The 72,089-nt window shown below is 42.1% G+C and overlaps 1 protein-coding gene across 2 annotated transcripts; it reads right to left on the bottom strand.

Annotated features, from left to right (window-relative positions):
- Positions 1–19,415: 19,415 nt before the first annotated feature.
- LOC147458081 (heterogeneous nuclear ribonucleoprotein 1-like) lies at positions 19,416–47,997 on the bottom strand. 2 transcript variants are annotated; one of them, XM_086512831.1, is made up of 3 exons: positions 47,015–47,997; positions 45,662–46,880; positions 19,416–20,019 (listed from the first exon to the last, which is right to left on the bottom strand). In XM_086512831.1, the coding sequence occupies exons 1-3, from the start codon at positions 47,234–47,236 to the stop codon at positions 20,006–20,008; spliced, it is 1,455 nt and encodes a 484-aa protein (XP_086368957.1). In that variant the 5' UTR covers positions 47,237–47,997; the 3' UTR covers positions 19,416–20,005. The 2 variants fall into 2 exon arrangements, with proteins under 2 accessions (XP_086368957.1, XP_086368956.1); XM_086512830.1 differs by having other exon boundaries at positions 45,636–46,880; positions 47,015–47,994.
- Positions 47,998–72,089: the final 24,092 nt, after the last annotated feature.

The raw sequence follows: 72,089 nt of genomic DNA on the forward strand, positions 1-72,089 counted from the left end.
TGGTTTCTAATGCAGTATGGGTATTTGCCTTTATAATGGCAGATGTTTGAAATTGTGGTACTATTGCTTGACCTATTGATTAAATTGCTCTTTTGAGTGGGATTGGCTCCTTGACACACTATTTGATAATGAATTTGTTGACTCTCTTTAATTCTGCTTAGTGGTAGGCCCCCCACCTTTGAAATGGTAATTGCTTAGTAGTTGGAGTTGCATTCACTCCAATTTGCATCTCTCTCTCTCTCTCTCTCTCTCTCTCTCTCTCTCTCTCTCTCTCTCTCTCTCTCTCTCTCTCTCTCTCTCTCTCTCTCTCTCTCTCTCTCTCTCTCTCTCTCTCTCTCTCTCTCTCTCTCTCTCTGAGTCCCACCCCATTTTGGTTATTTAATTCACCGCTACATCACATGGAAGTCTCCCTCACCCTCTGATGTACCAAATGGATCTCCCTTCAATTGTGAATCTTGTAGGACTTTTTAATGTGTGCATTACTGTCTGAGCTTTGCCTTCATTAATTTTCTTCTTCGGTAGTATGCATATTTATTTGCTCTTACTAGCTACATTGGACAACATGCCCATATAGGTCCGACCACCTTAGTTTGTTGCTCTATGCTTACACGACATCCATATTACAACTATGGGAATTTATGTGTCTCTATGCTTATTGTTTGATGGATGGTATCCAACCTCTTCATGGCTATTGAATAAGAGGAAATAGTTGCCAACCCAAATCCCATACTTTATATAAGGTGAGGGATCTCTCATACCTCACTTAGCCTTGTCTTTTCTTGATTTTTTTGTTTGAGATAAAGAGAGTGAGTGGGAAAGGAAGAATGATTTATAGTGTTGCTTGCATGTTGGGCTCTGAGATTTATGGATTATTCTCTCCTTCCAATGGGCACTTGTTCCTCTTATAGCTACGTGGAGATTATGGAGAACCATTCTTCTTCACCACATGTCTAATAACACTAGATACATGAGAGATACATATAGTATATAAAGTGTATCACACTTTGAACCATGTTCTGTAACAACAAGAGATCATTTGGAGATCTTCTAAAAACTATCAACAAATGTACGATAGTAACCAGTCATCAAGCTAAACAAGTCTAAGAAAATTCTTAGTAAGATTAGGAACATGATAACCATTCTTAAGATTGAACAAAGAACTATTAGAAAACTTCAATTGCACCTAGCCAATACCAACTATGTCACATGTATGATCATTTCTCAATACACTATGTTATTTGAGAAGCATTCTAAGTTAGAAACCACTCCTTCCACGAAGTCATACAAAACGATGCTCCTTGAATCAATGACCAAATTTAGAAAAGATCAATCATTGTTAGCAACCAAGAAAGCATAATCAAATCCAGAGGCAACTATGACATTACTATCTACTACTGACTCAACATTGATTGCATTGATTTCCTCTACATTGGTGTTATAATTTTTCTCTTTGGATTTTCCCTTATCTAGCTTCTTTAAGTTTTGTTACTTAACAGATTATTACTATCTTACATTATGTGTCCTCTCTTGCCACAATAAAGGCATTCAACATGTTTTCACATACAAGGATTTCTACTTGATTCACGTTTATTTAAAGGTTTCTCCCTCAAATGATCTCTATCTCTTATAGCTAGAGAATCTTCAAATTTTTATTTGACAAAATACTTATGATTCACCTCCTGTGAGAAATGCAGTAGAAACATCTACAATTTTCAATGCATGAGCAAATTATTACTACTCACAGCTCAGAAAGTTTCCCAACTTTTTGGCAATGTAGTAAGAAGAAACATTTCTTTCAATGGACCTACTGTATGGACTTTTTGTGCATGTAGCTAGGTAAAGATAGCATGAAATCATTTAAATGATCAAAGAGTGTAGTTTCATCCTTCTTTTGGTAATCCACTATCTTCTTCAACTAGTAAACTTGAGATGTAGCACTTTGTTTCTCATACAAGTTTCATAACTTGTTGCACAAGTCAAAAACATTGACATCTACATCTTCTACATTAAAGTAGACAGAGTTAAACATAGAAGTCTTAGTGGACATTCACAACTCATCAAGAGAGCTATCTTTTGGCTTAACCCCTTGCAACATACTTGGCTTTATTTGACTAGTTTGCATTCAAACATCCCAAATTTGCTTCTTAATGTAATAAAAAAAAAATCATCTCACATTTTGATGTCAAAGAAAGTGCTCTAAGAATGGAAAATCCATAATGCTAAAAGATAGTAAGCAGAGTTTTGGCAATAGTTTAGCCAAAAAAATTGCTAAAATAATGCATATAAACAAGAAGACTATGTCATGGAAAACTTTTGACAAAGATTTAGTAGAATTTGGCATTGTGTTTGGCTAGATTACATAGCCATAAACAACATATTGCTAAGAAGAATGTATATACTTGGCATAAGATATATGCTATCTCAAAGCGAGTGGAAATTCCATACTTGGCATAGCACCATACCCATCTATCCTAAGGAAAGGCTATGAAAAGGGAACTTGAGCAATCTAATTCACCTTGTGTAGGTACCAAAGCTCCCCATACTCGGTATCAAAATCCTCACCATGATCCTCACAAATTGTTGCAAATGAATTCAAAGGTATACATATGTTAGCATTTTGACTTTATGCCAATAGGAGATCACATGAGCATACGGTAGCAATGTCTGTAAAAGGAATATAGAAATAAAAAAATTTGAGACAAAATACTAGAAATCATCAATGCGCTTAGATAGGCACCAAGAACAAGTAAGCAACTCCCACTTGCATTAAAGCTCAACTCAATCAAGCATGAGAGGCAACAACGGTCAAGAATTTTGTCATAAACCACATCAATTGCCATAAAATGGCATCATTCAATCGTAAAGCACCAAAGAATTCACCAACAAAAAGGCATATATAGCTGGTCCCAAAAGAGCTCAACTCATAGCCATAGATTTCTATACTTTTCCATAAAGCATCAAGAGAGAATATGGCATACATGGACATACGAGCATAGATGGCATCACATGCTCACATGTGTAGAAAACAACATCAATCAATCAACATGGAGACATTATCACTGCAAGAGCTCTAAAAAAGGACATAAATGATCCACATAAGCATAAGCGGAAGCACAAAGCCGCATTAAAGGTGCATAATTTTTGTATACACATACTTCAAAATTCCAAAAGCACATCAAAGTGGCATAACCACATAACCATGGGCATAACCATAAGACACTAGTTTTGTTATCTACTCAAAGAACAAACAAGACATGCTAAAATCTCTATGCCTATATTCATCTCCGACCAAGATGAAGTTGGCTCTTTACTGAGACTACTCTTTTGAAAGGTGTCTATGAAGTTTCTTATAACATTGCCATCTTATATTTTTCAATAAAGTTTGCGACATAGAAAGAGAGAGTCACACACACACACACACACTTACTTTTTGGTACTAGTATGGATGCATTTTTTTTTTCTAAAAACGAACCTATTCAAGCTTGCAATGATCACTTTCACCAAAAAATGCCTTTCTAGAGCTTCTAGCAGCACCATCTATTTTACTATACCTACGTGGGTTGCACCCCTTCATGGCACAAGCCTGACCCGCGCTTTCCTATGGCACCTTATGGGATCTTTTACTAACCTTGCTTGCACCTCAAGTTTTTCAGGCTATCCTAGGACTGTACCCTTCATAGGGCGCTTGGACTATGTGATACCAACCCCAAATATGGCACCTTCTTCGTTTTTTGTGACACCTACTTAAGTGACTTGATGGCGGGGGTACGTGATCTGTAAATGCATCACACCGGGTCTTTTTTCCCCTCTCTATCTTGCAACTCTGTTGCACTCTCTCTGCACCCGGGTGCTCTCTGATGATTCCCTCCCTCTCTCCCACACTTTCCCCTATGGAAACCATGGTGGCTTCCGTTTCTAGCCATGGGCCTTGAGAATTGAGCATCGGGATGAGCAAATCGTGAAGGGATCCACCTTTTGGCCTTACTCATTACATCCTCCATTGGTTGATCACTATAAAAATGAGGTGAGGATGGCTCTATGCTCCTCACTTAGCCTTGTCGTATTGTGTGTGTATGTGAAAGAGAGAATAGGGAAATTTTGCCACCTATTTACTTTTTGGCTATGGATCTGGTAGAAAAAGATGGTGCTTCTCAAGTCCGTACACTGCCGAGACTACCTCTCTTTTCCAATTTTACAACTTCCTCTATTTTTTTTCCCTACATTGGGTCGATGAATGAGTGTTTTGAGGATTTGGGTATAGTGTGCAGTCTAATAAAAGCAAACAACATTAAAATATTTGGGTATTGTTTGGGCATTTAGCTAGGGATTCCTGGACTAGAGGACGTGCCTTACAATTAGCAACAATTTTTTTGATGGGTTTCTTTTTTGCAGATTGGTTATTGATGTTGTTACTTTGCATATGATCTTCTTCATAGGGGTTATGGTTTTTACATAATGTGAATGAGTGTTTTGAGGATTTGGGTATACTGTGCAGTCTAGTAAAAGCAAAAAACATTAAAATATTTGGGTATTGTTTGGGCATTTAGCTAGGGATTCCTGGACTAGAGGACGTGCCTTACAATTAGCAACAGTTTTTTTTATGGGTTTCTTTTTTGCAGATTGGTTATTGATGTTGTTACTTTGCATATGGTCTTCTTCATAGGGGTTATGGTTTTTACATAATGTTATTGGCTTCATCATTTTTTATGGATACAAAACAAATGGGGTTGTTTGATTGTAGTCCCTCGCTGGTTGTTTTTGGCTCATTAAGGTGGTTAGTGACCCTGCATAGAGGTATGTATACTATGGAAAATTGTAGATGATAAGAAGGCAATTTTTAATGGACGTTTAGGGTATTGCACGAGTCTATGTATACACTACGCCCATTATGACTATTTACAGGCGAATAATGTTGTGGTATGGCTTTAGTTTTTTGAAAATGAATGTCCTTCCGATCAGGATTATATGTACTTAATAACTATTTAAGGTTTTCTTTTTTTTTAAATGGATACATAATAACCCTACCTATAATAAAAAAACATACTTGGATCTTAAAGGGGTGATGACCTTTTTTATCTCAAGTTACACAATGAACAAAAAATAAAACAAAACACCTTACATCTAGCATAACCGGATTTCATGATTACTTTGGACAATAGTTTAAGTTTGAAAGGTTGTAAGATGGACATGGATAACAACAAGTATAGTCCGTTGACACCAGTAAAATGCATTCAAGGCTAACATATTTGTTGTCTTGTTTGAATGGATGAAGGTGAGGAATTTTTTGGCTAGGCTGTTGTCCACCTTTGTCGTATCAGACTCTTATCGCCCTATGAAACAGATAGCATAGAACTTCCTTTATACTTGTATATTAGAATGAGACCTCGTTCTTACAGCAATATACAAAATTAATTCTAAGACTGAGTTGTTTTTGTGCTACCCTTGGTCACTTGTCTAAAGACAGCTGTCTTTTGAACTTATATGCTCATTTGTGTTTCTTTATTAGAATAAAACAGCTACACACACACACACACACACACACACACACACACACACACACACACACACACACACATACATATGTAGGAAAAATTACCAAAATACCCTCATAATATGCTAAAATGCCCTTTGTATTTTTATAATTCTCGTTGTATCCCTATTATACAATACGAGCAAAACTTCTCAACAGAAGTTGTGACTTATTGTTCTTTGCACATGGAAAACTACCATGCTTTTCTTTCCATTGGTCTTGCTTCACCTCCTCTGATGGTCATGGTTCACCTTCCTTGCTTCTTAATGATGGTCTCATTTCCTTGCCTCTGATGATGTTGACTTGCTCGTGATTGTTGAGTGGCACCATCCTTTCTTGCTTGTGAGCACATAGCTCATGAACTTCCAGAAGCCACAACATCCAACCTCTACATTGACAATTTCAAATAGACAGGGTGTGTACATGCAAGTTTCCTACAATAATTTGAATGGTGTCAAACTATTGTAAGCTTTGGTATGGAAGCTAATGCAAGACTGGCTGAGGTTGAGTTGGTTAAGAGGAGAACCAAAAGGGCCTTTCCACATCACTTTATATCGATGCACATTTTCAAAATCTTGACACGGTTCATGGAATGGCTTGAGAGGAAGCAATCAAGTCACATGTGAAGATACTGATTGCCAAGTCGAATCACTCAAGATACATTGTTGTTTACAAGGTAGATGGATGTATGTGGCGTTGGCATGCGTCTTTGGTCTCTTGTGGGCCTTCATGTGAGGCTAAGGCTTTTTATGATGTACACACATGTGGTGGTATATCACCATTGGGGAAAAAGGAGGCCTCTTTAGAATGGGTATCCTTTAAGTATATGGCAAAGTTGAAAGGTTGTCCAACATATAAGACATAGGATCTTGTAGCAGATTTTCATCAATAAGTTGGGGTTTTCAATTTCATATAAGGTTTTTTGGAAAGAAAATCAACGTGTTTTAGGTACCATTCATGAAAAGGGTATGGGAAGCTTCATTCATCTTACTGCAATAGGTTTGTGGCTAGCAATCATGATATTGTAGCCGATATACAGTGGATAAGTGAAGTTCTTTTTTTTTGCACATTTCTAGCCTTTGGAGCATCCATCACAGGCTTTTCTCATTGTTGTGAGCTTATTGCTTTGGTGCTCTCTTTCCAAAATTTCTTTTGGTCTAGTGGATGTAGAAAAAGAGGGCAATTGGGTGTGGTTCTTGAAAAATCTCTATGATAATCTCATGAATGTGAATGGTCTTACTTTTATATCAAACAAGTAGAAAGTTCTTCTTCCATCTATAGAGCTTGTTTTTCCAAGGAGTGAGCATGCATACTGTATGCAACATTTGGATGCAAGCCTCAAGAAGAAATGTAATAATGAAAAGTAAATTTGTTTGTTTTGGGTGGCAGCTTATGGTTGCACTATCGCAGAGTATGAGGAAGCTATCAAAGGAATGAGATCCATAAATGATGAGGCAACCACTTACTTGTTGTTCAATTCTCCCCCATCTCATTGGGAAACAACTTACTTTAAGGGAAAGTGCTATGGGCATGTAACATCCAACATTGTAGATTCTTAGAATGCATGGTTGCTTGAGGTTAGAGATAAGCCTGACATTGCTATGTTGGATATTATTTGCTGCTAGCTCACAACTTAGCTCACAACTTGGATCTATGAACGTAAGATGGAGGGTAGTAAGGGATGGGAGTCTATGGGAGATAGAGCCCAATGCTTTGGTCCCAAATGTGGAGAAGAATCAGTTGGAAATCATGCTTGAAATAAATTTTGCCCTCGCATAATCCTAAAATACCTCAAGGATGTATTCTATGGGGTGGAGGACAAGGGTTTAAGTGTCTAGAGTAATTCCGTTAGTCATAAATCACCTCTGATGAGTCTTTAAATGAAGACGTGATACTCAAGAGGGCGTTGCAATAATCAACCTACCATCCTTGGAAAAATACACATTAATCAACACTTCACACACATAGAGAAGGGAACTTGGATATCCAAACTATCATACCTTATGGCTTATCCGATGGGATGGAGAACAATGATTATTAGTCTATTGCACTTGGTGTTTTATAGGTCACGCCATTTGAAACTTAAAAGTCAAGAACAATCCAATAAATGTAAAAAAAAGGTATTTAACTTGATAGTTTCTATCTCATTACAGATCTCGAAAAACATGGCCACTCAGTCTTGAGCTTAATACATGATGCCCTAGAAAACTTTCACATCTAAAATCATCGTTCTATATGGCAACAGGAGTTGCACACACAATGCCCGAGAAATATGCCACACTGGGATGATAGAAAGGTTAACCATGCACCAAAAGACACATACATATGGTTTAAAGGGAACTAAAATAACTAGCATACCACACTTGGACCACAAAAAGGCTACCCCATAGACACAGAACCCCTAAAACCAGGACAGAGTTTTCATAAGGGGGTAGGTAGATAGAAGTACATGTGTGATTGAAAGGATGTTCCTATTTCCTCTTCATATTTGTACACACTCCCTATCTTTATCTCTCTTTTTTTTGTTGATCCAGTATGAGTAAAGTGAGTGGTGATCTCAAACTATGATACTCTAGGGAGAATTGGAGATCCAATATACCACTATTGGGTGATAGAGAGATTATGCTAGTTTCCTTTGCTTACTCTGACACCCAAGAGATATCAATAGCCTATAGTGTAACATTAATGGCCTAGTAACTTGTGTGTAGCGGAAAATAGCATGAACATAGTGAGCATTTCATTAGAATAGATTCCTAATGATAATAACAAGAGTGCTTGGGTGGAGAAAGCAACAAAAAGCATAACACCTAGTTAGATAGCATGAACAATATACTTCAAAAGAGAGAGAAATTAAGCAATTGACAAAAATTGAGGACCGGATTTTCATGGAGCCGGTCCCCCCTCCAAAAGGCTTTGTATTATGGTTTCTCCCATCAAGAGAGACATTTACAATACAATTTCTTGTGTTCCTTCAATACTAGCTAGTGCAATGAAGATGGAAACTTCATGCACTATGAAAAACACTTATCAAACACAACATCAATTCCCTCACAGTCTCAGACCCAAGACCTCACACGCCATCGAAGGTGGTGAGAGCTAGCGGGGTATGAGAGTAGATTGAGAGGAAGAAGGAGTATTCTTACGAGAAATATGTACATTTCCTCACATATTCACTCATATTAGCAAAGCTTAGCTTAGTACTTAGCATTGTAGAGGAGATGAGCATGCATTGAAGCTTGGCTCTTGGTTAGATTTGCATCACAAAGCCAAGAGTTGTTGGTGTAGGCCTTCCTTCTCACAAGCTTGGAGTAGGTGATAAGCTTTTCATTAAAGCTTGAGAAGGAGGGAGAGTCTTCTTACGTCACACATGAGATAGTGTGAGTGTGTGTGTCAATAATGCCTTGCAAAAATCAGCCCCCTCTCTCTCTCTTGGTCGACCCCCCTTGCTAATTACTCGTGCTAGCATCCTATTGGACCTCCCCAGGCTTAGCCAATGACAATTAAGCATCATAAGTGATAGCCTTCTGACATGTGTCCCCCTTTCCCCTTTTGTGAGAGCTTTAGGTAATTTAATAATTCAACTAAACTCTCATTGGACCCCTTTGCCTCCTGGCCAATAGGAATCAAGCAAGCCATTGGGTTGTTGAATGCTCATTGGTCCCCTTGGGAGACTGTCCAATAGTCTTCTAGAGAGCTTAATTCTTATTGGTTATTTTATTAAGTGTTTTTAAATTAATTAAACTAGATTTACTCTAGCCTAATTCTCATTGGTCCACCTCCAAGGCCATCCAATAGGATTTGAGTACACCTTGTGGGCATCTGGGCTAGGGAGATGACATGTGTCCCTCTTTCCCCTTGTGTACAAAGGGAACTTGTGTGTGTGTGTATGAGTTTCTCTCTCATCCCCTACTTCTTGGGGTCTCCCCCTCCTATGTAGGGCTTGACAAAGATTTTTGGGACACACACAAACCATCCAATTTTCCCTAAAGTTGACATTTGGACACAACCTTTGAATTTTGGAACCTTAGCATTTTGGAAGTCTTAATGGGCTGAACCTTAAGGTCTTTTAAGCCCATTGTTGCACATAGCTCTTTTGCAGATAGCCCCCCCTTTGGATTTGTATTTTTCCTCCTGTGGATCCCTACTGTGGCCGGTCTACTAACTTAACCAATATTCTCGGTTTCTCCCCTAGCACTTCCCCATATTAAATGATCAGTTTAACATGAGAAAATCATTTAAGAGAATTAGATATTGATTATTATGACATTACCTCTCTCTTGAAATCATAGTCGTCCTCGACTATGGTGTAGAGAAGATAAATCATATTCATGAATCCTTTTTCTTAGCCGGTAGAGGATCCCTATGTTACCCTACGACATCGTTCCAAAATGGATGACTAGCCCATTTGGCGCTTGAGAGCCTGAGGCTGCTACAAGCATGTCTGCACATTAGTCCTTTCAATCTTCCATAGTAGAGTGACAAGCTCTACTTGGTGTTCGAGAGACGTCGTCTCCGCAAACTTGATCTAAGCATGCATACTACTTCATTTTTGTGCACAATAAAGAAAAAGAGAGTCTTATAAGACAAGAACTTTGCTCATTTTTAACATTTGTACATTTGCTTACTCTTGGGAAGCATTGTAAGCATTGACAAGGTTTAGGTTATCCTTTAATTGTATGCCTTGCATCCATCTAGCATCTTCAAAAGGATAATTCTTAAACTTAATAAGATATCGTCGGATAGTCTTACCACCTCTTAGTACCTTATCTTCATGTCGGAGAATGGACTCGGGTTGCAGCACCTCTTCCTAGTCCTCGATCTCCGGTGGGTCTTCAATAGTTGGTTCTTGAGGTGGCTCTCCTTTGTAAGGCTTTAGTAGGCTCACATGGAAAGCATTGTGTATGAGCCAATGGTTGGGCAACTTGAGTTGATAGGCCATCTCATTGGTTGGCCTAAGAATCTAGAAGGGACCATAGTACCTTTTTGCTAACTTAGCATAGTACTTTTGGTGTCCTGTAGGATTCTTGCCCATCGTGTGCCTTAATCAAGCCTTGGGAAATTTGAGTAAGACCCAATCATTTTCTTTCAAGGCTTGGGCTCTTATGTGCTTGTCAGTAGCAGCAGCAACCTTTTGCCTTTCCTGTGAGATAGAGATAGCATCCTTAATCTTTTGGAAAGATTCTGTAGGTCTCGGCTATACTCATCTGCAAGGAAGATCTTCCTATGTACCTTAAGTAGCAAGGGACTTTTTGATCTTCCCTCAATTACCTCAAAAGGTGCTTTTCCTGTGGAAGTATGTACAGTGTTATTGTAGGCATACTCCACTAAGGGTAAGTACTTCTCCCATTGGGATCTTTATTCTACTTCCGTTACATAGGCTTTTAGTAGATCGAGAATTGTTAGGTTAGCTATTTCACATAGGCTATCCGTTTGCGGGCGATAGGCCAAAGAGAAGTTTAGCCTTGTTCCTAAATTCTCAAAGAGACCCTTCCAGAAGTTAATGGTCATTCTAGGATCTCTATCCGACACTATGGACATTGGCAAGCCATGGTACTTGAAGATTTGTGAAATGAAGAGGGTTGCCATTTGATGGGCTTTGATAGTCTTTTTGACAGGTATAAAATGAGCTTGTTTACTGAAGCTGTCTACTATCGTCCATATTCCCCTATTCCCATGGATAGACTTAGACAATCCAAAGATAAAATCCATAGATATGCTCTCCCATGGTGAATTAGGGATTGGCAAAGGTTGAAGCAATCCAAGTTTCTTCCCTCTATCAAACTTCGTCTTTTGGCATACCACACATTTAGAAACATACTCTTGTATGTTTGCTTTCATGGTAGGCCAATAGAAATATGTTTCAATCCCCTTTAGGGTAGACTGAATCCCGCTATGCCCTGCATAAGGAGGAGCATGAGATTCATACATTACTTTCTCACCTAGTGAGCTAGTAACACATAGTCTATTTCCATAGAGAAGATAACCATATTGTAAAGTAGATGGTTCCTCTTTCTTCCCTAGTGCAAGGGCTGAAATCACATCTCTAAAATTGGGATCAATAGCATACTCATGTATCATAGAAGATAGATCATTGTGAGTTGCTATGGAAACCACATTCACTCTCGTCCGTCTTGAGAGTGCATCAGCTACTTGATTATGCTTGCCAGCAATGTGAGTGATATGAAAATGAAATTGCGAAAGGAAATTTTTCCACCTCATTTGTTTGTCAGAGAGCTTGGTCTACGTCATGAAGTACTTAAGACTTTGGTGATCCATTTGCAGAATGAAAGGAGTCCCCAATAAATAGTGCTTCCATGAGTCTAAGGCATGTAGAACCGCAAGGAGTTCCTTTTCATATATGCCTAGAGCTTGCTCAACAGGGTCGAGCCTTCGACTTTCATAGCCTATGGCGTGCCCTCTTGAAGCAAAACAGCTCCAAGGCAATCACCACATGCATCACATTGGACCCCAAATGGCTTTGAGAGATACGGTAGTGTAAGCACAGGTTGAGAGATAAGCTTTTTGAAAGCATTGTTCTCCTTGGTAGACCATGTATACCTAACGTTTTTCTTTGTTAGGTCATGTAATGGTCCTGCTATTAGTGAGAACTTTTCTATGAAGCGTCTATAGTATGCGCACATACCTATAAAGCTTCTTAACTCATGAAGATTCTTTGGTTTAGGCCATCCTTTTATTACCTCTAACTTTGATGGATCCATTTGGATGCCATCTTGAGAGATAATGCGACCTAAATACTGAATCTCTTGTAAGAAAAATTTACTTTCTTTCGATTAACATGAAGTTTATTCTCTCTTAGAACTTGAAATATTACCTGGAGCTGTCGCTTGTGTTCGTCTAATGAATTAGAGTAGATGATGATATCATCAAAGAACACTCCATTAAAAGTTCGGTGAGGCCTGAATAGCTTCTCCATCAAGCGGTTGAATGTGGCTGGTGCATTGGTCAAGCCAAAAGGCATGACAATGTATTCATAAAGACGAAACGTAGTGCGAAATGCGGTCTTTACAATTTCTTGATCAGCTATCCTTATTTGATGATAGCCACTTTTTAGGTCAATCCTACTAAAGTAGGTGGAGCCTTGTAGCTTATCAAATAGGTCTTCTACCCGTGGAACGGGAAACCTATTTTTGATAGTGATCCTATTTAGTGCTCTATAGTCGACACACATACGATATGTGCCATCTTTCTTTTGCACTAGTAGCACAGGAGAACAAAATGGAGATGAGCTAGGCCTAACCATGCCCTTCTCAACTAACTCATGCACTTGCCGCATAATCTCCTCTTGTTGAGCTTGAGAAACTCTATAAGGAGGTTTGTTAGGCGGTGAACTTCCTGGAAGAAGTTCAATTGCATGGTCATCATTGCCTTGTTTAGGAGGTAGCTCACAAGGGATTTCGTCAATAAAGACATCTTGAAACCCCTTGAGAAAATTGGATAACTCTAACTCCTTTTGATTGTGTATATTTTCTTTTAGGTTCATTTTGAGAATCATTAACAAAACTCATGTACACGGAAATAGAGCTCTTATTGACTTGTTGAAAGCTTGTGTATGTACAATGGGTATAGTGTTACCCATTTCCTTAGCATCTATATACATATCGTTTTCCCTGAACTTAAAGGAGATTCTCCTTTCAGGGAATTTAACATTGGTAGCCATGCGATTAAACCATGGTGCCCCTAGGATTACATCCTCATGCTTGAGAGGAGAGATAAAGAAGTCCTCTTTGTCCACATAGCTTTGGACATGGAGCCTCAATTTCCCTATTAAGGGAGTGACTGAAGCTTCTTGCCCCTTGAAAGCACCGTCTGCGGGTAGGACATCTCCCATCTCGTAGGCTTGTATGGCTAGCTTGGTGGCCAACTCTATAGATATAAAAGTGTGAGTAGAACCGGGGTAGAGAATAAAAGCATCATGTTCTCTTACCTTTCCCCAAGCATGGCATAGAGGAGATCCTTTGTGGTGAGTTTCCTCCTCTTGGATTTCGACCAAGGTAGCTCTAGGAGGATCATGGCGGTTTTTCTTTCGGGGACAAGCGCGGTACGCATTCCCTTGTTCCCCCCACTTGAAACACCGGTTATCCTTACAATAACACTCAATCTCTTCAGGAGAGAGTTTATTTTTGCCTTTATAAAGTCCCTTCTCTTTAACTTTGTTGAAGTTGCCCTTAGGAGACTTTTGGACATTGTCCTTCCCCTTAGGCTCATTGGAACCCTTGTTTTCAGGGGGCTTAGAATTCCTCTTAGCCCCTGTTTGGAAATTGATTCGAGAGGCCACCATAGTATGATGTATTACCGCCGATATGGTGCGTGGCCTTTGGGAGTTGACATACTCCGCCATTTATTCGGTTAAGCCCGCACAAAATTGCTTCTTTTGCTCTCCAAAATCCAACTTTTTGAAGACAGTGGCTTTGAGTTGTGGATCCCAAAACTTGTCTACATATTTGTGGATAGATTCATAGGGAGATAGCTTTAAGCTTCTCCATTCGGGGAGTACTTTGTCTTTGGCATCGATGGCAAAAACTACTTCATAATGGAAGCTTTTAAAGCTTTCCATGTTTGTGGAGCTTCACCGTCTTCTCCATTTTGGAGGTGATGGAGAGCGTTTAGCCCGTCGTCTTCATGGAGCCATCTCCACCGAGGTGGCGGGAGACTCGCTTCTTTCTCGTTCCTTCGGTGGAGGCTCTTGAATTCTCCTTTGAGAAGGAGATGCGTCATCAAGGAGAAAATTTCTGAGCCATTCATAGGGATCCTCTTCTTCTTCCCGAATCGGAGAGAGACCTCTTTTGGAAGTCTCACAAGGAGGCTTCCTAGGTGTTCTCTCGTCATGGTGGGGACCCTTGGAGAATCCCATGAGCACGGAGCTGCCGTTGCACTTCACTTTGGAGGGATGCATTGCCCATGGCTTGTTGAAGTCTAGAAACAAGATAGTTAACAAGCATCGGGGCATCATTAGTAGCTTGCTCATTAGCAAAATCAAAGTTATCAACATTAATTTCACTCTCTTTACTATTTCCAGCCATTCTAAGAACTTTTAGGTGTAAACTTTTTAGGTGTACTTTGGCACTTCAAGCCCTAGTTGCTACTCCTCTTTACCCCTTTAGAAAAAGCACTCAAGCTATTGTACCCATGGCTCGAATACCATTAATTGCAAGGAATAGAAGAGACGGTCGTTCAACACCAAAACAACACCGGCTCTTGTCAAGCTTCTAATAGCTCAATAGTGGTTAAACCGTAGGCAAGCCCCGTAGGACTCCACTATTAAAACCATAGCTCTCGACAGTGATGCCTCGTTAACTGCACAAAGGCAGGCGCACTGCAAGGCTGAAAAATCCCTATTCTACTTACTCACATGCAATTAATAGTACCAACCATTTATAGCTAGCTTGAGGACCTCCCTTCCTGAGCAAGAACAGAGAAACCTTGTGCTCTGATACCAATGTAACATTTAATGGCCTAGTAACTTGTGTGTAGCGGAAAATAGCATGAACATAGTGAGCATTTCGTTAGAATAGATTCCTAGTGATAATAACAAGAGTGCTTGGGTGGAGAAAGCAACAAAAAACATAACAACTAGTTAGATAGCATGAACAATACTTCAAAAGAGAGAGAAATTAAGCAATTAACAACAGTTGAGGACCGGATTTGCATGGAGCCGGTCCCCCCTCCAAAAGGCTTTGTATTATGGTTTCTCCCATCAAGAGAGACATTTACAATACAATTTCTTGTGTTCCTTCAATACTAGCTAGTGCAATGAAGATGGAAACTTCATGCACTACGCAAAACACTTATTAAACACAACATCAATTCCCTCACGGTCTCAAACCCAAGACCTCACACGCCTTCGAAGATGGTGAGAGCTAGCGGGGTATGAGAGTAGATTGAGAGGAAGAAGGAGTATTCTTACGAGAAATATGTACATCTCCTCACATAATCACTCATATTAGCATAGCTTAGCTTAGTACTTAGCATGGTAGAGGAGATGAGCATGCATTGAAGCTTGGCTCTTGGTTGGATTTGCATCACAAAGCCAAGAGTTGTTGGTGTAGGCCTTCCTTCTCACAAGCTTGGAGTAGGTGATAAGCTTTCCATTAAAGCTTGAGAAGGAGGGAGAGTCTTCTTACTTCACACATGAGATAGTGTGAGTGTGTGTGTCAATAATGCCTTGCAAAAATCAGCCCCCTCTCTCTCTTGGTCGACCCCCCTTGCTAATTACTCGTGCTAGCATCCTATTGGACCTCCCCAGGCTTAGCCAATGACAATTAAGCATCATAAGTGATAGCCTTCTGACATGTGTCCCCCTTTCCCCTTTTGTGAGAGCTTTAGGTAATTTAATAATTCAACTAAACTCTCATTGGACCCCTTTGCCTCCTGGCCAATAGGAATTAGGCAAGCCATTGGGCTGTTGAATGCTCATTGGTCCCCTTGGGAGACTGTCCAATAGTCTTCTAGAGAGCTTAGTTCTTATTGGTTCTTTTATTAAGTATTTTTAAATTAATTAAACTAGATTTTGGTCCACCTCCAAGGCCATCCAATAGGATTTTAGTACACCTTGTGGGCATCTGGGCTAGGGAGCTAACATGTGTCCCTCTTTCCCCTTGTGTACAAAGGGAGCTTGTGTGTGTGTGTGTGTGTGTGTGTGTGTGTGTGTGTGTGTGTGTGTGTGTGTGTGTGTGTGTGTGTTTCTCTCTCATCCCCTACTTCTTGGGCTCGCCCCCTCCTATGTAGGGCTTGACAAAGACTTTTGGGACACACACAAAGCATCCAATTTTTCCTAAAGTTGACCTTTGGACACAACCTTTGAATTTTGGAACCTTAGCATTTTGGAAGTCTTAATGGGCTGAACCTTAAAGTCTTTTAAGCCCATTGTTGCACATAGCTCTTTTGCAGATGGCCCCCCCCTTTGGATCCCTACTGTGGCCGATCTGCTAACTTAACCAATATTCTAGCTTTTTCTCCCCTGGCACTTCCCCATATTAAATGATCAGTTTTACGTGAGAAAATCATTTAGGAGAATTAGATATTGATTATTATGACATAAAGGATCTAATTTTGGTGAAAGAGAAGTTATGTCAGTTACATGTGCTTACTTTCACACCCTAGAGATCTCAAAGGTCTCTCCATTTTGCTTAGTCCCACATGATGGAAAATCAAAATAAAGATAAAAATATATAAAAAGACGCGCGCTGGCACACTCACACACATAGATATTTCTCTAATGCTTTAGGTACTTATCTAAAGAGATAGATTCCAATGTCAATTTTTAGTTTCGACACTTTTGTGGGAGAAGTCCTAGAGAAATTAGACGTATACTATCTCCTACTTTTTTACATTAGGAACATCGTGGCACCTAGGGTTTTTGTTGAATGCTTTGGTCATGGATTTGAAGCAATGGAGATAGTATTGGATCATATAGTAATCCAATACTACAAAGCTGACTTGTATCAAAGCATTGTTCAAGGTCTCATTGATTCAAATCCATGACCAAAGCATTCAACAAAAACCCTAGGTACCACTCCTAATGTAAAAAAGTAGGAGATACTATTGGATCATATAGTAATCCAATACTAGAAAGCTGACTTGTATCAAAGCATTGTTCAAGGTCTCTTTCGAAAGCTTGGAGAACCTATGATTGCACATTTATGACCCCATATGGGGTATCATTTCACAAGGTGTTTGTGAGAATTCATAATCAATCAATGGTTTAGTAACCTACACCTATTGCAAATATGAGTAAAGTTGGGATACTCAGATGCTCTCTACCTTAATATTGAGTTAAGATGTTGTTCTATCTCTAAAACTCATGGTAAAATTAATGCTTTGAAGAGTATTGTAGGCTCTGAAAAGATAGAGAATCACAAGGAGCCTCCTTTCAAGCATCCCCATACTAAATGCTCTTTTCCAATTTTCGAATGTAGGTGGGGTTGATCATGTAATGAGCGGCAATTTCATCTGATTGTAGTTTTATTCAAATTTCAATTATAATGCACTTTGGTTTGTTTTCCAATTTCCATTTAATCCCTTGCTTTATCTCAGAGCTAAATAAGTGTACTGAAATCTTATCGTTTTATCGATAATAAGTTTGGGCCATTAGGAATAGGATGGGGTCTAGGAGGGCCTCTTTATTTGCCATGAGATTATAGAGGTGATTAACATTTTGACGAATAGATGCACGCCATGTGTGCAAGAATGGTGGGTATGTAAGAGAAGTGTGAAAGTGGTCAAAAGATGCACTTTTTCTCCCAAAAATGAGAATGGACAACTTTATAATTTTCAACCTTCCATAACTCCTATATACCATCTCTGATCTGAGCGGCGAGCTCTTTTTGTAGATATGTTACATGATATGGTTTCGTCTGCTAGATTTTAAATTTCATTTTGGGGGAAAGAAATGTTGGCTATTGCAACATTATGTTGAATTTTCAATATGAGGGCTTGAAAATAATCTCTAGCGTGCATGGAGCTTACATGTACTTATTATATGTTTTATTGTCTCCAAGTGAAGAAGATGGGTGGCATCCTTATTTAGAGACTAACGATGAAAAGAAGATGACTCAAAAGCAATATTATGGCTTTCTCTTACAAATAAGAGATGCTATAGTGGAGTGTCTTCTTTGAGAGGATATGCTACTACAACAATATATCGTTGATGCCTTTAGATTATACAAGAGTCACGAATATCGTAGATGAGAAATAACCAAGGAACACTTCGTGCTAAAGTGTACCAAAGATTGGTTACATGGTTGAAGCTAGAGATGGTTTAGAGAAGGACGAAAGTCAAAATGTTGGCGTAGAATTGTATTACCTTCCTTTTTTTGGAGGTCCAAGATATATGTGTCAACTATACCAAAATGCAATGTAAGTTTTTTGTAGTAGAAGTAAACCAGACTCTTCATCACATTCACATGTAATCCACGATGGATGGAAATAGATGATGCCTTACTACCTGGACAAAGTGTTGTCGAACATCCTGATGTGACTGCACGAATGTTTTATCAAAAGTTTCAAGATATGATACATTTGCTTATTAAGCAAGCCTTATTTGTGGAGGTGATTAGACATGTCTCAATCATAGAGTTTCAAAAGTGAGGCCTTCCTCAAGCTCGTATAATACTAATAGTTTCATCCGAATATAAGCCCGTAGATACATTCCACTATGATAAATTGGTTCGTGCAAAACTCCCCGACAAAAATGTGTTTCCAAAATTATTTGACGTAGTGAGTTGCTAAAGTGTTCATGGTCCATGTGATCCTTTGAACCCAAATTATCCATGCATGGTTGATGGAAAATGTACATTCAAGTTTTCATGTACATGTACTATATTTATGATTGGAAGTGAAAGCAGATATCCTATGTATTTGAGACGAAATAATAGAAGGTTTGTCATATTAAAAGCTTACAATTTAAATAATTGTTGGGTTTTTCCTTATAGACCTCTTTTATCATTAAAGTACAAAGCCCATATTAATGTCAAGCTCTGCTCTTCTACTATCATTCATACCTTTATAAGTATGTCTACAAGGGACATGATAACTACTGTTCTTCAAGATTCTTAAGGAGTTTTGATGAAAACAACTAGTATTTTCTTGATTTGCTTCTCCGTTGTGTGATGATGTGATTGTTTGACCATTCGCACAGGCATGGGCCATAGCTACTCATTGTTAGCCCTAAAATTTCCTTGTGTAGAAACACCTAGTCCATCATGATAATGAGTCAACAAGACATGATCACAATCATTATGAATGAGTATAATGAAAGCCTTTATTAGTGCCACTAGATAGCTAGTACTTTATTGATGTGCCTCTTCCCTGATGTGAATGTTGACTGAGTGGGACTCAAAAACCTTGATATCCTTCTTAGAAAAGATTGACTTAAAAACCTTGATCTCCTTCTTAGAAAAGCCTTCTTCTCCAATGAAATAAACCCTACTCCTAAATTTCAGCTACCAACAAAGATATTAAGGCATAAGTAGTTCTGAAAGACATGGTTGTCACAGACTCAACCAGATGAGGTACAATTGCCATACTTCACCTAATCCATTCTGTGTATCAAAGTTCACCAGCAACATTTCAAGTGCCTATAGGGCCCTACATGAAAGAAATCTTCATTGCATCATATTTCATCGTAAAGAACCCATTTGGGTAGGGTAGGTTGCGCTGCACATCGAACTCAACATCATGAATGGCAAAAATTTGATGGAAAGTGGGTTTGTCTTATTCTGCTATCATATGCTTCTTCTACCACAATTGAGCTTCAGTACTAATAAAACAAAGAAATGCATGGCTGCTTTGGCTCTCAGTATCCATGTTAACACTTCCAAATCCCTAATGTGAAAAAGCGAGCTAATGGTATGAAAGAGAGCGTGATTGATGCCAAGGGGAGAAAATTTCCAAAACTTTAGCATCATCTTCTTCTAGGAATCCTGATCGTGTGCCATTGATGGCAAGCAATTTTATCTACACAGCTAAACCTGCAAAATTGCCAGCAAAAAATGGTGATTGTGTCAGTCTTAAATAGAGAACAACAAATAAACAGTCACCACCACATTATCGCATCACACATCCACAAAAAGAACCAAAAATTCGTTTTCTGCAACCAAGGACTTCCTTTGAAGGTCTTGTTTGAAGGTGTTTTGGACAAGCCACTGCCAGTTTATACAATTCATCGAATCATCAACCCTTTTTCTACAACCAACTTGGCCAGTCAACTTGAAGTTTCGTCTTTTAATTTAACCACTTGCCAATTCTCTTCGAAAGGAGAGATAAATAGTACTCAAAATGATCAACTATATAGCAGATGATCAATAACAACCCCCTCCAAAGTATTTGAAACATTGAGGACCACACCCTCCAAATATTTGAAATATTTGACGTTTGTAGCAAAAATATCGTATCAAGCGACGTCTACCACTATCCTAGCCTCTTTCTTCAACTCTCTGTCGGAACTTGTAATCACTATGATCGACCCCTTTTTCTTTTTTCTTTTGTTTACCATCAGTGTGGGGAAGGTAGCAGGGAGAAAGTTTACACATATCCATGTATTTACAACTGCACATTGTTGTACATAACACCTCAAGAGGCAACCGTGGGAAAAAACCTCCCCAATGGGAGGGAGGTGTAACAAACTTGGACACCCCAAGTCAGGAATCTGGCACGACACAAGAGAATCACTTTAACACACTTCACAAATTTAGTCACAATTCACTTGAGTCGACATGGCCCAACATAGTTCCATGCCGAGAGGTATTGGTCCCAGAGTCTGGCGCCCCTTTCGGTATTTATTTTTATACTAATGCTTGAGCAAAGTTAAAGAGTCCGAGGATCCTCTTTGCTCAGCTACTCGTCAACGGGACTGAGAAAGAGAGTGGCCCTGGGTTCATATTTAAAGGCCAATGGCCTCTCACAAAAGCATGAAAAGCTTCAAAATCAAAAGCTTCTTGGCCCAAAAGCAACCAACGAAAATCGCGGAAATGCGTGCGTTGCCACATCATCAATCACTGTAAAATGTGGAGTGTCCATACAGCTGCCATGTCAGCACTTTCTACGCTCTCTTTCTTTTTATTTTTCTAGTGTCCCTAGGGCCCCATCGAATGGGACCCTGTAAGTTGGAACAACTTATAACTTTAAATTCTTCTTGTCAAATGGTCCAAGGCGGGCATGCCACGTCATTATTTTGTGACATGCCCCCCTCTTGAAAGAATTGTAATCACCCTTGATTACGCTTGCAAAAACAGACATAAGCCATAAACCAGGTCAGTAGACACTGACTCTTAAGTACTGACACACTAGACGACACAAATCCAATACTTGCACAAAGACAACAATCACTGAACATCAAATCACATTCAAATCAAATCACACAAAATCCATCGAGATCTAGGACCATGATTCCTGGCAACATATTTAGCAATCACATCTAGATCCATACCGGACCCCACGGATGTCAGATTAACTATTTCTTATTGTGATCATGTCCATAGAATCTCAAGACCAAAATGCTGCAATCATTTCGTCCTTCAAACTTGCACTCAAACAAAATCACATGAGAGAGTACACATAAATCAAATTCATTTCGGGAATTCCCATTTCAAAGTTTTTCATTCATAAAGTCATAAAGCACAATAATGTCAGCACATCAGTATCCCTGAAATCCAACGAAGAGTCAGTGACTTTATTTCATCCGGGTGATCTGTGACCAAGGAGCGGAGTAACTCCCCACTTGGCCAGTCCCGACTGCACCAGATTCAACCCTACTGATCTGCAGGATCTCTCGGAATAGACGCAGCTAGACCAAAAGTCTTAAGGTAAAGTTCCAATATCTGAGGAGTATCTGCTAGGTCCTCCTCCGCCATCCACTTCGCATCTAATGCCGGATAGTTCTTGAATTTCAACAAGAACCGCCGTATCACTTTACCTTTCACTTTCTTTTCTTATGAGCAAGTATACGTTCAGGAACAAGTATCTCCTCGCTCTCTTCCACTTCAGGTTGCTCATCAGGCTCCCTATCAACTGGCACATCACCCTTAAAAGGTTTCAAGATGGAATGAGGGCGAGAACTGCAACCACATGCCAAATTGCCCTCCAAAACAACTCATGAATCGGAGATCTCTGTCCGAGACTATGGATTTAGGCATGCCATGTAACCGAAAAATCTGTGAGACGAATAGTCTCGCCAAATGGTCAAGCTTGAACGTCTTCTTTACCGGAATGAAGTGAGCTTGCTTGCTAAATCTGTCAATGACTGTCCAAATCCCATGATGCCCACTCTGGGTCTTGGGAGGTCCAACATGAAATCCATAGCAATGCTTTCCCAAGGGTGGGAGGGGATGGGTAAAGGCTGTAGAAGTCTTGGTGCCTTATGCCTGTCAAACTTGACCTTTTGGCATACTAAACAATTGCAGACAAACTCGTCCACATCCTTTTTGAGCCTCGGCCAATAAAAGTGGACAATGACACTGTCAAAACCTTTTCCCTCAAAGGCTGCACACAATATTGTTTTCCGCATCAAATAGCCCTCCTGTATCAAAAAGCCCGCAATTGTCTCCCCACTCTGTATCCGGTGAAAGATGTCTCCAAATTCGCGATCTGTGGTGTACTGGTCTACCATATCCTCGAAGCTTTGATGATGTATTGCGGAAATAGCCAGAACTAAGGGCTTTCGAAACAATGCATCTGCCACTAAGTTCTTTTGTCCCTAAACATGGACTATCTAAAAGTGAAACTGTGACAAGATAGCCCACTCCTGTTAGAGTTACACCACCGTTGCTTCTGTCAAAGTGTGCAGCGGAAGGGGAGGGGATGGAGACAATGGAAAACCATGAGACACACACACAAAGAGAGAGAGAGAGAGAGAGAGAGAGAGAGAGAGAGAGAGAGAGAGAGAGAGAGAGAGAGAGAGAGAGAGAGTGGCAAGCCAATATACTCCATATGGCGAACATGTACAATGATGAGACTAATGAAAAGAGGGCGCCCCTGCTCCCATATATAGGAGAATAGGGGCAGGTCGGGCAAATGCCTAATAAATCACACTACCTAATAAATCACCCTCCAATATAAATGGGGGAATGTGAAGTGACCAAAACAGGTCTAAGTGGGCAATGTGCTGAAACAACCCTAAATGCACCTGAGATCCCTATGCAGCAGGTGTACGGGTGGCCAACCCACAACGAAGGGCCAGTGCACGTGAAAGTGAGGAGCCTGTAGACAAGGTGTGAAGCATCTGGTGATGACAAAAATCTAACACCCCCTCCCAACAACAGATGCGGAGAAGCTATCGAGGAAGAAATGCAACACACCTGATAAATCTCGAGAAGATATGAATCCCGAAGAAGAGGATGATGACGCCAACCAAACAATACGACAATCCATACAGCATCAATGTGATGATGACCAAAGGTAAGGCAAATGTGATCAAGTCACACAAGGAAGCTGATGAAGTGGCAAGCTACGGAAGAAGTCGTTGAAGAGTATATATATAAGGAAGTGACCTAAGATGAGCGTTCAATAGCCCATCGGTGATGATCACCACTGAGATGGAGAAAACCCAGGGTAGCAACATGAGACAAGACATGGGAACCCCCCTGAAGAGGAACACTCTAACCACGAGGAGAGGAAATTGCCAAGGTGAGAAACCGGTAGCAAATCCAAGTGAAACAAGCTCGAGCAGAAGAGGGAGGAAGGGCAGGAAGAAGAGGCTCAATAGGGAAGGCATCGTCCACCATAGTAGACAAGATGACAAGAGAAGCAATCCATCCATGTAGAGGACGCAATATCTGCGATCTTCCGGTAGAAGATTCGTCTCGAGGGTATATAAGCTGCAATATGATCTATCGTTCCATGGCAGACACACAATATCGGACAAAAGAGAGCCAGAAGAGATCCTAAGCAAAGTCAACCTATGGGAGCACATCCACCACCGGCGTCTGGACAAAATATCCAAGAGAAAGTCTGCAAGTGTAAGTCATGAAGACACGCATCATGGAAGAACTCCCCCCCTTGAGAGGTAATGAAATTGTAGTGAGGTAGAGGACAATTGAGAGGATGCATCGAGAAGAATGACCGGTGTTGTAGAAGTCATAGCCTCGGAGTAGACCAGCAAATCCATGAGGTCTTCACCGTGTGAGTAGTGCATAGGTACATCCAAACTGCAAGTGGAGGAGCCACAGAACCAAGCAGAAGCAAGGAAGAGGCTCTACCAAGTAGAGGCAAGGCAAAAGAGCCACCATGGAGCATTGTGCCGGAAGAGACATTGCAGGCATCCAAATGCCAAAGGATACTCATATCTAGGAGTACATGTCCAAAAGAAGTGTCTGATGTGCCAAGAGGCACGGGTCTATCATATAGAGAACCAATGAAGGAGGTGGATAGGGCAATCCCAAATAGAAGACAACAGTCGAGGGAGAGGGAGGGAGGGTTATTGAGGGAGAAGTAGCACTGGAAATCACAAGCTACGTCCACATAAGTACCTGTACCAATCCAATCCCATGCATCTTCCCAAGGGCAAGAGAGCTTCGAGGAGGGAAGATCTACAATGTCAAGGGAGATCCGTCCGTTGTACCAGTACCTATATCTAAGTCTACATCCCAATGTTAGAGAAGGAGCAAAGCTGAAATGCAATCTGAAAACACGTCGTGTAAGCGCCACACCGGTGCGGGTGGGGGGTAAAGACCTGTGAATCGGGGAAGGTGCTGTCCATGCCGTAAAACGCAGCAAAGGGGGCTGGAATACTGCTTTAAACAGAGCATTGAGCCATCCTCAAAGTGTCGGGGGACACCAGGTGCTGAAGGTTGGGGCACGAGGACGGGTGGGGCACCATCAACCTGCTGAAAATCAGAGAACAAACAGGTCCAAAGCTGAATGTAGAAGGCCTAGATGCGGTACGGGCAGCACTAGAAAGCCTCAAAGGCAACCAAGGAGGTTGGACTCCGGCAAGGAAGAGGTGGATCTGGGCTGAACAGGTACCAAGATCAAAATGCAAGGTGTAGAACCTCCCTACAGAAAACGCTGAAGGCAGCCAATAGAAAACGCAAGGCCCTCAAAAACGTTGGTGCATAAGAGGTGAGGGAAGAGGCGCTGGTGGAGGGGAACCCTCTGCTTGCAAGAAACGCTGGCCAACAAAAAATGCTAGCAAAAATGCCAGCAGATGAAGGTTGTTGAGGGTGGGAAGGAGGGCAAGAAGAAAAGCTCAACGAAGGTAGTACCCAGAGCCAAAAACGCTGGTATGGCTGAGCCTGATAAACGCAGATGCAAGGAGCAAAACACTGGCAGCCAAGGAAAAAACGTTGATGAATGGATGATGGGTTCTTCCCGATATAAAGCTCTTCCCAGAGGGTAGGCGATGGCAGATCTAGCACCCTTGTGCTCTGATACCATGTCAGAGTGTGCAGCGGAAGGGGAGGAGATGGAGACAATGGAACACCATCACTCACACACACACACACACACACACACACACACACACACACACAGATGGTGAAAGGCTGGCAAGCCAATATACTCCAGATGACGAACATGTACAATGATGAGACTAATGAAAAGAGGGCGCCCCTGCTCCTATGTATAGGAGAATAGGGGCAAGTCGGGCAAATGCCTAATAAATCACCCTCCAATATAAATGGGGGAATGTGAAGTGGCCAAAACAGGTCTACGTGGGCAATGTGTTGAAACAACCCTAAATGTGCCTGAGATCCCTGTACATGTGGCCAACCCACAACCAAGGGCCAGTGCACGTGAAAGTAAGGAGCCTGTAGACAAGGTGCGAAGCATCTGGTGATGACAAAAATCTAACAGCTTCGCCATTTTGTACCGCTAGTGATTGTACACATCGCATGTCATGTAGATTGCATGAGCAGACACTTTAGCACCTGTCCAGCCAGTCATTTTCTCAGCCTGGCTGGGTACACACATTTTTAGCCATTTTTGGGCTTTTATGTTTTTTGCACCACTTACACATTTTGCCCTACCTTAACCTGAGATTCTATAAATAGAATGCTTAGGGTAGAGGCATTTGTATTTTGTTTATATGAGGGCGTGGATTACTTTTAGGGAAAATTATACGTTGGTGAGTTTATCTTTTTGGCTTAGGGTCTTGTAGTCATTCAGATTGTGTACAGAGATTCTCCCTCCAATGTTTCCGGCGCGCGTGGCTCACACCTCTCCGCTGCTCACTCTCACATGGTATCAATCGCCAAGCGTTGAAGAATCTGCACCAATTTGCTTCCAGAAGGCTAGCACTAGCAATTTTGAGCCCTTCCGTCGCGGCAAAAACTGAAAATCAGCCTAGTGTTTTTTGAGCCAGCCAGTGTTTTTGCAACAGCCTTGCGTTTTTGCATTTACCGGCCTCGATCTGCACACCTTCTGCAGGCGCTACACTCCTTGCCAGAGATCGCACCCAAAACAGCCCAGATCAGCCTTGCATTTTTGCTGGCAGATTTGCGTTTTTGCATCTGCTGGCGTTTTTGGTCATCTTGCGCTTTTGAAGACTTGCTGCATTTCATTACTACGCAACAATTCTACAGCAGAGTTAGCGGCCTACACTTGCCTAGAGAATTCTCTACTGCCAGGAACTTGTAGATCTACACCTTGCACAAGTATCTACACCCAATCGGCACCATTTTGGTACTTATTACTTGCTGTTTTTTCTCTGTTTTCAGCCCCTAGACGGCTGAGAAGTGCGAGAACCCCCTCCTTTTGACACTCTGCGACGCTCCCATACCGATCGGTGGCATACAGGCACGCTGAAATCTCTATTACAGCAACATTTTCAGAACCCTTTGCAACGTTTTTAAGGGCAGACAGCACACTCAATGTTTTACCTTTTGTGTTGTTGATCACTCCCTTGCTCATCAAGACACCATCCGGTGGTTGTCTACACGGTTATCTTGGGACTGCTACAGCATTGGAGACGATACCTTCGTCAAAGACTTGCAATCTTATTGATCTACCTCTGGGACTACTCTTTGAGCATGTGACATGTCAACTCCGAAGTAGAAGGGACAACAACAACAGTCCCAGAAGGGGGCCACAACGTCTTCTGCAACTACGGCCACTTCCACTTTTGCGACTATGTCGGCATCTGCCAATGCAACATCCAACAATTATGCCCTCACCCACTTTACTGAGGAGAAGAAGTTGGATTTACACAACTTTTCTGTGTGGAGGACACGAGTCCGCACAATCATTGCCTACCATCAACTCTGGGAATGGTTGAACGATTTCACCCATTCGGCTACTCAGCCTACCCTTCCCACCGCCACTCAGGCCCAGATCGATGAGTGGGTGGATCGGGACATACAAGTCTTCATGAACCTCTCGGACCGCATCACGAAGGAAGTTTCCAAAGAGGAGCATGCACATCCATTGTGGAGATTGATTCTTGACCAGTTTGAGGAGACCTCGTTTGCCAAACAGATCACACTTGAATGGGAGTTGTACAATGTCCAGTTCAAGGATTTCAACTCACTCGATGGGTTGACCCGCCCCATGCGGGAACTCTGGGACGACCTTATCTGTGTCAGAGGCGACATCACCTCAGCACACATGGCTAGCCTCTTACTATTCAAGCTTCCCCACGCTTTGATCCCTACTTTCATAGTTTCCTCACGTCTAGACGTGCCTCTTTTCCTACCTTGGACGAGATTCTCCCTCCCTTAGACAAATCGAGGGGCACTACACATTCAAAGCCAGAGGTGTTGTCGATGCAGAAGGAGCTTTGATAGCTCAAGGAGGCAACAAGAAAGGTAAAAGAAAGAAGAAGAAGAAGAAGAAGAACAAGGACATCGAATGTTACCACTGCCACAAGAAAGGGCACAAAGAATCAGAATGCGGAAAGAAGAAGCGAGATGTCACGTGACACATCCAACCCTTTGTGTCCGTGGACAAGCTACAGCATGACCAAGGTTCAGTTCAGTCAAGTCAATCTAAAATAGGAAGTGATCTGGCACTTTTGTGAGTCTGTTCGTAGACCATGCATGTCCAGACACTTAGATTAGATACATATCCTCTGGTTGCACACATCATGACCATCAGATTCTAGTCAGATCCCATCAGTAGCATTTTTATAGTGCATAGACCTATTTTCCCTATTTTTGACATTTTTCGCTATTATTTTTAAGTGACTTTTGTTGGAAAGTAGGTAGGGCAATTTTGCTAAGTTTGTATATAAGCAAACCTAGTGCTAGCACTTTATGGCAGAAGAGGCAACAAGAGCACTCGCTCAACAGGCAACTTCTCCGCAGAACCCCCAAAAGGCCTAGCGTTTTTTGCATCAAAGCAGAAGGCTGGCGTTTTTGGACCAGATCAGCCAGCGTTTTTGCATTAGCAACAGCCTAGCGAAAGCAAGAAGCAGAAGACTCCCAACGTTAGCAGATTATCCACAGCCAGACAATTTTCAGCCCTAGCATTTTTGCATCTGCCAGGCATTTCAGCGTTTTGCATATCTACCACGACGGAACCAACACAAGCACCAACGTTTTCAGTTTTCAGCACTTAGACATCGCAGAACAAGTCCCGAACCTCACAGATCTCACCTTCCCGCAGCAGATCCTCGCCGCACGGTCAAATCCCACAAAGTTCGCAGTTTCAGCCCGGAATACACAGATTTCAGCATTTGCGTTTTCAGCACTTCGTCGTCGTACCATCGTCACCAACATAGAGTCTGAATTCAACAGATAAATATTTGCAGATTTCAGCCCTTAGCATTTACAGATTTCAGCCCGTCTCGTCGTTGTCCTCATCGTCGTCGACATCGTCAGCAAGTCCAAGCATTGTAGAGATTTGTGCAATCATAAGTAGACCGCTCTCGCCATAGAGAGTGGGGCCTTTGGAGGAGGGTTTGACAACTTCCTAGTGTCATATTCTCTTCTCTCTCTATCTCTCAGTCTCAGTACCTTCATTCACAGTGTTCTCCACTTTGTTTGTGTCCATTGCACTCTCTCACTAAAGGAACGGAAGGCTCTCCCTTCCGTAAGTAAAAGGAACCTTGAGCACAGTTCGGAGCACTCATCTTGAGCAAAGTTCAACATTCATTCCATTGCACCTTACAATGGTATCAGAGCTTTGGCAGTGTTCTATATCACTCAAGGAAAGAAACACAAGAACCACAAGAAAAAAAAAATTGCTTGTTGCAGTCGCACGTAACCCAAGTCTTCTTGGGCATGTCGATTCCTAATCGTGTTTTTGAAGAGTGACGGGAAACCCAAGAAAGAAGGGCTTGTCCAACCTCCCCTTGTGCCTCTTTTCACTCATTGAGAGCGGACCGTGCACTTAACGGCCGGCCAATCGGCGTGAGGTGGGAAAAAGCAACCTTGGTGTGAGCGCAAGGCCGCTAAGGGGTGTGCCCGCGGAATAGAGAAGAACTCGGGTGAAGAGAAGATCCTTCTCTAACACACATTGCAAGCGAAAGAAGAACCTCAAGAACTCAAGAACCTCAAGAACCCCAAGACCCTCAAGAACCTCAAGAACCCAAGAACCCAAGTTCCTCATGAACTTAAGAACCCAAGACCACAAGAACCCACGACTTCAGTGGATGGTCATCACTCGAAGCGGCATGGATACTTCGATTGGAGGTGATGAGCATGAGAGAGGCGAAGAAGAATTTTCCCCACCAAGAGGTTTTTCCGACCCTCCCCCTTCCCCATCTACGCCAAGGATTGCACTAACTCCTATGAAGGAGTTGCCGAAGTTCTTTATGGACAGGAAGTTAGAACACGAAGAAAGAAGTGCAGCCATAGATCGTGACTATGAAGAAAGAAGGGCAGCAATAGATCGTGAATACAACGCAAGAATGGAAGCCATCGAGCGTGAACACGAGCGCGAGAACAAAGAAAGACAAGCAAGATTTGATCGCGAGAACAGAGCAAGAATGCAAGAATTGTTGCAACTCTTTCCTATTGTGCAGGTGCAGTTTTGCACAGAATCAGGAAAAGGAGACTCTCTCAGTCTCTTCATCTCCAAAGCATGATACACAAGATTTGCATGATGATAAGCATGATGAATTGATGATAATGATACGCATGATGATTTGAATGACAATGACAAGCATGATGATTTGAATGACAATGACAAGCATGATGATTTGCAGGAAGAGAAGAAGGAAGAAGCATGACTCTAGACGAAGTTGAAGCATTGAAGGAGCTACAGATGACTTTGTGTCGCTTTCGGCGCGGCCCAAAGAAGCAAGCGTTGCAGACCTTTATGAAGTTCAATATCGCACGACCCACACATCAGAGTGGGCCGGCGAAGAGTCTTTTCGAGGATTCCGGATGTTATTGGCGATCTCCCTTGCGCCATACAGTTTGGTACCAATACCTCACTTCGAAAAGGAGGGGATGTCACCTGACACATCCAACTCTATGTGTCCGTGGACAAGCTACAGCATGACCTAGGTTCAGTTCAATCAAGTCAGTCTAAAATAGGAAGTGATCTGGCACTTTTGTGAGTCTATTCGCAGACCGTGCATGTCAAGACACTTAGATTAGATGCATATCCTCTGGTTGCACACATCATGACCATCAGATTCCAGTCAATTTCAATCAGTAGCATTTTTACAGTGCATAGACCTATTTTCCCTATTTTTGACATTTTTCACTTATTATTTTTAAGTGACTTTTGTTGGAAAGTAGGTAGGGCAATTTTGCTAAGTTTGTATATAAGCAAACCTAGCGCTAGCACTTTCTGGCAGAAGAGGCAGCAGGAGCACTCGCTCAACAGGCAACTTCTCAGCAGAACTCCCAAGAGGCCTAGCGTTTTTGTATCACAGCAGAAGGCTGGCGCTCTAGCGTTTTTGGACCAGATCAGCCAGCGTTTTTGCATTAGCAACAACCTGGCGACAGCAAGAAGCAGACGACTCCCAGCGTTAGCAGATTATCCACAACCATACCATTTTCAGCCCTAGCGTTTTTGCATATGCCAGGCATTTCAGCGTTTTGCAGATCTGCCGCGACGGAACCAACAACACAAGTACCAGTGTTTTCAGTTTTCAGTACTTAGACATCGCAGAACAAGTCCCAAACCTTGCAAATCTCACCTTCCCGCAACAGATCCTCGCCGCACGATCAGATCCCGCAAAGTTCGCAGTTTCAGCCCGGAAAACGCAGATTTCAGCATCTGCGTTTTCAGCGCGTCGTCATCGTACCATTGTCATCGACATCGTCACCGACATAGAGTCAGAATTCAGCAGATAAATATTTGCAGATTTCAGCCCTTGGCATTTTCAGATTTCAGCCCGTCTCGTCGTCGACATCGTTCGGCAAGTCCAAGCATTGTAGAGATTTGTGCAATCACAAGTAGACCGCTCTCGCCATAGAGAGTGGGGCCTTCGGAGGAGGGTTTGACAACTTCCTGGTGTCGTATTCTCTTCTCTCTCTATCTCTCAGTCTCAATACCTTCATTCACAGTGTTCTCCACTTTGTTTGTGTCCATTGCACTCTCTCACTAAAGGAATGGAAGGCTCTCCCTTCCGTAAGTAAAAGGAACCTTGAGCACAGTTCGGAGCACTCATCTTGAGCAAAGTTCAACATTCACTTCCATTGTACCTTACACGAGACGAGGCCAACAAGGAGAAACAGACAGCCTCGATTGCAGTTGTAGCCTCTCACAAGACGGCGGGGACCGCTCTTGTTGCGATGACGGACCACGCTCTTGCTGCATCGCAGTCAGGTACTTGGGTTACTACCCTCTTTCGTTCTACCTCAAACCCAAAGTTCAGTTCAGTGGAGGCGCTTTACATTCTAGACATAGCCTTCAACCTCCTCTCTGTGTCGAGTTTGGACTCTCAAGGAGCTGGCATACACTTTGGGAGTGGCACAATGACCATTTCTGATTCTGCGACGGGTACTATACTTGCACGCAGTGAGCTAGATGGTTCCCTATACTGCCTCACTGCTCTTCTATCTAGGACCACGGAGTCTTCTTCTCTATGGCATGCATGATTTGGCATCCAATAGAGCTTCGGCACCACTCGCACTAGTTCACATTGATCTATGTGGCCCGATGAGAACTCCTTCATTTTCTGGCTGACAGTTTTTGCTTGTGTTTGTCGATGATTGCAGCAGGTACACTTGGGCTTCATTCTTAAAGATCGAGTCGAAGGCTTTCAGCTTCATTCGAAATTGGAAGATGATGGTTGAAAAGGAGAAGGACTTGCACATCAAATGTATTCGCTCAGACAGAGGGGGTGAGTTCAGCTCGAAGGACTTTGTACAGTGGTGCAAGTCAGAGGGCATCCAGCGCCAACTGACTACTCCCTACACTCCTTGCAAGTCAGAGGGCATCCAGCGCCAACTGACTACTCCCTACACTCCTTCCCAGAACGGAGTTGTTGGGCGGAAGAATCGGACTATCATGGAGATGGCTCGCACGATGCTTGCGCATGCTTCCTTGCCCCGGGTTTACTGGGCAGAGCGTGCAACACGGCAGTTTACATCTAGAACTGTTCTCCTACCGATGCTTTACAGGACACGACTCCTTATCGGACTTACTATGGGCGCAAGCCCTCGGTATCACACTTTCATGTTTTTGGGTGTCCGGCCTTTGTCCATGTGCCAAAGGAGAAGCGACAGAAGTTAGACTTCAAGGCGAAGAAGTTCATCTTCCTGGGCTATTCACGAGAGTCTAATGGATATCGGCTTTATGATCTCGACGCCAAGACCACCACAGTTAGCCGTGATGTGACTTTCATGGAGCTTTTTAGCACACCTGCAAAGGGGGTAGCATCCAAGCCTATACCTTCGCTACCTCTTGCTCGTCCACCTCTACACCTGATCTTACCCCTATCCTTGTTCCTGCACCCTCTACACCGCAGCCAATTACTTCACCTGCTCATGCCATATCAGATTCCAATTTTGATGTGGATGATGGTTCTCCTTCGATGGAGGCGGTCCCACCTTGCAAGGAGAAGTTAGTGTCTGGTTGGCTCTACTCTACGGTTTCTTCCTCTGGAGTGACGAAGTTACTAGACTCGCCAAACCCTAGACAGCCTCGACATTCTGCATGCCTCAAGGAGAGGCAAGTTTATGACGGCGCACAGTTCGTGAACTTTGCACTGATGTCCCAAATTCAAGCACCAATTGAGCCTTCCTCGATAGAGGAAGCACTCCAACATGTTGGAAGCATGCCATGCAGAAGAGATGGCCGCTATCGAGCGGAATAAAACCTAGACTTTGGTTCCCAGGCCCAACAAGCGGAAGGTGGTTTCTACGAAATGGATCTTCAAGACGAAGTACAAGGCCAATGGTTCCATCGACAAACACAAGGCGAGACTTGTTGCTTGGTGTTGCACACCGCGACCAAGCGTGGACTTTGACGAGACCTTTTCTTCCACCACTCACACGACTACCATACGCACAGTGTCTGCTCTCGCAACCAACTTTGGTTGGCCTATCTTCCAGATGGATGTCAAAAGTGCTTTTCTGAATGGAGATTTGGATAAACAAGTTTATGTGGAGGAACCTCCTGGGTTTCGTATACCAAGCAAGGAGGATTGGGTCTATCACTTGTGAAAGCATTGTATGGACTGAAGCAGATTGGACTTTGGTTTGCCTATCTTCCAGATGGATGTCAAAAGTGCTTTTCTGAATGGAGATTTGGATAAAGAAGTTTATGTGGATCAACCTCCTGGGTTTCGTATACCAAGCAAGGAGGATTGGGTCTATCAGTTGTGGAAAGCATCGTATGGACTGAAGCAGATTGGACGACAGTGGTACCTCACACTTGACAAGTTTCTTGTGAAGCTGGGGTTACGGCATACCTCGTCAAATTCAAATTGTTATGTTGTCTCTGATGACTCTTTGGTTGCGATAGTGATTGTCTATGTGGACGATCTCATTTTCACAGGCTCATGGACCAACAGGATCAAGTCGATCATGAAAGCTATGGAGACACGTTATGAGATGACTGATCTTGGGCTTCTTCACTATCTTCTTGGATTCGAGATTTTTCAGACACCAGACGGCATCTTCTTTTCTCAGCGGAAGTACGCGAAGCTATCCTAGAGAGATTCCTGTAGACCGATTGGCACTCCTCTTGAGAACACTAATGTTTGATTGATTGAATGAATGCTTGAAAACTGAGTACAAAAGTCTCCTTATATAGGAGACGAAGAGACACAAATGAAAAGACACGTCTCATGGTGAAGAGACATGACTTTAGACGTAAAGACACATCCTTTCGGCGAAGAGTCGCACCCGTAGAGCGAAGAGGTGTGACCAATTGTCGAAGGAGTGTGGCTTTTGGCAAAGAGGCACGTCTTTTGGGCGAAGGGGTGTGATCATCCAAGCATAGGGGTCCTCCTTGGCATGGCACTTAGCGTATCTGTAACTAGGAGTAGATGTAATATTGCAACATAGTCACAATCGTGACATTCCTTCCCATTTAAAATGAAACCCAAGGTAGTTGTAGAAACTCCGGGAGAACGAAATGTATTGTTGTAGTGTTTGCTTGTGCATCCAAAGCTCTTTCTGTTAAGTCCCACGTCATGGCACTGTTATTGACCATGACTATTTTGCCAAACTAAAAATTGATCATATCTGCAACTTGATAAGTACCTTTGTCAAAGTCTTTTGTAACTTCGAGCTTTGTCCAAGAAAAGATTGAATCTTTATCTGCTTCAAGTTAAACTATTGGTAAACTAGCTTGCATTTTCTGTTGAGTGATGATCACTGGTTGGAAAACTACAAGGCATTCCATTGGTTTGTCTGGAACAGTAAAATCCTCCTCAAGGGATGTCGTAGACTAAAACAGAGTAGTGTTTAAAGGTATATCCATCTGTAAAGGTTTATATGTGGAGCATGACTCTAGGAACAAGTTGTGTCCAAAGATTGCAACGACTAGAGTCGTGCTGCAAGAGTCTATATCTGATTTATCCTTTGCATCATTGAAGGTAAAGACTCGAATCTTCAAGTTTGAAAAATTATCATTGACCATTGCATTTGGTATCTATTCAGAGAAAAAGACTTTATTCTACAAGGTGGTGACGAGGGCCGAGGCGAATTTTTCTGCCTGGTACACGGTCAAAGGAGGAGTTATGTGCTTGTTGGTTGTCACACAAGAACTCGAATCTTCAGCTTTCTCAGTGTGTATTAAGGCTTCCGATTGACAAGGAGGAGGTTGAGGAAGTTGTTGCCTCTTAGACATCTGAAGGATCCTCTTGCACAAGGAAAGGATCAATAAATCTTCGACTTTACCACCATCAGATAAGAAAGACTTAAATGTAGGGCATGGCTCGCGAGGGGGAACTCGTCCAACGTCGCAGTGTTCACGACCGAGTACTCGACTAGGGTCGGATACATGTGCCACTAAGTCCGTCCATCTTGATATGGTTGTTTTCTTTTAAAGATAGATCCTTTGGAAGCTTCATGTTGCTGCTTCTGTTGCTGATGATTCCAATAAGAAGTTAGCTGCTGAGAACTGTAACTTTTCCAAGAATATTCATGATGAGACTTTTGTTGCTCGCACGAAAATACTTTGTCTCTAGTTGTCTCCGAGAAACCATGCTTTGGGTGAGAAAGTTTCGGATGCGAAATCTCTTATTTGAGCGGTTCTTTCTCATTGGCCATTGAAGCATCGAAGGTGTTGAAGCAATGTAGTCCGAGAAACAATTGGGTGACTCCGAGAAGAGGTTTGCATCTCCATCTGATCCAAGCGAGTGTGAATTGATGCGAGGCTTGTTGAAATTGTTCACCTTCCTTTTGAGAACAACAAGGGTGTGCTCTGATTGGCCTTGTTCGTCCTGAGAAGTTGGCATGGCTGCTCCTCAAAGAGAAAAAAAATGAAGGGAACACAGTTCCTACACTTAAGCAAGTCAAGAACAAGTCAATATCATGTTCGGGAATTCCAGTTCATAAAATCATACAGTAGAATACTGTCAGCTCACAGTATCCTTGAAACTCAAAGAGACATCAGTGACTTTAGTATCAAAAATCGAGGCAATCTGTTGACAAAGGAGTGGAGCAACTCCCCTCTTGTGCATACCCGCTGCACCAGATTCCGCCCAAGCTGAGTTCGGGGTTCCATTTAGAATGGACTATGCTAATCCAAATGCTTCGAGGTAAAGACTCACAATCTGAGGAGTATCTGCCAGGTCCTCCTCCTCCATTCACTTCGCATCCAATGCGGAGTAGGTCTTGAATTGAACCAAGAACCGTCTTATCGTTTTACCTTTTATCTTTCAGTCTTTCTGTGCCAATATCTGTTTTGAAACGAGTATCTGCTCGTTTTCCTCCAATTCGGGTTGCTCATCTGGCTCCCCATCATCGGGCACATCGCCTTTAAAAGCTTCAAGAGACTCACATGAAAACATTCTGAAGTCTCCAAATGTTGGGCAGCTTCAGTCTAAAGGAGACATCATTTCTCTTTTCGGAAATCTGGAAAGGTCCGTAGTATCTCATGCTAAGCTTCCGAGAAAGCCGCTCCTTTTCCTTTTTCTTTTTCAAGCGTGCCTTCTCAAAATTTAAGAGCACCCAATCGTTCTCCTTCAATCTCAAATCGCGACGATGTCGATCTGCTGTCGTTTTCTGAAATTTTTGCAAAGCCTTCCGAACCATGTCCAAGTCCCTCGTGAACTGGTCGGCTTCAAAGAAATATCTTATCTTTCGTGGTAAGGAAGGGTGGAACCTTTGTAGAAAATTCAATAATCTCAAATGACACCTTCCCCATCAAAGAGTTTATCGTGTTTCTGTAGGCATATTCCACCAAAGGTAAAAACCCTTTTTCCATGAAGTCGTCAGATTCAAAGAAGAAGATTCAACAAATCCAGTACCACTGAATTAGCAATCTCCAATTGCCCGTCAGTCTGCGGGTAGAACGATGACGAGAACTGCAACCGTGTGCTAATCTTCTACCACATAGCCTTCCAAAGCAAACTCGTGAATCTGGGGTCTCTCTCGGAGACAATTTTCTCAGACATGCCATGTAATCTGAAGATCTGGGCCACAAACAGTCTCGCTTGACTGCTTTCTTCACTAGAATGAAATGAGCTTGCTTGCTAAATCTGTCAATAACAGTCCAAATACCATCGTGACCACTCTCTGTTCTCGAGAGATCAAAAAATGAAATCCATTGCAATACTTTCCCAGGGGCGGGTGGGTATAGGTAAAGGCTTTAACAATCCCTATGCTTTATGCCTGTCAAACTTGACCTTCTGGCATACCAAGCAACTACGTACAAAATCGTCCACGTCTTTCTTGAGTCTCGGCCAAACAAAAGTATCTCTCCACCCTTTTCAAGGTGGTAACAATGCCACGGTGACCCGTAAAAGATGGACCGTGGCATTCGGTTAGAACCTTTTCCTTCAACAGTTGTGTAACGCACAACATCGTTTTCTTCATCAAGTAGCCATCCCGAGTGGAATATTCCGCTACTACCTCCTCATTCTATAATCAACTAAATACATCTGCAGAAATCTGTATCTGTGGCGTACTGACCGACCATATCCTCGAAGCTTCTATGATGTATCGTGGAAATAGCCAGAACCAACGGCTTCCGGGACAAAGTATCCGCCACCAATTTCTTATGTCCCTGCATATGGGCAATCCGGAAGTAAAAGTGTGACCAGATGTTTGCCCACCGCATCTAATTTTCCGATAGCTGCTTCTGTGACAAGAAGTAGCGTAAACTCCAACCATCTGTGAAAACTGTAAAATCGCCTCCGAGTAGGTAATGTCTCCACTAAGTAAGAGCATGGATAACCGCCAAAAGCTCTTTCTCACATATCTGTACTGTCAATTCCGGCCTTGAAAACAATCGGCTCCCATAGGCAATGACATGGCCTTCATGCATTAAGACCACATCCAGACTACGACCACAAGTATCACAATATAGTTCAAACGACTTCTGCAACTCCGGCAAAGTCAAAACAGGTCCTGTAGTCAAATTCTACTTCATTTTTTGAAAAGCAGTCACCTTTGTGGGTCCCCACGAGAAAGGGACTCCTTTCTATGTCAACAAAATGCAAAGGGGTAAGCAACCTCTGCACTCTTTCTGATGAACCGCCTGTAGTACGAACACAAGCCCAAGAAGCTTCTAACTTCATGAACATTCTTCAAATCAGGCTAATCACGGATAGTCTCTATCTTGGCCGGGTCCATCTGCACTCCTGCTGTTGAGACAATGTGTCCCGAAAAGTGTATCTCGGGTAAGAAAAAAAATTCACTTTTCTTCGCATTAATCACCAACTTGTGATCTCGTAATGCGTGAAAGACCTATAGCATATGTTCTCTATCTTCTACCTCATCCTTAGAGAAAACAACGATGTCGTCAAAGAAAGTGCCAACAAATAGTCTGTACTCTCGAAAAATCTTGTCCATCATCCGGTTAAATGTCGTTGGAGCATTGGTTAGGCCAAAAGGCATCACCAAAACCTCAAATAACCCAAAAGTCGTCCAAAAAGCTCTCTTGTAGACATCTCCCGGCACGATTCGGATTTGTTGATATCTGCTCTTCAAATTGATCCTGCTAAAACACGAGGATCTCTGTAGTCGGTCAAGAATATCATTGATCCTAGGAATCGAAAATCTGTGTTTGATGGTGATTTTGTTGAGAGCTCGATAATCGATGCACATTCTCCAAGATCCGTCTCTTTTCAAAACCAACATTGGAGAGCAGTACGGTGAAGTATTTAAGCTGGACAAGACCCTTTTCCAAGAGGTCTTTCATTTGGTTCATAATTTCTTCATTCTGGGCTTAGCTCACACAGTAAGGTGGCCAGTTCGGTGGTGTGCTTCCAGGTATCAGATCAATGGTATGATCCTCAGAACGAGGGGGTGGTAACTCGCCTGGTAGGCCCTCAGGAAAGCAATCAGCATGAGTGTGGAGAAAATCTTTGCGTTCTTTTTCTACGTCAAAACATATTCGACCTTCAATCATCATTCAGTTCTCTCCAAAAAATCGAGGAAAGAAGCTGAATTTCATCAAGTACAATCTATGTGCCCTTCATTTGTCAAAGTCGCTTTCTCAGCCCGAGAGTCAACCACGGGATTGTTCCTATGGTACCAAGGGATTTCGAGGAGGACGTCACAATCTCCCAAGGGCATTACGTAAAAGTCCTCGTGCCCTAAACACCCCTGACATTGCAAACGAAGTTTGCGAATGATCGGTGTAATGGCATCATCCCGTCCCGGTGCCGCTAGAACTACCTCCGCCTGTGGCCTCAGCAAGTCGGGCGTAATCACAAATCAAGCCACCAATTCAAGTGAAAAGAAGTTGGCCTTGACTCCTCCATCAAAAGAAAATGAGGGCTTCTTGTTCTTTCACTTTGCCCTAGGTGCGGCAAAGTTTGTACTTTTGTTCATCTGATTCGGTTCGGGCCCCACGCAATGTGGTACCAGTTCTGTTTTTATCTGCCTTTTCTGCCACATTCCTCTGCTGCTCTAGAACTCTCTGGCCTATCTTCAGTTTGTTCTTGTTGTGCCTTTTTGGGGCACTTTGCGGAGATGTGCCCATGTTCCGCGGATCCAAAACACTTCCTCTCTTTGAGATAGATAACCCTTTCTCTAAGAGTCTGTCGAGGACGTGTATCATTCTTTTCGTTGTTCTGGTAACTCTCTCTTTCTACTTCCATTGTGAGAGGTATGTTGGGTTCTCTGAGTCAAGATCTCATCAGTGGGGTAAGTCAAATTTCCCGAATGTATCGCAAAAACCTCGTTTCATATGACCCATCAATTCTTCAACTTCTGTTCGAAGCAGGAGTCTCGGATCTCTGTAGGAAGTCCGCAGCAAAACCGCTCAATCTGTTCCTTAAACAAGACCTTCATAAAAGAAGAGGCTAGTAGAAAAGAGTTCCTAAATCTCTCGCAATAAGCGTCCAAAGAATCTCCCTTGGTCATCCGAAGATGAGTCCAAGCAGTTCGTATATCTCGTTCGTACTCCCGAATCAGCCAAGAAGAAATAAAAAGCCTTTCAACCATTTAACCGGAGCTTCCTTTCTCAATAGAAGAGTGAACCACCATGTTCGAGCATCACGGAACCCAAAAAAGGATTCAAATCGATTGTCCACCTTCTTTAAATTCTTTGACCTTGTTGCTTTTATCTTCCAGGAAGTAATATTGGTTGGCTTCAAAGAAATGTTTCTTCTTTGCATAAACATGTGATCGACGGAGTCCGCAGTATCTGAGGATGAGTCCCCGATAGAACTGTTAGAAACTGGGCGAAATCTAGGCTTCTTTGCCTTTTTCTTGCCCTTTCCGAAGCTTTGCTTTGTGCTTCGCTTGTCCATGTCTCTCTATGAGTACAGGTTCTGCTTTTCTGCACTCGTCTGTCTTTTCGGCTTTAGTCCCTCCCTGAGAGTAAAAGCAATGGCTATACGCCATCTCGAGTAAATCGTATCGATCGGGTAATTCTTCAGGTGTATTACCAATCTCGGGTTCCTGGAGGTACTTAATCAATCTTTCACACATATGCCAATCTGCAGTTGACGTTTGTACTCCTTTTCTGGTAAACTTGTCCGAAAAAAAATTTGCCCAAATCTTCATTCTTTTCTTCAATTCCCGTGCCGGATCTTCGACTTTTCTTTGCCTTCCCACTGAGAGGTGTCATCTCTATCAGATTCTTCACCAAAACCCATGTGTAATCTGGGATTTTTAATGGCTTTATGCCCTGTTAGACAGAGAGATGAAGACGGGAGCGCACCCGATGCACGATGTATGAAGGGTGGGAGTGGCTAATAAGTCCGAGGTCGGGACACGAAGACTCTTTCCCAAAAGCTGTGCGCACTGTAAAAAGGATCGGATCCTCCGTAGAAGAAGAATCTTTCTACGCTCTGATACCACTGAAAACAAACTTGGACACTCCAAGTCAAGATTCTACCGCAACACAACAGAGATTACTTCAAAACAGTTCACAATTCACAACTAATTCGACACGGCCCAGTGAAGTTCTGTGCCTAGAGATATTGGCCCCAAAGACTGGCGCCCCTTTCGATATTTCTTTTTATATTAATCTTCGAGCAAAGTACAACTCCCGCGGGTGCTCTCTCTCTATCAGACTCTACGTCCAGATGCTCTGTAGAGGGAGCCCCCCTTGGGATCTTTATATAGGTTACAAGGGATGCTAAAAGCAGAGCCCCAAAAGCTTAAAAATCAAAAGCTTTTCTCTTTAAAAATCCACTTAGAAATAAAGCAATTTCTCAAAAGCTTTTCAGCCCATAATATTACGTAGGTTATTTGCAAAGAGAAAAGCAGCTCACACTAAAGCACCTTCCGTCGCGAACTGCGGAGGCTGCCGTACAGAGTTGCCATGTCAGCAGATTGCAAGAATTTCGGGTTTCCTGCCACGTGTCATTGCAGCCTTTCATGGGCCTGCCAGCCGGGGGGGGTGTGTTTGTGGGTGGTTTGCTGCCCCTTGTTCAAGCCATGCCATGTCACCAGTTTGTGACATTTTCAGCCTAGAACATCAGATCTACCCTAGCGTTTGCATCAGATTCAGCCTCAGCGTCAGATCAGCCCTAGCGTTTTGCATCAGATTCAACCTAGCGTTTTTGCAATAGATCAGTGTTTTCAGCCTATAGCATCAAATCAGCCCTAGCTTCAACATCAGATCTAGCTTAGTGCTTTTGCATGAAGCATCAGCATGAACATTCAGCATTTAGCCATTCTATCAGCATGTGTGCAAGTAATTAAAGCAAGTACTTGCTTTGGCAACAGAGCAAGGGGACCCTTGAATGGTTTGGGACCCGACATGCCGTGTCTACTCTCTTCTCTCTCTCTCTGCCTCTCTCTTTAATTGTGTTAAATTCAGTTCTCTCAAGTGAAGTGAAGTAACCTTGTGTTTGTGTGAAGTACTAGATTCGAGTCAAAATCCTTAAATCCTTCTGCTGATCCTGACAATCCTAGACAACAACGCACAAATTTTCGAGATTCTCGCAACACTACTCAACCTGCACGACCTCGCTTGGCCACCCATCAACGAGAAACTCTACAGCAAGAAGCCCAATGCTTCGAATGTTTCCAAACGGTACACACCTCCTATATCTCTGTACTCGATGCTTCCAAAGAATTGTGTAGGGAAATATTAATGGCCACAAGGTTCTAATCTGCTTCGATCCAAGAGACACTGAGAATTTCATCCATCTAGAGTTCCTTAAGCAAATGGACTTATCGTAGGATCAGTTTGTTGGAGCCTTGGAGACCACGTTAGCCACAGGGGATACCACTAAAGTTGTACCACTAATTGGAGCCCTTCCTCTCACCATCCAAGGGTACCACCACAAGGCAGACTTCCACATCATGAAGTTAGCGCATTGCAATGCTTCGGAACCAAACCATCAATTTGATGCAAAATGGAAAGTCAATCGTCCTTCGAATTCGCCTAAAAGAGACCAACCCTGAATGGATTTAATTTGCTTTGTATTTAAATACTTTTTGGAGATTGTTTGAAAATATTGTTTGCAACCTGTTTAAAATAGAAATTATATGTTTTAAAGTTGATTGAGTTTATTTGATTCTAGTTTAAATGTTGGTTTCAATGCTATTTGAGAACCTATGGATGATGCAGGCTGCGGTCTGGGGAGTGTCTAGTTGTGTTTAAGACCTCTAAACGACGCAAACTGTGGTTTAAGGAACGTTCAACTGTAATTGCAACGACACAAGCTGCGGTCTAGGGAGCGTTGGGTTGTATATGGCCTATGAACGATGCAAACTACGGTCTGGGAAGCATTTAGTTGTACTTGGGAACCCCCTAAACAACACAAACTTTGGTCTAGGGAGTGTTTGGTGTTTGCACATGTGAACTCTATGTCATCTGTAAAGCATTTTGTGAATCATATGAATCTAGTGCATCAATGGTTCCAAAGTGGATGAGATTGCCTAGGAATGTAATCTTAGTGCATCAAGACGCCCCTTTAAAGATCAGCACGGTCTGGATGTGATAGCTAACATTGCTATGCAGAAATATCAAGAACTCTGATGCGGATGAGATGATTGGATGAAAATCTGCTTGTGGAATTATGTGGTGTAATGTGTACTAGAGAAGTGTTGTCTGGTAATGATGAGCATTAGCATGTAAGCATAGAGGCTGTCACAAAGTGATGACGTGGCATGACCTATAGGACAAAAGGGGACCTAAACCATAGCAAAAGAGGCAAAAGAAGTTTTACCAACTTGCAAGACTCTTCCGCGTGGCCTAGAAGGGGTTAGGTTTAAAATCTAACCCAAAAGTGTTCTAACTTATGTACCCCGACCAAGGGGCCTAAACCTTTAAAAATTAAAGGAAGGACCAAAATTTGCGTAGCCAGCTGATGATTGGCAGGTTGTACAAACATCCGGGATTTGTGCTACAAATTGCACTGATATCGCTGACGTGGCATGCCGTATGGATAGCCCATGGGGGCGCTAGCTTTTGGGTTCCAAGATGCTTTTAGACTTATGCTTTTCACATAGCACACTCACCCCACAAAACACATCCACTAAAAACTTGCACAAACAAGCGCACACACCCAAACACTAGACATGGCCACCCTATCCAAAGTTACACGGAACGGGAACAAGGGGCTCCGGAACGTTTCCAGAACGGGGGGCCCTAGGGGCAACGGAACGGGAACGGGGGTTGGAACTGTAAACCTAAAATATGCTTAAATTAAGCCGGTTAGTAGACAGCCACACACACCCATTAGTTCAAGTAGAATCCTATTTAGACATGCTTTTCATTAATGCTCAAGGCTTACACGAGGGAGGGATGCCGAATGGAGCTTAAGACTCGAGAGTGAGCCTTGAGGGAGGGATGGAGCTGAGCCTTGAGGCTTGAACTTCAATAAAGGCTTGGAGCCTTGAGGCCCGAGGGAGAGGAGAGACTTTGAGAGAGGAGGGAGAGGGAGGAGGAGGTTGAGAGCTTGAGCATGATGGAGCTTGAGGCTTCAGGCTCTAAATTTGAAGCCTTGACGGAGAGGGAGAGGGCAAAGAGCCTTGAAAAGAGGGTGAGGTTGAGAGCTTGAGAGAGAGGGTTTAAAGCCCTTCTTTATATAGGAGAGAATGGGAAGCCCCCCTCCCACCCCAAAACAAAAGTTCAAAAGAGCTGCCCCAAACAGCCATGTTTTCAAACTTGGGCGTTCCGGATGCTGCCGTTCCGGGCTCTGTTCCGGCTGCCGTTCTAGTTATGCCTCGGAAGGGAACTGCGTTCCATTCCCGTTTCCAATCCGAGGAAGTGCCCAGCTTAGGAACGTGTTCAAGAAACGGGAGGGCCCCATTCCGCACGTTCCCTGTTACTCTGACCCTATCACCTAATCCATGCAAAGAAACATACAGCAAACACATCTACAAAGACAAACCCAAGCACACATAAGAAAGAAAAAAAAGAGGGAAAAGGGAGGATGGGGGGAGCCTGCACATTATCAAAGAGCATTGGTGACAAGGCTGCACCTAAGACATCCACTACAACAACATGAAGGCTTGGGGTACAGCAAGCCCAGGGCCATAGATAGGCCATAGTGGTTGGCTGGCACACCTCCATGGTTCCTTGTCAAGCAAGTAACTCTCCTCCTACCATGTGTCCAAGTCAGCATTTCAGCCCCAAAATGACTCGTTCCAAAGCGCGGAGTTTCCTATACAAAACGTTTTACCCCATAAGAAAGAGGAGACAAAACATCAGACCAAAACATCAACATATAAAAATCAAGAGAGATCTATTGCCCAAAAAGGCTCAACTTTGTAAAAATAGTAAGGGACGTTTCACCCTAGAATTCATATGGGGCCTTTCACCACCACCTAAAACGTTTCAAGGGCTTCAAAGTTCAAGGTTTCACCCCTACCAAAACACATTTCATGGTGATTATGGGACTCCCAGTTTCCACTTTAAAAAGGCCTCTAATTTTTAAATGTCAGCGACAATTCTTATCCTCTATAGAGTTTTCCTATTCTCAACTCAAGTCCTCTCATTAATTTTTATAACTAACTTTGTCCAAGTCTTGAAAGGTTTCCAGGCCTCATAAACTGACCACCCAAACACCTCATATCTCAAGGCCAAGGCGCTCAAACACAAGCCACACCCATGGCTCTTTGGCCTTGGCCTGTTTCATACGAGCAATGTGGTGTCCTGGGACCTCCAAGTCTTGTCGACTCACCCGTTTCAAGAGCTTTTGGAAGTCTCTATCTAACAGTTATTAGTAACAATGTGAGAAGAGAGTAGCATTGAATCAGAACACTAGCATACTGCTATCTGTTGTGAAACAGCTTGGTATGCATTGCTCACACATGATACAATAATCACCTTAACTCGACTAGACCCAACTGTGAAATGCAAGGAGACCCAGATCCGCCCAAGACAGCTCATATCACCAATCCATCTGTTCAAAACTCTACCAGTTCTTGGTTTCGACTTTCGTAACTGCCATGCACAGCAATGCCCAGCTGACCCACCCTCCCCTTCTTTTTTGACTAGGCAATGTAACCAATAACACTCAGATAAAGGTCATCCCTTCATCTAGGATCAAGACTACCCTTTGAGCTGAAGCAAGCAACCAACCAACCGCACAAAGATAAGCTCACGCGCCCAAAAAACACAGAAGTTCTCACAACTGTAGCTCAGGGTCTCTACCTCAGCTGAAAAGCAACAACATGAAAAACTGCATACTAAAGTACTAAAAGTTGGTAAAGAAAAAGGCTACCCTTGTAAGGTTGTGTTCCAGGTTACCCTTGTAAGGTTGTGTTCCAGAGACATTGTAAACTTCGTTGCTATTTGGTACTTCCTCTGCACTGCCGTTACTACTGTCTAGACCATAAACTCCAGTTCCTAATCCTCCTGATCCAGTTCGAGCAGCCTTCAGAGTGTCAGCTGGAGTAGCTCGCCATGTAGAATCACCGTATCCTGAACTACCGTATAAATCTCCAAAGTAAGAATTGCTTCCTGCACCTGATCCTGTCCTACTTACACTAAAAGCACCTCCAGAGTTTCCATAACTACTCATCTGCCCAGTGTGGCTAGGGCTCATGGAGCTTAAAAATGCACCATCACTGCCTCCATACCCATACCTAGGATTGCCATAAAACAAACTGTTATTGCCAAGTGCTTGAGAAGCTTGAGAAGCTCCCCATGTTCCTGTTCCAGTGTAGCTACTTGGACTGGGACCCCCACTACTACCATTCATGCCTGGGGAGTTGTTGACACTGCCATAGCCGGTCAAGCCATTACCCCAAACGTTCCTTCCAGATGGACTACCATATTGAGGACTGGCAGCACTACTGCCAAATCCAGCTCCGGCACGTCCATAGCCGCTAGCCGTAGAACCTCCACTGTAGCCTGCCCCATTATAAAGCCCACCACCCCCAAAAGTACCAGTACCATAAACCCCATTAGTGAACCCTCCATAATTTGCACTGCTTGCATAACCCAATGCTCCATAAGAAGGTAAGTAGCTACCCCTGCTGCCAAGGGGAGATCCAAATCTGTTATCCATCCTAAACGCATAAGGAGATCCAGGGTTAGAATTAAAAGCTTGTGCATAGTAGGGAGATCCCCTATGAGGACTTGCACCCAAGCCAACTGCCATGTGCCTATTGGGACTAGGCGAAAGATCTTTGGGAATTGCACGCTTGACCTCCACCATCTTATCGTTGAGCTCATGAAAAGTTTTCAAAAGAACCCTGTCCACTGCATCCTCAGAGTCAAAAGTGATGAAGCCGAAACCTCTAGGTCTTTGAGTGTTGTGATCATACATCACCACCACATCTGTTATTGCACCAAACTGCTCAAAATACGTCCTAAAGTCACTCTCTGTAACGCTTGAAGCCAGGCCACCCACAAAAATTTTCTTGGTCCTGGCTACTGACGAGGGTGAAAGACCACCACCACTGCCGTTGTTTCTATTTACACTCTGCTGCTCTTCCCTTGGAACTGCTTTTTTAGCCTCTACCTAGAACCACGGGAAAAAAACTGCTATGATCATCAAATCAATGTAAATGGAAGATTTAAGAACTCAAAACTGGAGACATCAATCACAATCACCCCTTGAAATAACAGACACTTGAGATCAGACGTTTCACTCACCAATCTACCATCGATGCTGTGCTTATCCAGGACAACCATGTCTGCAACTGATGGATCTGCGAAGACAACAAAACCGAAGCCCCGAGCCCTGCCCGTGGCTCGATCCTTCATAATGACTGCTTCAACCACCTCACCAAACGCCTGAAAGTAGTCTTTTAGTTTCTCTTCTGTAGTCTCCCAAGAAATGCCACCAACAAAAAGCTTTCCCTGATCTGTATCCATTTTATACACAAAAGTTTCTAGAGGGAGCTAAACTACCACTAAGATGCAATCTTTTCAGAAGTAACTCAAGCTTTGAAAACCCTGCAGATCTATGGAGGCGAGCAATGTACAAAAGTGATCTTCAAATATCTAAGCATTCAGCGGTTTGTGTGAGATCTCACAACATAGAGGTCTTGTCAAAACTCTTTTGTGTGGTCGTAAGTCTCTACTCCAGATCGAGCTAGTCTGCTAATGCAAGATCTGATAGGGAAATGGAAAGCGTAGGAGCGATGATCGCAATGTAGTGCTCCTACGATAGTAGAGCAGAGGATGAAAAAGCAAACAGCAGAGAGGTGAATAAAGGCCACATGAAAAGAGCGGATATGGTGTAAAGGAAGAAGCTCCAAAAATGGGCCAAGAAATGGAGGGGACCCAGATGCAGAAATAGGCAAATGCAGAGTACCGAGATGAAGAAAACTGGCCCGGGATGTAAGCGTGCGCAGGAAAAAAAGCAGAAAAGCAAAAAAATCACAAGGGCCGGAGAGTTGTGCTGTAAGGAAAGCAATGAAAGGAGAGGGAGGACTCGAGGAGAGCAGAAGAGGGACGGAGATAAAGGAAAGCGAGGAAGGTACAGAAACTAAAATGATAAAGCGACCCCTTTCACAGAATGAGGAAATGGGGTCAAGGCTGAAGCTCATTCCTCGTCATATCCTTAAGGTGGGTGAAGACGAAGGCACTTCCCCATTGCGCCTGTATATTTCGTTTGTCAAGGGAAATGGCCTACTACTTCCTACACATTCCTCTCTCATCTATCCTCAAGTCTATCCTCGTGACAAACAAGCTTTTGTCTTTTCCCACGGAAGCCCATTAAATTTCTTCCATTTCAAGGATTTGATTACTAGCATTGCCTATAGATCAGATGACAAATGGAAATGATATCCAATGTCACTGTTACTCGTGAGCTTTTCTCAAGGGTATTGCTAATTACATGCTAACCTCTTATTGCTTAACAAGGATATCGAAACTTATCAATGACAATTATCATTTGCTTGCAACAAATGTGGAGTTGTAAATATGGTTTGTGTGGCAATAAAAGAGTGTTGATTTATCGACTATAAAAGAGAGGCAGATTGGAAGAGTCAACTAACCAACAATGCAAGTACCATAATGTATAATGTAAGTCTTACATCAAATTCTCTTAGAAGTGTGCATAGTACCTTCGCTTATCTAGAGGCGAAAGCTATAAACATCCAAAATCATTCACAACCGTCCTTCGGAGCGGAAGAGAAAATGAATAGAGAGAAGGATAGCCTATCACCTTAGGATGCCACTCATAGTTGTAGAGCACTCGCTTTTCTTAAAAACTTCAAAAACTTTCATTTAGAAACTTGCAAATTGACTATATATTCACAAGTATTTCAAATCAACTTCTTTCATTTAGTGGATTTACTTACCTCTCAAAGTAAAACACAAAGATAAATTTCAAATTTGCAGGTGGGATTTCTCTAAATCTAGGTTTTTTCTTTTGCATTGCCATAGATGATCGTGCATCTCTCTCTCTCTCTCTCTCTCTCTCTCTCTCTCTCTCTCTCTCTCTCTCTCTCTCTCTCTCTCTCTCTCTCTCCGTGGTGTGTGTATGTGAGTGTGAATACGAAGAGGAAACGTAAATAACGCTTGTGTAAATTGAGTTCACAACTAGTAGGATAGATCTTTAAGGGCACTTGGGATTGTTCCTACGATGTAATTAACACTTCTCTTCTTCTTCTTTCTTGTTCGGCATTAGCAGCTTGAGGTTGATAGCAAAGTGGCAACTCTGGCAATGGAGCTCCTTAATGTTTTGTTCTGACTCGACGTGCTTGCAGTAGATGGTGCCAGATGGAGCATTGATTGGCATTAGATTACAGGGCCAATAAAACATCCTCGGTCTCTTTCCTTCTCATGTTGGCATTGGCGACCCCTTTAAAGCCATTAGTTTTTTGTTAGTGGTGCCTCTTCATCCTTGGAGCTAATATATCAATTGACGCAACTGCCTGCAACTTGTCTACATTCCATCGCTTTTCGCTCTACAGCATTGCCTCAGCCCTTGGAGTCGTCATCAATAGCTCTATCTTGGCCTCAACACCATTGTTTGCTTGCAAAAAATATATAGTTGCTTATTGCTCCTTAGTTTTCATCAAGCAGTCAGCCTATGAAGATGCTACCAATTATTTTGCTTTTGTTGCAACGTTGAGCACAACGTTGATGGCCTTGTTGAAGTTAGTTTAACTTGTGCGCAGTTACAAAGCATTACTTTCATTCCTATGAAATATAGGGTCGTCATGGAGCCTTTTGAGAGAGGCAGAGAGAGAGAGGCTGCTATGGGCCCATCTTTTACCCTCACCACCTCCGATGTATCACATGCCTATGGCACCCTTGTATAATTCCTACATATGCTCGAGCCAAGTCTTACCTTCAACCAGCAGCTTCTAGCGTGGATGTGTTGTGTGCTTCGGAGTTTCTCTTTCTCCAAGGTTGTGTGCATTCTTGTAATCCTAAACCTAGCTTGTGGTATGGAAGCAGGCTACAGCTTCTCCATAAATATTGATAGAACTCTCTACTTCACCAAATTTAATTAGGAGCCGGATCTCACTATATTTTAGTGGGATTACTTCAATTTGTGTGTAAACATTGCTACCATATATGTGGTAGTGATGTGTGTGAACACACTTAGGACCAAAGGGGCACTTTTTCCCTCACTAAGAGGTTTTTTCCCCATGCATTGTATATATGCCCATCATATAGCGCTAAGTTATCTTTCTATTTGTGCACTAAGCAATATATTCTCTGTTGTGTGCCATGAGCTTCTTCATATTCTCCAAGTTGTGTGTGCATCCATGCAACCCTAAATCCAACAATTGTTATTAGAGCAAATTGCATCCGCATGTTTCAGGCCTAGGGTAAGACTGGGCAGCAGACCAAGGTCCAGGACAGAGCCATGCAGTCAAGGGGGGCCTATTATTAGCAAGCCCGGGCCTATATAGGGCATGGTTGGGTGGAGAGTTGCAGGCTTTAGTCCCCTCAGTCTCACATTGATATCAAAGCTCGGGGGAAAGGGGGGCTATGGAGGAAGGGGAAAGCACGGTAGCCTTGCATGAGATTTGCATGATGGCTACATGATCTCTCTCTCTCTCTCTCTCTCTCTCTCTCTCTCTCTCTCTCTCTCTCTCTCTCTCTCTCTCTCTCTCTCTCTCTCTCTCTCTCTCTCTCTCTCCCCCCCCCCCCCCATGAAGGCCATGGCATTTTCAGGAAAAGAAATCGATTGCTCTCTCATCAAGTCACAAGGCATGGCCGTGGGCAACTACCCCTTCAATTCCGAGAGGAGAAAGGGCCGCTTGACAGCGTGGGAGCCATCCCTTCTATAGAAGGAAGGCAGGGTGAGCATCTGCACCGAGTTGGAGGATTTCGGCCTTGATGGAATTGCGCTGGCTAAGGAAGGTTTTTACGCTTTTGGAGCGCACCGGATAGGTTCTAAGAGTGGCCGAGGTAAGCAAAATACACAAGCACAACTGCTCTGTTTTGAATTCGCCATCGCTGGAGGTTTTTTTCACACTATTTGGCCTATTGTCAAAAAGGGATGCCCTCTTTTGGGGCATCCTCTCCCTAGTAAGGGCAGCATCCCTTGCAGTACTTTGCAGCACTTCATGCTAGTTAAAATTGAGGATTTGATGAGGGGTTTGAGAGATATGGAAACTTGAACGTAATCGGCAAGGCCAAGGTGTAAATTTTCAGAAGTACAATTGAGGAACATGCAAGTTAATCTTCTTGGTTGCAATAAGGATGTGACAAGGGATTAATCCATGGATACGACCTCATGAATATAGCAAGGGCCATTTCATTGATCGCTTCAAGCAATCTGGATGAGGACATGGTCCTCTGACATGAAATTTCTCGAGTTTCTAGTTTCTATCCAAAGGGGATGGACATTGGCAAGGCTACGAGCCAAAACATCGGATTTGTCAATGCTATGACATACATTATCATAAGAATAGGTAAGCAATTTGATTTTAATGTTTTATATTATAGCTTCATGGAATCTTGTAGATCTATCCGCATTCCAAGCACTGAAAGCAAAGGTTGCCTCTGTTCGGCAAGTTTTTGCAGTTAGGTAAACATCCAAAGTCGGGCTACTGAGTTGTATAACGCAAAGGCATGGCAACTTGGTAATATTCTAGTATATCAAGGAGATCGGCACAGCCTATTGCTAGACTTGATGATGGGTGCAAAGTTGCTCGGCATGGATGACCACTTGTTACCGCTTGAGAAGCCAACATGGGTTTCTCTATTCTCCAGAGCTTCCATCGATCAAGACAAATCTATAGGTCAAGGACCGCCAATCGCTCGACATACATGGTAAGAAAAAGTAATGACCAATGTCATGGAGCAAAGGTCGACAAGGTTCTCAACCTTTCTCTTAGCATGGAGATCTCGCTATGAACGAATGAAATTTACCTACATCCGCCACGATACCAGGTATTCACTTTCAAATTATCATTTCAATTTCACATTCATTATGCAATCATTTGCATATTGTTTAGGGTTGTGCTTTCCAACATGTGCAAGATTGCAGCCCAAGGGGTATGTTGGAGTTTATTAAGCATGGCTTGATTGTCCTTACAACAAGGTTGTTATTGAGCTTAACCAATTCCATTTATGTGCATGAATTTTGTATTAAGAGATTGCACATTTCAAGAAAATTCAACCTCCTCTCTGTAGAGGAAGCACACAGTGTTTTTCAATGAGGAACATGGCTTACACCCTTGGGGCCAAAGGGCTCCAATTGAACATTACCTCCCCAATATGCAAGGAGTATGGCTCTATGCACGATTGTGGCTACTAAAGACAATGCAAGCCACATTGGGCTACTCAAGATGTTACGACTTCTTGTGCCACGAGGGCAGTAATTCCATAAAATCGGTAAGTATGTTTCAGTTTCCAATTTTGAATTTATTCTTTTGCAAAAAAAAATCAAGGTTGGGTAATCTACAGATTCTCACTACAATGTACGCTTCAACAAGGATGTTTTTCTCTATGAAAGGTCGACAAGGTCAACTCTTTTTCACTTTGACATGTGTGTCATCGGGAACACATGTTAGCTATGAGCACTCAAGCTATCTTTTGTCTCATCTTTTTGATGAACTTATGCAAAGCAAGGCTTCACTTCAAGGCAATTTGCATAGATGTTTCCAAAGTTTGGAATATGCTATTAGCATATGGACTTCGCGAAACTTGGCACCATGTCTATCTAATTTTCTCTTGGAGGTCGGTATGACCCAAGCCACGGTGGCATGCAGGGTACATCCGATAGCTCTCAATTTCTCATCATAAATGGCTATGAGCCAGATTCAAGCAACGGGCACTCGTCTCAGAGGGGCAACAAGGTTAGTCAATTTCAAGTTATGCTTGTTTTTTCTGCAATTTACCTTCCAGTTCAAAAATAATTCTTTATTGTGCAACGCAAAGTGCTGTGCCAGAATTTAGGCAAAGCAAGGTTTCTCTTATGTGCCAAGGTATTATCAATTGACTTCAGATCAAGGATAATGGCACAAATATTTGGCACTAAGTGGATATAAGCTCACAGTTGGAGTTTGACAGTGACGAACTATGATGTATCCATGCCGTGAAATCGTGCAAGGCACGTATAACAGTAGCTAACAAGGTTGAGACTGTTGTTGAAGCCAAGGGCTTATCAATCTCATTATTTGATACACATGCATGATATGCAAATAAGATGGAAGTACATCCACCCCATCATTGTATACGCTCACAAGGTTGAGACTGTCGTTGAAGCCAAGGGCTTATCAATCTCATTATTTGATACACATGCATGACATGCAAATAAGATGGAAGTACATCCACCCCATCATTGTAAACGCTTTTGCACTAGCATTAGCTACTTTGTTCAAGAAGATTTGAGATGGGTAGATGGGCTTTTGATTGTTGTATACGTATGCAGCGGGGAACACTTCACATCATTGGCTCTATGCACAAGGTGCAACCAATCCCAAATGACAATTTCTATGAGTAGCAAGTAGGCATGGCCTAGCTATCAAGTAACTGATTCATAGGAAGACATGAATAGATTAAGAGAGCCTCCACGTCGGTAATCTCTTGTATAAACACCTGAGAAAATCTAGTATGAATATTTTCTTCGGGGGTATTTGACGTTTTTCTCCTTTATTCATGGAGGAAGAAGATTTTTCCACGACTTAGTTGTGAATAAGATTCCAATTGAAGAAGATCTATTGCTTATTTGCAGCAGGGGAATGATCCCGCTAATACATAATCATTCTATATGTGTTGAACATCACAGTTTGATCTCATCACAGCTCTACTTTCAAGGAAAGAAATCCACAATATACCAAGGGGTAGTAGACGATTTCAACTTCCAAAGTTGACTTCAATTAATATTGGATCTGCTAGTTGATCAGTTTCTTGCAAAGTCTAACCAAGGGTTTTGATAATGTAGATTTTAACCAAGGGGTTTGGATTGCAAAGGAAACACCCATGGTTATAAGTGCAATACTATTTGATTTTCAATTAGTGTTCCTAGGCCTTTGTAGGCAAAAAATTTGGGTGGGTGCATTTGACTACGGGTAAGTGAACACTATGTTCAACCTCCAGTTTGCATCTGATTTGGTTTTATTTCTTGTTTGAATATGTTTTTGTTTATTTCTCCAAGTAGGATGCATAAACTTCTATGTTTTCATCCATTTTTCTCTTTAAGAGACATGACAAGGTCATGTAGGAGTAAAGTATTTTGGTCATAGTGTCCAACATACATTCCTGCATTATGTAGTTATGGACCTATATGTAGGGTTTTCTTTGGCACATTTTGTCACATGGGAACATGGTCTAGGAACTCAAGGAGTCCAATTTAGCCAGTGTGGAATAAAGATACCGAGAGTCCCTCTCACTCACATCATAGAGTGTTTGTAGTTACCTCTACACACAAGTACATCTCGTACTTGACATCCTTAGTTGAGACATATTCCACATGTGGAGAATATGAGTCTCTAGGACTGATATTGGCGTCCGCTATTTCAATTATGTGTCGCGACAAAGTCCCTAGGTGCTGGTCAAATCTGTTGCATAGACCATTTTGAGCACGTGGTATCAAGAACAATTTTAGTGGCCAGAAATTGTCGGATACTTAGTACGACTTGTTAAGGTTACAAGTGTTGTTAAACAATATTAACGGATGTTTGTTTATGCATATAGCAAGGCTACGTGTTGTTAATGAAAATGTTTCATTGTTTGTACCTAGAAGTGATTTATGTTTCACATCTATTATGGTTCAAACCTTTCAGCAAAGTTGGCAAATGATTGTGTAGAAAGTATTTAGTTTCTTTTCATAACTATTTACACTCCTCTTTCATGTGCACTATGAGCATCATATTCTCCATAAGTATTGACAAGTATGGTCATGGATATGTAGGATTGGATTTGTTTTTTCTAAATGCATCCACATTAGGTGTTATGGCCCCCCTACTATTTTAACAACAGCTGATTTGGAGCGGCGTGCACATTCATGACATAGATCTAACAACCACCAATAGAGGTCATGGCTCGGGTTGAGTGCTTGTCGATCTTTCAAGTTAACCAAGATGGTTATTTATAACATTGTTGATGTCTCAGCCATGTTGTAAGGCATTGTGATCACTATTTACCAGTCGTTTTGGATGACTATCTATAAACGGTGGGGAAAAACACCTTAGTATTGTCATTTATCCAAAGAGGATAGGAAGATTACAAGGGTAATCTTGTGCTAAGTAGTATGCAAAGCATGTACGCTAGCACCAAGCAATCCAATTAGCAAGCATGTATTGCTATAGTTGGAGTTTGCTTAACATAAGGTCAAGCATGTTTGTGACTAGGTTTAGTCTCTTCATGTGTAAGTTAGGTTCTCAACCTTGAACACTAGTTATGATGGGGTTGTTTATTGATGTGATAAGATACCAAGTCAAGGACTTAAGTTTCGCTGATGGGTTACGTCAGTCAGTTACTTTCATGGAAAGTGAAAACATGCACTCATTGCGATACATCTTTGTTGTGATAACTCGTTTAGCATGCTCATGTGGGTTCTAAATGGAGTTTACACACTATGTTGGTTATGGGCCAATTACACAAGACAGTTGCAAAGGGACAACAATGTGGAGAATCTAGATGTTAGTCTTGGTTTCATTGAACCTCCTTTTGAACTATGTTCTGATCGAACGAACAGCTGGATCCATGCTCGATCCATGAAGGATATCTTTGTGGAAAACATTAGTGTTCTTATGAAGATGCAACCACTTTTGTTTTCAAGGACAAAAACGCTTCTCCAAGGGGGGAGTAATGTCAGGCCTAGGGTAAGATCGGGCAAGACGGAGCCATGCGGTCAAGAGGGTACTATTATTAGCAAGGTAGAGCCTATATAGGGCATGGTTGGGTGGAGAGTTGTAGGCTATAGTCCCCTAAGTCTCACACCTGGGCATAGTCGCTAGCATCATCAACACCCCTTTGCTCACTTTCTCTAAATTGGCAAGCTTTGGTGAGCGTCAGTAGGTCGAGTAATACTTCAAGTAAGCTTGTAGATCTTGGTGTGCTCAGCATTGTGATTCGGGCTCATTTCAGCCTCTGTTTCCACTACATGCAGTATTGCACATGCAATTTCATCCTTTCGTGCATAATTTTTGTCAATGTAATTTTTTGCAGAATAAGTCCCTTACAAGTCCTCTTCGGGTTGTGCTACATAGCACATGTAGTCTTGCATTGTTTTCTTTTCAAATTAGTTTTCACATCAATTGAAGTCACTCGCCATGGCTGACAACGACAACAAAAATGTTTTCAAGATGTTTGCTACTGAGGACAAATTGGATAGGGATAGTTGCCCAATGTGGGCTTACATGATGACACATTTTCTTGTCTATAAGGGAATTTGGAATGTTGTGCAAGGCATCAATGATGTGCGTCTAGCTTCTATGGATACATGCTCGATTGAGAATGTTGAAGGTTCTAGCCGGTTTGTTGTTGCTAGAGTTCTTTTGCCTATAGATAAGCAATCCCAAACTTAGACTTATCCAATCCACTAAAAGCTCAATCATATGACTTAACCAATCATTGCTTATTCGATCCATTAAAACTCAATCACATGACTTGACCAATCTTGACTTATCCAGGCCATCAAAACTCAGTCACATGACTTAACCAGTCATGATTATCTCAATCACATGACTTAACCAATCATCGCTTATCCAATCCACCAAAAATTCACTTCATGATTTAACCAGTCGTAAATTTTTTGAAGAAAAAATAACTCAATATTTTTATTTATAAAGACATCAAAATGTCATATATGTATCTAGAAAAATCTCTCAATGAGAAAATACAATAGAAGTTTTAACCACAACTGTGATACACATCAACTGACATGTCGTAATATCTCTGTGAGTCAGGTAATGGGTTTAGAAAACCATACACACGAGGAAGCTTGAAGTAGCCAATTAAATATTTTTAACCTAGGCTCTAATACCAATTGTGAGGTCCCCAACCCCGAGAAGATTGGGGCGACTTGATAGATGGCCATAAGAAATTGGGAAAATTATTTTTGTTGAAATATAGGGATGTCTTCATCATTAGGCCTTTTTTTGAATTGTTTTGGTGTTGTTTAAAGGGATGTATGAATGAACCTGTGTCCAGAACTAATGAAGGAACCCTGCTTGTATTTATAAAATAGCGTGGTAGTAATTAAGAAACAAGAAGAACGTGTGAGTGTGATGTGGAAAGTGGGAGACTAACGGATCTAGGTCTATGAATGGGTGGACACGACTACGTCTTTTCACAAGATTATTAGCTAGTTAAGTATAAGTTTCATATCACACCTATGATATATGAATGGCAGTCGTGTCTCTTAAACGTGGGAAAAAAATACATTGTTTATAGATCTTAAGTATGTCAATGAGATTTTATCTTTGTGATATAGGAATTAGCTCCCGTTAAAATCCCTTGATTATCGACCTGGCCTATGGTGTATGACCCTTATGTCCACGATCACTATGAATAGAGGACTTTCTCTACAAAGAATTTATTTATTCGTTAACTGCGAATTGCGCAACCATTAGGCATCTCACTAACCGCGAGGCATCTCGCTAATCACGAGGGATAAAAAGAGAGCTAATAACCTCAACTTAATCTTCGCTAACCGCAGGATCATCTTGTTAACCGCGAGGCATTCGCCAACCACAAGGCATCTCGCTAATTGCAAGGCATCTCGATACTCGCGATGGACAAAAGATAATCTTTCAATAATTCTTCTTCTTAAATGATTCTTAAAACATGATCAACCAACTCTTTATATCAAACAATAACAACTCATCAAACAATAACACTTTATCAAGCAATAACAATTTAACAAATAGTGACAATTTATCAAACAATTCTTTCACTATTCTATGAAAACATATGCTTGTTTCTTGTGATAGAATCATGTTTCTTGGACGTTTTAAGGGAATCTCTATGCTTGGCTTCTTAGGTTAACAAGAATAGCAATGGAGAATTATAAATTTATCTACTGGATTAACGACATGTTTGATTACCTCCCATATTTGAGGTTGGACGGCTTCAACTTCTTCCGGAGTTAATACCCCCGCTTGAGTTATGATTGGAGTAGATGATACCTTCCTTGGAGATGGAACGACAGGAGCATCCTTGGAGCTTTTAGTCACTTGCTTCGGGACCATCGTATCTTGAAAGAGAAGAGGGAAAAAATTTGCAGTGAAAAGTAGAGTTATGGCTTTCTTTCTTGCCAAGAAGAGAGAGAGAGAGAGAGAGAGAGAGAGAGAGAGAGAGAGAGAGAGAGAAAGAGAACTCAAAAATCCGAGGGACAACACGATGGTGGTGGAGATGGAGATGGCTTGAAGGTGAGAGATTGAGGGAGAGAAGATACATTTGGCCTCAAGGCAAGAGGGCTTCTGCTTTTGAGAACTTCTAAGTGTGCGTCTTGAAAGTGAGGGAAGAGGGGCCTTTATATAGGCTCTCAAGAGCCAAAAGCACAAGCTAAGAATAGCAAAAAGCAGAGAGATAAGTTCACGTACGTTCGCGGTTGTAAATAAATAAATAAAATAAAATTATACAGACACACATTTCGATGCACGATTTTGACTCTCTAATTTTAGGAGAGGCTTGGCTTCCAAAAAAAGAAGCTCTAATCTTGACTCACTTCCCTTTCTTCTCTAAAAATACTCCTCTTCTAAAAATACTCCTCCTTTTCTAAAAATACTCATTATACTCCTTCTCTTCTAAAAATTACTATTTCTTTCCTAAAATTACTCTCTCTTTCCTAAAATTACTCCTTCTTTCTTGAGAGTCAGCTCTTATCTTTAGATATAGTCTTGAGGCTTAAGTTTCTCATATCAACCTATTGTTTCCAAGTGAATAAAGGCCATAACTAATAGTTCCAAAGTTCAATTTTTGATCCGATCGTTCCGTTGGAACGCCTTATGACTTAACAAAATTTAAACCTTACACTTTTGCAGAGTGAATAAAATAGTTTTATTAAAAAATATTGGGTACATTACACATATCTGAAGAATCGACAAAAGCTCTTTCAAAGATGTCACCTTTAGAAAAAGTGTAATTAAAAGCAAACGAAGAAGCATTGTTTTCAAGTTCCACAATAGATGCTGAACAAAATCAGGATCAAGAGAAGAACTTGGAGAAGACAAAAGATTGATTGTCTCCTACAAAGATCAGATCCAGCATATACGAAGAAACAGGACTTAAAAATCACATGTTTAGCTGTGATAGATCTAGAAGAAACAAAGAATCTAATGTCTTATGGCACATGGATAATGATGGGATATCCATCAATCATTGAGCTAGAAGAAACAGTATACACAAGTTCTAAAATGGTGATTCCTAGATTTGGAATGGTAGAATCCATACTCAAGTTGAGTATTGGGGAATTCAAGGACACTTTTCATATAATTGACTCCCATCGCATCAAGGAGAGTCTAGTTTTGACAGAAAGCTAGAGGAACATCTTCTTTCATCAACAACCAAAAGCTTCAACAACAACAACGATAAGAGTCCCAAAAGCACCTCAAGTCCATGCAAAAAAGGAGAAACCAAGCATTGTGGAGAAAGGTAAAGCGAAGGTAAACACTGAAGTAGATTGACCTCCCAAGACGACTTTACCTTCAACGAGCCTCCATCAAACTTCTCGCGTAGCCTCTACATCAAGAGCCACACCATTGACAATGCAATGGAACTCAAAGCAAAAAGTTTATCAACCAAAGTTTCCATCACAAGAAAGCCTCCATAAGAAGCCGAGGAGCGTCAACCAAGTGATGTTATTCAAAAAGCACATCCAAATCAAGGACCCTATTTGGATACATGAGGCACAAGCTCAACTTCAACAACCAAAGGTCATCGAGGGTCGCATCAAATGAGTCAATCACTGTTCAAGGCTACTTTCAAGGAAACACCAGTGTTTGGGCCAAACAGCCTAAGGTAATAGCTTGGACCTACTCACCTCAAGAAAGAAGTTCTACAAAGAGCAAGCCGAGCTACAACGGAAGAAAAACAACTCAATTAGGAGAGATAACAACAAAAAAAGACAAATGAAAGGAACTTCAAAGCAACAAGCAATGTGACAAGTATGGTGTCAAAGTTAGAAGCTACCCAAAACAAACAGGTGCATCAACGGACGATTCCAGTGAAGGTACTCGAAGCACAAGGATTTACAAAGGTAACACTCAAATATGGTTACCCAAAGTTGTAGCTCAACCTGGAACAACGAAGATCAGTCAGGGAACACATGGCTCCACCCAAAGGAAAGAAGACAAAAGCCAGTCAAAACTGACGGTTATATGAACTCTAGATGGATACCTCACCTTCAACTACAAAAGAAAGGCTTTTACAATGGAAATAATCTGATATGGATACCGAAGCCTAATGTCCATCAAAAGTAATCAAGAAAAAGGATCAAATGCAAAAGACAGTCACAGAGAGACCAAAGTCAAGGTGGGTTCCAAAATTGCTAGTGGGAACTCAATCACAAAGAACCCACACACAAGTCCAACAACTTCTCATGGGAGATAAAGCAAATGCTCCACCAATCACTACAATCATAGAACATGTTTCACAAAGCAGTGTCAACATACAACACGCGAGTCAAGAGAAGCCAAAATATGCCAACCTATTGGACAAAATGCTGGCATCCATAGACCAACACAATGGAAGAGGCTTAAATCTCCAAGAACTTATGGAATTGAATTTTTGGCATTGAACAAGTACGTCCAAGTCGCCATTAAGAATATATGGCATAAAAGTCAGAGTCGGGCAACTAAGTCACTAAATGAGCGAGGTGTTAGTCCCAAAGCTTCAAGTAATATTCTCTGTGGTCTAAGCGTCTTAACATTCTAGGTACTGCTCAAGCTGGAAGAGTTGAGCATATTTATATTGTGTTGCTCATGATGGTATGGGTGAGTATAAGAGTTAAAGTCTATATATTTTACATCTGGTGGAGTGAAGGAGAAAGTCCAAAAGACACTCACGCACTGAGTAGAGTGAGGTACGAGTGGAGAAGCTTCTACAACAAAAACCCTTTTTGGAAGTGTGAAAGCTATTGAAATGTCTTTTGATGTCACATGTGCTACATTTGTTCCTTGAAGCACTCATCAAATCCCTCTTTTTCACTGCATGCTTTTGTTTGATAAGTTTCTCGTATGCATATAGAGGGTGTCTCATAATTGGCACTTGCATTACACACTCTTCCTTTGTTTCTCTCAAGCACTCACCTTGCATGAGCAAGGACTCAAAGTCCAATTTCTCAACTCCAATAAGAGCGTATCCCGAAGGCATTTTTTTCCCACCGGGTTTTTTCCCCGTGGTCATCGAGGTTTTAGACCCTAATCTAGAAACCCTCATCATCATCTTCTTGTATATATTCCTTCTACATCAGCAATAAAGAAATGGATACCCCAATCAATCAACAAAGGCAGACACAACAACAACCATCTTCATGGCCTGAGTGGAAACAAAAAAGAGAATGCCCAACAAACTATAAAATGGCCTCAACAATTGAAGTCCAACATACACATCAACAAGAACACAATAGATATGAAGCACTCAAGCAAAGGGGGAGCATCACTAACCACAAAGCATACAAAGCTAAAGATCAACCTTGAAGACAAAGATGAAGACAACCCTCATAACAAGATTGCACATGGTTGTGTCAAGGGACGCCATGATTGTTAGCTAGGAAGGGGGGATTGTTAGCGGATTGACCAAACTGACACCCACTTAGCCGAACACGTATCCAGACACCACATTTATACTCTATTAATTTTTCGAGCTAGTGTAGTGATACTCTTTGTAAATCCTGATTCCAGAGTAGCAAGTCAATTCCCTGAGTTGTAATTCAATCATGACATTTGTAAAAGTCCATGTCAACTGGCCACTAGCCATTTAGAAATCCCTAGGTATAAAGGTCAATGACTTTAATGTGAAAAGGAGGCTTATCTTTTGAGGAAAAAGGAGCTTTGCAAAACGTATGCTCAAGCGACTAAGCTGCTCCAACTTGTAATCAACTTTTCTAATGATTGGGTAATCCAATTTCGATTCCAAAACTTGCATTGTGTTCCTATTTCCTTGCTTTTTCATTCAAGTGTAAGCATTGTCAGTGTTGTTGAGGTTCGAGACTACAGATTAGTGAGCCTAATCTTCATATTTGAGTGCTTAAATTATTGTTTTTTGACGTTTTGACCATAAGAGAGTGTTCCTAGACCATAAGGTGACCCTTTTGGATAGTTCTGTTATAGTTTTCGAGACCTTTTTGTTGGAATTAGGGTTGCAGAAAACACACACAGCTTGGAGAAGACGAAGGAAGCTCAAGGCACACAACAGAGAGCGTATTACTTAGTGTGCAATGGAAAGATTGATAGCCCTAGAATGATGGGCGTATATACAATGCACGGGGGAAAAAACATCCTAAACAGGGAAAAAATGTCCTGACGGTCCTAAGTGTGTTCACACACATCACTACCACATGTATATGGTAACAAATCCCCCTTGGAGTGATGCAGTGAACGAGAGATAGCACATGAGTAAAGGGAAGTGCCATGCCCTGAGGACATGATCAGTCCACAAAGGGGAGTAAGCCCAAAGCTTTGCGAAAAGCTTTGAACTTCTCATGAGACAATGCCTTTGTGAAAAGATCTGCAAGGTTGTCCTGTGTTGGCACATAAGCCAAGCTGATCTCTCCTCCTGAGAGCCTCTCCCTGACATAGTGGTAATGCACCTCAATGTGGTTTGTGCGAGCATGAAAAACATGGTTCCTCGCAACTGCCAATGCGCTCTGACTGTCAGTGTAGATAGTGTTGGCAGTGTCCTGTCCAACACCCAAATCAGACATAAGGCATCTGAGCCATACACACTCAACCGTAGCTGTGAAGACTGCCCTGTACTCAGCCTCACAACTAGAAGTGGCCATAGTAGGTTGCTTCTTCCTCAACCATGGTATACATAAACTGCCAAGCATGAAACAAAAACCACTTGTGGATACTCGCATGTCGAAACAAACCAGCCCAATCTGAGTCCAAAACTGCATGTAAGCCTGGTGGCAATGATCCCCCCTTGGGACAAGGCAAGATGTAAAGTGCCACTCAAGTAGTAGAAAATCCTCTTGACAACCTGCCAATGCTTAGACCCCGGGCTATGCATAAATCTGCTGACTGTGAGATGTGCAAACTAAATATCCGGCATCGTGTTGCATACATAATCCAACAACAGTTTGGTAAAGAGTGACATCTACAGGATCACCAACATCATGAAGACTCAATTTCAAGCCTGTTTCCATAGGAGTGGCAATAGATTTGCAATCCTCAAGTCCAAACTTACGTAGCAATGTCTCTATGTAACTTTTCTGACACAAGGTAATACCACCATCACAATGCTTAACTTGTATACCCAAGTAATGATGCAACAGCCCCAAATCTTTCATCTTGAAAGTAGCATTCAAATTAGCCTTAAATTCAGCAATATATCTCTCATTTGGTTCAATGATCATCAAATCATCTACCTAAAGAACCACAATGAGAAGTACATCAACCTCACGCTTTACATACAGTGTGCTTTCTGTTGGACTGTTACGAAAGCCTCGCTTGACTAAATGAGTGCCAGCCTTCTCATACCAAGATCGAGGCGATTGCTTCAACCCATACAAAGCTTTGTTACATTTGCACACCTTATCCTCTTGTCCTTTCTTGATAAAACCGCAAGGCTGTGTTACATAAACTTCCTCAAATATGTCACCATTCAAGAAAGTTGTGTTTGTGGCACCAAAGCATATGCCAAACAACGAAAAACACGCATGTGCTCAATAGAAGGATTTCTATCATGTCATGCTTCATATGGAGTAATACACTGCAAAGCTTTTGTAGGACAACTGTTTAGTACATAAGTGGCACACATGATGGCCTCAAGCCAAAAAGAATGTGGCAAAGCTTGACTTTAGACCATACATCGTGCCATTTTCGTAAGTGACATGTTTTTCCTCTTAGCAACACCATTTTGCTGAGGCGTATAAGGCATTGTACATTGGTGTTTTATCCCATGACTAGCAAGAAATGCATTAAATTCATGAGACATATACTCTCCCCCTCGATCGGAACGGAGGGTGCCCATAGTACATTTTGTGACATTTTTAGCCATAGCCAGAAATTGTTTGAAGCATATAAATACTTCGGACTTTGCTTAAGAAGAAATACCAATGCATGCCTGGAGTAATCATTGATGAAAGTCACGAAGTAAAGGTAATTGCCCAAGGATGGACTTTGCATGGGCCCACAAACATCACTATGCACAAGCTGCAACCTGCATGTGGCCCTAACTGAACCATCCTTTGGAAACTTCGAGCGCTGCATCTTACCCAAAATACAGCCTTCACAAACGTGTTTCATAGGTGCTTCAAGAGGCGGAAAAGAAGCAACCATATCAGATTTCTACAAACACAACAAACTGGCAAAATTCAGATGACCAAAACATGCATGCCAAAGTTTTGCATTTAAAATAGCCTTTGAATCCACAACTACATTTGCAAAATTTTGCCCACACTTGTCATACAAAGTGAGCTTATACAACCCACGACATAAAATGCTAGATGCAACAATTTCATCATCAAAACTGAGATCATGTATTGTACATCTGTCATCCACAAATTTGACTACAAGACCAATCTAGCAAGTGCAGATATATACAAAAGTTTCTTCCTGATCCCAGGTACATAAAGTGCATCAACACGTGTGAAAGAACTGCCATTTGTAGCATCTTTCCAACTCCCTGAACCGGATAAGGGGCATTGTTGGCACAAGTAACTAAATTCCCATGAGGAACAGACTCAAGAGAGGTGAACAAATCATGATGTGAGGTAATGTGCTTTGTAGCACCACTGTCAAAATACCACACATGTGAGTCTGCAACAACTGACATGCATGCATCATGGACAACAGGATTATAGGTACACTCTACACTAAAAGCCCATTTTGCATCAACATCAGCATCATCACAGTCTCCTTTCACAGAAGATTCAACAATAGCTACATTTGTAGTGGAACCAGCATTTGCAGTGGAACCACCCTCTTTCTTCTTAGCCTCTTTGGCCTTCAACTTAGGACACTGCTTGATCAAGTGATCATTGCTGTTTTGGTGTCGAAAGACCCTCTCTTCTATTCCTTGCAATTAATGGTATTCGAGCCGCGGGTACAGTAGCTTGAGTGCTTTTTCTAAAGGGGTAAAGAGGAGTAGCAACTAGGGCTTGAAGTGCCAAAGTACACCTAAAAAGTTTACACCTAAAAGTTGTTAGAATGGCTGACAATATTAAAGAGAGTGAAATTAATGTTGATAACTTTGATTTTGCTCATGAGCAAGCTACTAATGATGCTTCAATGCTTGTTAATTATCTTGTTTCTAGGCTTCAACAAGCCATGGGCAATCCATCTCTCCAAAGTGAAGTGCAACGGCAACTCCGTGCTCACGGGATTCTCCAAGCTCATCACCATGACGAGAGAACACCTAGGAAGCCTCCCTGTGAGACTACCAAAAGAGGTCTCTCTCCGATTCGGGAAGAAGAAGAGAATCCATATGAAGGGCTCAAGAACTTACTTCTTGATGATGCATCTCCTTCCCAAAGGAGAACTCAAGAGCCCCCACCGAAGGAAAGAGAAAGAAGCGAGTCTCCCGCCACCTCGGCGGAGATGGCTCCACGAAGACGGCGGGCTAAACGCTCTCCATCACCACCAAAGCGGAGAAGACCATCACACTCTTCTCCACGCCATAATTCAAAGAGGGATGATAAAAAGCAAGAGAAGAAAAAGGCGAGAAAGAGGACACCCTCTTCTCCATCTTCTTCATCCTCTTCCTCTTATGAAAGCTACGGTGAAGACGACAAAGATCAAAACAAGAAAAAGGCGAGAAAGAGGTCACCCTCTTCTCCACCTTCTTCAAATTCTTCATCTTTTGAAGAAAGTGATGGTGCAACTTTTGAACCATCAAAAAGAAGAGGCCATAGGAAATCCTATGCCGCATGGAAGAGGTCGTCCAAGCTGAAGAAATTCAAAGAGGGAGGGAAGAGCATCTCTTTCCTTACCTATGATGGCACCTTCGGTGCTACAGACAAGGTTTTGGCCTTTATCCAGCAATTCGATGCGGCGTTTGGAGATGAGGGCTTCACGGAGTCCTCTAAGCTACGCCATGTAGCTATGCACTTTCAAAAGTCCGCCAGACAATGGTGGTCTAGCCTACGAGCCAACGGTGAAGCTCCACGAACATGGAAGGCTTTAAGAGCTTCCATTATGAAGCAGTTTTTGGCCACCGATGCCAAAGACAAAGTACTCACCGAATGGCGAAGCTTAAAACTCTCCCCCAATGAATCCATCCACAAATATGTAGACAAGTTTTGGGACCTACAACTCAAAGCCACTGTCTTCAAAAAGTTGGATTTTGGAGAGCAAAAGCAACAATTTTGTGCGGGCTTAACCGAAGAAATGGCGGAGTATGTCAACTCCCAAAGGCCACGTACCATATCGGCGGTAATACACCATACTATGGTGGCCTCGCGAATCAATTTCCGAACGGGGGGTAAAAGAAATAATAAGCCCCCGGAAAACAAAGGTTCCAATGAGCCTAAGGGGAAGGACAATGTCCAAAAGTCTCCTAAGGGCAATTCCAACAAAGCTAAAGAGAAGGGAGTTTACAAAGGAAAGAATAAACTCTCTCCTGAAGAGCTTGAGCGTTATCGTAAAGATAACCGGTGTTTCAAGTGCGGCGAACAAGGGCATGCGTACCGCGCTTGTCCCCAAAAGAACAACCGCCAAGATCCTCCTAGAGCTTCTTTGGTTGAAATCCAAGAGGAGGAGATTCACCAAACTCACCACAAAGGATCTCCTCTATGCCATGCTTGGGGAAAGGTAAGAGAACATGATGCTTTTATTCTCTTTGACCCTGGTTCTACTCACAATTTTATATCTATGGAGTTAGCCACCAAGCTAGGCATACAATCCTACGAGATGGGAGATATCCTACCCGCAGACAGTGCCTTCAAGGGGCAAGAAGCTTCAGTCACTCCCTTAATCGGGAAATTGAGGCTTCATGTCCAAGGCTATGTGGACAAAGAGGATTTCTTTATCTCTCCTCTCAAGCATGAGGATGTAATCCTAGGGGCACCATGGTTTGACCGTCTGGCTGCCCATGTTAAATTTCCTGAAAGGAGAATCTCCTTTAAGTTCAGGGAAAAGGACATGTATATAGATGCTAGGGAGATGGGTAACACCATCCCCATTGTACATACACCAGCTTTCAACAAGTCAATAAAGAACTCTATTTCCGTGTACATGATTTTTGTTAAAGATTCTCAAAATGAACCTAATGCTTTAGCAAAAGAAAATAAAAGCAACCAAAAGGAATTAGAGTTATCCAATTTTCTCAAGGGGTTTCAAGATGTCTTTATTGACGACATCCCTTCTGAGCTACCTCCTAAACGAGGTAATGACGACCATGCAATTGAACTTCTTCCAGGAAGTTCACCGCCTAACAAACCTCCTTATAGAGTTTCTCAAGCTCAACAAGAGGAGATTATGCGGCAAGTGCATGAGTTAATTGAGAAGGGCATGGTTAGGCCTAGCTCATCTCCATTTTGCTCACCTGTGCTATTTGTGCAAAAGAAAGACGGCACATATCGTATGTGTGTCGACTATAGAGCACTAAATAGGATCACTATCAAAAATAGGTTTCCCGTTCCACGGGTAGAAGACCTATTTGATAAGCTACAAGGATCGACCTACTTCAGTAGGATTGACCTAAAAAGTGGCTATCATCAAATAAGGATAGTTGATCAAGACATTGTAAAGACCGCATTTCGTACTACATTTGGTCTTTACGAATACATTGTCATGCCTTTTGGCTTGACTAATGCACCAGCCACATTTAACCGCTTGATGGAGAAGCTGTTCAGACCTCATCGAACCTTCACTGGAGTGTTCTTTGATGATATTATCATCTACTCTAATTCATTAGAGGAACATAAGCAACACCTCCAGGTAATATTTCAAGTTTTAAGAGAGAATAAACTTTATGTTAATCGAAAGAAAAGTGAATTTTTTTTGCAAGAGATTCAATATTTAGGTCACATTATCTCTCAAGATGGAATCCAAATGGATCCATCCAAGTTAGAGGTAATAAAAGGATGGCCTAAACCAAGGAATCTTCATGAACTAAGAAGCTTTATAGGTATGTGTGCATACTATAGACGCTTCATAGAAAAGTTCTCACAAATTGCGGGACCATTACATGACCTAACAAAGAAAAATGTTAGGTATACGTGGTCTGCTAAGGAGAACAATGCTTTCGAAAAGCTTAAAGAAAAGCTTATCTCTCAACCTGTGCTTACACTACCGGATCTCTCAAAACCATTTGAGGTCCAATGTGATGCTTGTGGTGATTGCCTTGGGGCTGTTTTGCTCCAAGAAGGGCACGCCATAGGCTATGAGAGTCGAAGGCTCGACCCTGTTGAGCAAGCTCTAGGCATATACGAAAAAGAACTCCTTGCAGTTCTACATGCCTTAGACTCATGGAAGCACTATTTATTGGGGACTCCTTTCATTCTGCGAACGGATCACCAAAGTCTTAAGTACTTCATGACGCAGACCAAGCTCTCCGACAAACAAATGAGGTGGGCAAATTTCCTTTCGCAATTTCATTTTCATATTGCTCACATTGCTGGCAAGCATAATCAAGTAGCCGATGCACTCTCAAGACGACCGAGAGTGAATGCGGTTTCCATAGCAACTCACAATGATCTATCTTCAATGATAGATGAGTTAACTATTGATCCCGATTTTAGAGATGTGATTTCAGCCCTTGCATTAGGGAAGAAAGAAGAACCATTTACTTTACAAGATGGTTATCTTCTCTATGGCAATAGACTATGCGTTACTAACTCACTACGTGAGAAAGTAATGTATGAATCTCATGCTCCCCCATATGCGGGGCATAGAGGGATTCAGTCTACCCTAAAGGGAATTGAAACATATTTCTATTGGCCTACCATGAAAGTGAACATACATGAGTATGTTTCCAAATGTGTGGTATGTCAAAAGACAAAATTTGATAGAGGGAAGCAACTTGGATTGCTTCAACCCTTGCCAATCCCTAATTCACCATGGGAGAGCATATCCATGGATTTTATCTTTGGATTGCCTAAGTCTATCCATGGGAATACGGGAATATGGACGATAGTAGACAGGTTCAGTAAACAAGCTCATTTTATACCTGTCAAAAAGACTATCAAAGCCCATCAAATGGCAACCCTCTTCATTTCACAAATTTTCAAGTACCATGGCTTGCCAATGTCCATAGTGTCGGATAGAGATCCTAGAATGACCAGTAATTTCTGGAAGGGTCTCTTTGAGAATTTAGGAACAAGGCTAAACTTCTCTTCGGCCTATCATCCACAAACTGATGGCCAAAGTGAAATAGCTAACCTAACTATTCTCGATCTACTAAAAGCCTATGTAACGGAAGTAGATCAAAGATCCCAATGGGAGAAGTACTTACCCTTAGTAGAGTATGCTTACAATAACACTGTACATACTTCTACAGGAAAAGCACCTTTCGAGGTAATTGAGGGAAGATCAAAAAGTCCCTTGCTACTTAAGGTACATGGGAAGATCTTCGCTGCAGATGAGTATAGCTGAGACCTACAAGAATCTTTCCAAAAGATTCAGGATGCTATCTCTATCTCACAGCAAAGGCAAAAGGCTGCTGCTGACAAGCACAGAAGAGCCCAAGCCTTTAAAGAAAACGATTGGGTCTTGTTAAAGTTTCCCAAGGCTCGATTAAGGCACACGACGGGCAAGAATCCTACGGGCCACCAAAAGTACTATGCTAAACTAGCAAAAAGGTACTATGGTCCCTTCCAGATTCTTAGGCCAATCAATGACATGGCCTATCAACTTAAGTTGCCCAATCATTGGCTCATACACAATGCTTTTCATGTGAGCCTTTTAAAGCCTTACAAAGGAGAGCCACCTCAAGAACCAACTATTGAAGACCCACCGGAGATCGAGGACCACGAGGAGGTGCTGCAGCCCGAGTCCATTCTCCGACATGAAGACAAGGTATTAAGAGGCGGTAAGACTATCCGACGATATCTTATTAAATTTAAGAATTATCCTTTTGAAGATGCTAGATGGATGCAAGGCATACAATTAAAGGATAACCTAAACCTTGTCAATGCTTACAATGCTTCCCAAGAGTAAGCAAATGTACAAAATGTTAAAAATGAACAAAAATTTTTGTCTTATAAGACTCTCTTTTTCTTTATTTGTGCACAAAAATGAAGTAGTATGCATGCTTAGATCAAGTTTGCGGAGACGACGTCTCCCGAACACCAAGTAGAGCTTGTCACTCTACTATGGAAGACTGATAGGACTAATGTGCAGACATGCTTGCGGCAGCCTCAGGCTCTCAAGCGCCAAATGGACTAGTCATCCATTATGGAATGATGTCGTAGGGTAACATAGGGATCCTCTACCCGCTAAGAAAAGGACTCATGCATATGCTTTATCTTCTCTACACCATAGTCGAGGACGACTATGATTTCAAGAGAGAGGTAATGTCATAATAATCAATATCTAATTCTCCTAAATGATTTTCTCATATTAAACTGATCATTTAATGTGGGGAAGTGCCAAGGGAGAAAAAGCTAGAATATTGGTTAAGTTAGCAGACCGGCCACAGTAGGGATCCAAAGGAGGGAAAATAGGGATCCAAAGGGGGGGCCATCTGCAAAAGAGCCATGTGAAACAATGGGCTAAAAAGACCCTAAGGTTCAGCCCATTAAGACTTCCAAAATGCTAAGGTTCCAAAATTCAAAGGTTGTGTCCAAAGGTCAACCTTAGGGAAAATTGGATGCTTAGTGTGTGCCCCAAAAAGTCTTTCTACATCCCTACATGGGAGGGGGCGAGCCCCAAAGCTAGGGGATGAGAGAGAAAGCCACACACACACACACAGGCTCCCTTTACACAAAGGGAATGAGGGACACATGTCAGCTCCCTAGGCCAGATGCCCACAAGGTGTGCCCAATTCCTATTGGAAGACCCTTGAAGTGGACCAATGAGAATTAGGCTAGAGTAAATCTAGTTTAATTAATTTAAAAACATTTAATAAAAGAAACCAATAAGAATTAAGTGTCCTAGAAGACTATTGGGCAGTCTCCCAAGGGGTCCAATGAGCATTCAGGAGTCCCATGGCTTGCCTGATTCCTATTGGCCAGGAGGCAAAGGGGTCCAATGAGAGTTTAGTTTAATTATTTAATTATCTAAAGCTCTCACAAAAGGGGAAAGGGGGACACATGTTAGAAGGCTATCACTTATGCTGCTTAATCCCTATTGGCTTGACCTGGGGAGGTCCAATGAGGCAAAAGCCAGCCTAACTTAGCAGCTAGGGCTCGCCCAAGAGAGAGAGGGGGCTGATTTTTGCTTGGCATTGACACACACACTCTCACACTTGACCATGTGTGAAGGGAAAAATACTCTATCTCCTCCCAAGCTTTAATGGAGAGCTCATCACCTACTCCAAGCTTGTGAGATAGAAGCCTTCATCAACACTCTCTTGGCATGTGGATGCAAATCCAACCAAGAGCCAAGCTTCAATGCATGCTCATCTTCTCTACCAAGCTAATTACTAAGCTAAGCTATGCTAATATGAGTGATTATGTGAGGAGATGTACTTCTTTCTCGTAAGATACTTCTTTTTCCTCTCAATCTACTCTCATACCCTGCTAGCTCTCACCATCTTCGAAGGTGTGTGAGGTCTTGGGTCTGAGAACGGGGATAATTCAAGTTGTGTTTGATTAAGTGTTTTGCTTGGTGTATGAAGCTTCCATCTTCATTGCACTAGCTAGTCTTGAAGGAACACAAAGAATTGTATTGTACAATGTCTCTCTTGATGGGAGAAACCATAATACAAAGCCTTTTGGAGGGGGGACCGGCTCCATGCAAATCCGGTCCTCAACTGTTGTCAATAGCTTAATTGCTCTCTCTTTTGAAAGTATTGTCGATGCTATCTAGCTAGGTGTTATGCTTTTTGTTGCTCTCTCCACCCAAGCACTCTTGTAATTCTCATTAGGAATCAACTCTAATGAAATGCCCACTATGTTCATGCTAAATTCCGCTACACAAAAGATTTTAGGCCATTAAATGTTACATGTTCACACACATCACTACCACATGTATATGGTGACACTTTTTCATGAAGGATCATGATTTTGGTACCTTGTCATATTGTGACCAGACTTGGT

The sequence above is a fragment of the Adiantum capillus-veneris genome, chromosome 5 (assembly GCF_014529385.1).
Source record: "Adiantum capillus-veneris isolate H3 chromosome 5, ASM1452938v2, whole genome shotgun sequence".
Taxonomy (NCBI): Eukaryota; Viridiplantae; Streptophyta; class Polypodiopsida; order Polypodiales; family Pteridaceae; genus Adiantum; species Adiantum capillus-veneris.

Coding starts and splice junctions, on each gene's coding strand:
- LOC147458081 (XM_086512830.1), bottom strand. CDS start 47,236: ATGGATACAGATCAGGGAAAGCTTTTTGTTGGTGGCATTTCTTGGGAG. Junction 46,881..47,014: donor ACAGCATCGATGGTAGATTG/GTGAGTGAAACG, acceptor CCGTGGTTCTAG/GTAGAGGCTAAAAAAGCAGT.